Source organism: Caloenas nicobarica, chromosome 1 (assembly GCF_036013445.1).
Source record: "Caloenas nicobarica isolate bCalNic1 chromosome 1, bCalNic1.hap1, whole genome shotgun sequence".
In the NCBI taxonomy this organism is placed as follows: Eukaryota; Metazoa; Chordata; class Aves; order Columbiformes; family Columbidae; genus Caloenas; species Caloenas nicobarica.
In genome coordinates, this window is record NC_088245.1 from 43372853 (window position 1) to 43437150 (window position 64298).

Below are 64298 nucleotides of genomic sequence, written 5' to 3' on the forward strand. Positions count from 1 at the left end.
ATTTGGAAGTGGGGACAGGACAAGAAGTCACATCACCTCTTTTCCATAGGAACAGCCACAGAAATAACCCTGGCCTATCATGTGAAATTCTGGTAAAGCAGTTTCTCAAATTCTAAATGTTCTGAGTACAATTGTCTTTATTCTATTGCCCTAGGTCACATAGCAGACCTGCCAAGACAGACCTCACTGAAATACCAGTTGCAGGACTCAGAGACCAAACAGAAACGTTCAGGTGAACAGGGCCCCCAGGGCAAGGCAGATAATCCATTCCCTTGTGTTGTTAAAGTCTTGCTTCAGCACCACTTTGATGGAGCATGTCTGGAGGGTTCTCTTTGTCCTCCTTTTGCATGGGATATTTCTTCTTTTTAAAAGGGAGTGCCTGGGGCACATGTAATGTGGCAGGAACCCTTCCTTGGGAGCAGCAGGGTTATGCTTAGGATGGAGCTGCCTCCAGAGCATGGGGTGATCCAAAAGAGAAAAAAAAAAATCATAGCAAGTGTCAGAGGGCCTGTCACTGGCACAGAGGCAGGGAGACAGCAGGGTGAAGGAGAGTGCAGTTAGGGCCAGACCTGTCCTGGAGTTTGAGAGGGGCCATGTGGAGTGTTTTGTACCCTTGAAAATCTCCACACTGCTGAGCAGATAGCAAGGCAGAAAGAAGAGACCCTTGTTTGGGATACCGAGGACAAACCTAATGGGATGATTCTTAGGTCCTCCTCCTCCTGATTGCTTCTGTGGAAGGACTGCATCTTTTCAAAGTGCTTTGTGCAATGGCAGTGAGTTATCAGGTCACAAGAGAGACACCAAAGATGTGCCATTGCCATGCTAGGGAACTGCAAGATGGAAGCAGTTGGAAGACCCATTAACCGCTTCAGCCTCCAGAGTCCTGGGTGGCAGAACAGATATTTGAAAAGAAGACTGTTGACCATTTCGAGATAGTTGATCCTTTGATACAAACGTTGCTATCTCAGTTACAGTATCAGAAATAGCTATAATCTATTTACCTTTCACTTTAATGATCTCTTCCTTTCTGCAATGCTACTGTCTTGCCAAAACTAAAATGTACCAAACAGCGGCTGATTCACATTTTCTTCTAACCTACCATAGACATTTTTTAATATGCAAAGATATCTTCTTAATAAAATATTTTAAATAAAACAATATTAAAATATTTAATATAAATATTTTAAATAAAATAATATTAAAATATTTAATATAAATATTTTAAATAAAATAATATTAAAACATTTAATATGCAAATATATGTTCTTAATATCTTCTTAATAAAATATTTTCTTTACTGCCAGAATCTCAACAGGGGAGAAAACCTGAAAATGTTGCTACAACATGGGCTCTGAAATTCAGGATGCCCAGGGATCCAAGAGAGCACTGCCACATGGCAAGAGAGCACATTCCCCACTGGCCTCCACAAGGATAAGGCAGTCACTCCAGGACGAAAGCTCTCACTGGCAAGGAGGGAGAAATGGAGAGAGAAAACAGTGATCCAGAACTGTCCAGCTTCATCTGTGCCAAACTACAGCAACTAAACAAGGCAGCCTTTGATTCATGGAAAAAAATGCCATTTCAACTTGAAAAATAGCTATTGGGACTCACAAGGAGATGGACAGTGAGGAGAAAGTGTGGCCATGTGGCTAAGGCTCAGGAGATCTGGGTGAAGGAGGTATGGTTTCTCTCTCCAGCTCTGCCCACAGGCTTCCTCAACAATCTGGGGTAAGTTACTGTCTGTCTCTTCTGTTTCTCAGCCAAAGAACAGAAATAATTGGCCAAGGAAAATAGTCTTGATTACAATGGGAAGTAAAGAAACAGCCTAGGGTCAACACTCACATTGGTTTCCAAAATGCCAAAGAACACTCAGAGCACAACAGATTTATACTGAAAATGTCACATCTTTATTTTAAAACACAATCTTTTGGGCATACAGCCTTGTATTACTCAGTGGCTAAGAAAAGAATTGAAGAGTTTTTCTTGGGGCAATTGTTCCGTTGATTCCAGTGATTAACAGCAACAAACCAAAACCCAGGAAAACTGCAAGACCCTATCCTACTCCTCTGATAGCTGATTAGCCAACCCAAGCACTTGACATTTCTTTGTAATTGCCCGCAGATCAAGGAACCAGAAATGGACTGCACCAATGCCAACTATGTCTTCTGGTACGTGTGGCAGCAATGACATGCTATCTCAGTACTGTCTGAGAAAGTTACAGTTAGCAATACTGCCAATGCCTCGGCTGCTAGATAAAAGGCAAGAAATAATGCTGATGATGTAAGCATTATACAAACCACATGACATAGGTGGCACAGAGTCACATAAAGCCCCTAACAAGATGAGGAAATGTGGACTCTGTCCTAGGGAGAGAGAGAGTGGTGGGAGACATGAAGGGTATGTAACACTCGTAACACAGGGATAGGGAAAAACATGGCGTGCACACAGAGCCCATGAGTTTAGGCTGGAAAGTGGATGGGTCTGGTTCTTCACCCCGTGTGTGGACAGGATGTGGGGTACTCCAGAGAGCTGCCGTGGTGCATGGAGGATTTAAAGGCTTGAGTCCTGGTGAGCACATGGGAAGGAGGACACAGAGCTGTTTGCAGCCATGATACAGAAGGCAACTCTGCACAGCTGCCATACATGGAGGCCTGGTGCAGGCAGGGAGGCAGTTATCTATGTGCCTCCCTTCTAACCTGGAGAAATGTGCTGCTTTGCAGCTCATGGGACTAGCCAGCCTGCCTGGATTTGTAGGTACATTATCAGAGAAGGGAGAAATTCAAAGGGGAGAACAAGTACTTTCTTCTTCAATGTGCATCTTGTGGCTTTGCAGGTTTTTCCACTGAGAATGTTCCCCTGAAGTTTCCTTAGTGACTGAGCCAAAATGGATCAAAGAGGTACTTATTCACAGCCCCAAAAAAAACATTGCCATGTTCTCCTCTCCATCCTTATCAGTTCCTGTGATACCCACCCAGCACCTTCCCTCACTGACCCTTGCCTGGGCCTGGCCACATCACCTCCTGCATAAGTCCTTTCTTCCTCCTAGACCAGCCTCTGGCACTTCCCTGCCCTCCTCTTTCACGCTTCTGCAAACCACTTCCCCAGTTGCATCCTTCACACAATATTTCCCCCTCCTGTGTCAACTGCGCCCACCTCTTTGCCAGCCCATGGGATGCCATTAGTGGTACTGAGGGGAAGCCATCCCATGCAGAGGTGCAGAATGACTAAGCCCTGTGGTCTGTCCACCTGCAAGAGAGGGTTTGCTTCTACTATTGCTGCACAGATCTACTGATTCAGCTTCCTTCCAGACGAACTAAGGTGTCAGACAGCCGTGCCCTTCCTCCTTTTATTATGACAACACTTCCTACCATATCTTACGCTAAATCTTCACTATCTCCTTCCATCCCTGGGAACTCAGGCCCAGCTCAGTGCTGGACTTCTATGTGTGAGATGGGATCTGACCTGAGTACGATAAAGTTCATGCTGTGACAGCTATTCTGGTAAATAACAGAGAGATTTTAAAAGATTTTATTCAAAGTTGGCAGCACCCTGGTGCCTAGCACAGTCCCCAGAAGAAAGGCAAGAGGATCAGTCCTGGCTGGGGAGCAGCCTCGCTGCACTCGTGGCTGTCCTGCTCTTCTGCACACATAAGGCACCAGGGCTGTGAGCCCTGGGAGGTGTCACCTCCCTTCATGCTGCCAGTCAGAGATCTCTCAGCAACTCGCAGTCATCTGTGAGAGCAGGAGCAATCCTGATCAGACAGACTCACATGCAGAGGCCAAGACCCACTCCTCTTCTTCAGAGTAGGTGCAAACATCATTATGGTCCTTCTGCTGGCCGGAATCCCTGTGGCTTGACCAGACCCAGCACTCCGTGTGCAGGGAGACTGGAACAACAAAGCTGAGGCACAGAGATGTTCATATTGAAAGTATTGGCTCACCTACAGCAGATAGGGGCTAGTTCAGAGGTCTAATTCCCTTGCATCCATTCCATCCTTGCATTCAGACTTTGGGTTGGGCCCATACTACACAAAGGGGAGAAAACAAATACTGTGCTCAAGGGCAGAAATAAGCAGAGATGGCAATCCCAACAGTTGATACACCACTTGTACCATGTTGAACTCCTCCTTCCCCAAACAGCATTGCCCAAGTTGATATTCAGTATAATTCACATGAAGATGGCACTATGTCAGCTGCTGGAAAAAAAGGGAATAAAAGCAACAGAGAGCTGAGCCTTGTCTTGTGGACCTCAGGACAGGGGAGCAGCAATCCTCCGCACGAACACATCCCTCAGGTCTCTTGCTGCCCGGTGGCATCCCTAACCCAGATTCAGGCTCCTCAGGGATATGCATACCCAGGAGAGGTTCTCATGAAAGTTGAACACTGCATGGGGAAACACCCCACCAACCAGTAGGAAATGCCAAGGAAACAGCTGTAACATAAACCTCTGCATACCCAAGGCACTTGCAAGTACCAAAGGGAAGTGCCCAAGAGATCTGAATGGTGGCACTAGGACATGACAGCTGTTTTCTGCCAGGGTAGGGTATCTGGGGAGCAACCCTGGGACCCATCCCTCATCTCTAAGGAACATTTACCTATTTTATGCCACATATAGCAGTTCAGAGGAGGGAAAGAAAAAATCTTAGTCTCCTTGCTGCACTTCCAGGTCTTTGTAATATTCTGCTTCTAGAGGCATTCAAGTCCTTTCTCACCAAGGATGAATGCAAAGTTGCATCTTCCACAGTGCAACCCAATTCCCTGTTCCCTGAGGTGAAGACAGCATGTCTCACACACCTCCACAGCCTCACTTTGCTGTCAGGCAGGCTCAGCTGCTATCTTAGATATTTCGAATGTCCCTTGAGCTCAAGCGCTGCTGCAAAGCAGGGACTCTCACACCATGATATCTCCACAATACTGAGGGGAAAGGAACCCCCTCATCCTGCCCTCTGTCAGTTCACATCCAGCACCTCCTCCCCTTGAAAACAAGCCCAGTCTCCCCTAGTCAGGTCAAAACATTTGGGCCAAGTACGTCACAAATTCAAGTCAGAGATAACGCAATGGGAGACAAAACCCAAACCAAAACAACAAACAAGAGATTGCCCCTCCACAAGATTCTGCCTCTGGTTTCTACCTCGGAAGCCACATCACAGTGTCTAAGCCCACTAAAGTTGCATTGCAGAAACCTTTTAGCACAGGGATTAAAGCAGACCCTCTGGCCTCGCCGCCGCCACTGTCTGTGCCCAGGGCATCCTGAATGCAGCATGCTGGGGCTGTCTGTGCTGTACAAGTCCTGGAGAGTACTGCAGAGCAGTTGGAGGAGGAGAAGGCTTTTTCTGTGGCTGCCTTGTGAGTCCAAAGTTGTTGGTTAGGTGTAGAGCTCTGGAAGGTGCAGAGGGAACTAAACTCCCCAGCGTACATAATGAAGCTCCTGAAAAGCTGTTCCTATAATTAGCTCTGTACACAGTGAACAAAGTCACCAGGGATGTTGCTTTTTCTCCCAGGCTTGTTTGCAGAACCAGAGCTTCATTCCTGTCCTGTTTTGTTTCCCTCTAGCACTGAGGAAGAGTCACGTCGCAGTGCCCGATTCCTGCAGCTGTTGTGTCTGCACAGGGCCAAGACATGAACCTCAGACACCCATGCAGCAGGCCAGTTCCCCACGCATTGTTTGGTCTGGACCACAAAGGTGCGTGACACTGGAAACGTCTACGACACTAAGGCTCCTCACAGATGTCTCAGCAGAAAACCTTCCCACTTTACCTAACTGCAGAGAAAGCAGTACAACCCTTCCTAGAGAGGAACAAGCTAGAGCGATAAAAAAGAGCAATTTTCCCATTGAGGAGCTTCATTATGTACCATGGAGCTTCTGACACTCTGTATTGCCCACCACCCTTGCCTCTTGAGGGAGAGCTCCCTGTGCAGGGACACAGTTTCCTGGCCCTGCCAACACAAGGCACAATCCTGAATACTGATTTGGTCATATCACTCTGCTCTGCAGAGAGGGATCTGGGGGTTCTGGTCAACGGCAAGTTGAACATGAGCCCACAGTGTGCCCTGGCAGCCAAGAGGTCAACCGTGTCCTAGGTGCATCCAGCCCAGCATCGCCAGCCAGGCAGGGAGGTGATTGTCCCGCTCTGCTCTGCACTGGTGTGGTCTCACCTGGAGCACTAGGTGCAGTTCTGGGCGTCAAGGGATAAAAAAGATATAAAGCTACTGGAGAGTGTCCAGAGGAGGGCTATGAAGTTGGTAAAGGGTCTGGAGGGGAAACCGTTATGAGGAGCAGCTAAAGTCACTTGGTTTGTTCAGCCTGGAAAAGAGGAGACTGAGACGAGACCTCATGGTGGTCTCCAGCTTCCTCACAAGGGGAGGAGGAGGGGCAGGCGTTGAGCTCTTTTCTTTGGTGACCAATGACAGAACCCGAGGGAATGGCATGAAAATGTGACGGGGAGGTTTGGGCTGAACATTAGGAAAAGTTCTTCAACCAGAGGGTAGTGGAACTGGAACAGGCTCCCCAGAAAAGTGTCATGGCCCAAAGCCTGACTGTGTTCAAGAAGAGACTAGACAACTCTCTCAGGCATATGGTGTGAACTGTGGGCTGTCATATGCAGGGACAGGAGCTAGACTTGATGATCCTTGTGGGTCCCTTCCAACTCCGGACATTCTATGATTCTGTGGTTCTATGGTTCTATGATTCACTCTTCTTTGGAAACGTGCAGCGATTTTGATCCCCCACACCAACTCTTACAGCATTGTGCTTGCTTTAAGCAACCAGAGAAGGGAGGGTAGAGCACTAAAGGAGATAAGCCCAGCTTAAAGGGACACAGAGCCTTAGGGAGATGAAAGACATCACCTTGATCCACGTGGAAGAGGCAAGAGCTAACGCAGGGCTGGCACCTGCCTCTCTATTGTACCAAGAGCCTCCCTGCTGTGGCCCTTGTCATGGTGACCGGCAAGTTACTTTGTATTCCTTCCATCTCCTGACTTCTCCCTCTGTGGTGGGGAGTTGTGTTTGCCTCATCCACAAGAACAACTTCTTTCTATTACCAGTTCTTCGCCTTGGGCTAATCTCTGAGAAAGCGCTGAGGTTTCTCAGCTCTACGCCTCTTAGGTTCCCTTTCCCAAGCCAAGTGTCTCAAGCCCTGAGAGACAATGCAGTCACTATTTGACAGGACCATCTGTTCTTCATGCCAAAGGATGCTGAGCCAAGTATGAGGCAAGCCTACTGCCTGCATCTGGTACAGCAGAACAGGGATGGCTCATATGCCTTGCCTGCAAAGTCCCCATCCCCTGTACACCAGCACTGGGACCTCTGAGGGATGTCTGAGGTTAATACACAGACATTAGCCTTTCTCTCTAATGAAGTGTGTAAATATCCACGATCTTGCAGTGCAACTTTCTACTGCCCTTCTGCCACAGCTCACATTTCTCCTAGCCTCAATCTGCATCTGGTGCTCATTCATTTTTGCTGCACCAGATCAGATCTGCTGTACCCAGTGCTGTTCTGACCCCAAACTTTCACAGAAAACTCCCATCCTGGTGAAAATATCTGTTGATAATGGGTCCATTTCCATGGGAAATTATTCTTAGTAATCAATCTGACTGGTTGGGCATTGCGAGCATGGTTAAATTCAGAGAAAGAAGATTTTTGAGCTTACTCACTGAGAAATACACAGGTTTTATACTTAAGTGAAAGATCTGGGGAGTGGGAAGTCACATATTTGCATAACAATTCAGGCTATTCACTTTCTGCTTTATTTAGCAAAATAAATGGAAAAGTTCATGTGATGTCAAGCAACCAATCTGTTCCTAGTGTTGGGTGAGGCTGACAGTGGATCCCAGCATGGCACCAAAGCAAAGAGAATGAGGGAAACAGATCTCTGGGAACTACAAGATTTATCTGTGATATTGCCATTTTGCTATATCACCCTTTGTTCCAACAGAGGTGGCATGGAAGGACACAGTGTAGGGTAATACCAGAGCTCCCAGACTACTGAGAAAAGAGGGCTGGAGCCAGCAAATTAGAAGGGACAAGAGATTGCTAGAGAGGACAGGCAGCATATATGTACACAGTATGAAGATCGGAATCCGTGGCTGACTTGGCCCCTTAATTCTACCATGCCAGGAATTCCTGAGCTGCAGGGCTCATTGAACTCTTCGTACACCAGAAACAGATGACTCTGGGCACACTCGTCCTGTTGCCTGAGAAAGAATCAGAGTTCCTCATTGAGGGCCTTCTCCTCAGGTTTGTCTTCTTTCTAAAACACATTAGAGGCATGAAATCAGTTTAGACGTTCCTCAGCATAGTGATAAAAGGAAACAAATCAACTTAAATGCTTCCCTCTGCTCTCTATGCCACTGCTCTGCCTATCCCATTTCAATTGCACAACAGAGGGTACTGACACATAAAGCCCCTACACTATATAAAGAGGAGCTTTGACAGAGAGATAACTTTTAACACTGAATGAACATGGAGATTAAATTGTCCCCCTCCCAGCAGAGAACTCTGGTAGAGTCCTGAGCCCTTGTCTGTATACTCTGTTCTGTGGCCTTCTTGATAGATTTCCTTCCTATCCATGCCACTGTCTCTCTGATCCTCTCTTATGTGCTGTTATCCGCCACCCCCATTCTCAGTGTCCAAAAGCACTCTTCACTCTGTCCCCTCAGCTGCTGTTTCCAGAAAATAGATGCTTCAGTGAGACCTTCATACAGCTGCAGCGGTCAGTGAAATTGCCTTGCCGTAGAGTAGAAGGCAAAGGTCAATGAAGAAAGAGACTTTGCAAAGACACCCATCTCTGACTCGCTCTATATCTAATACTTCCCTGATATTCAGGTGCAAAAGAAAAGGAATGAGGAAGTGGGAGGGGTGGGGAGGAGTTCAAGGAACTGAAGTCATCTTCTTCAAGAGCCTTATGAGAAACAGCATCATCCCACAAGATCCCAACTTAATGTAGACTGTACAGGAGTCCCCCTTTACCTTCTCTATTCTTTGTAAGAAACGATTACAGAAGTCCTGTACACGCTCAACAGAGACTTCATCCAGAGTCAACACATCCTGCTCCTCATCTGGTGTGTAGAATATAGCTAGAGCTGGCAGCTGGGACTTCTTCACTTGGAAGAATGACATTGTTCGTTCATTGCTCTTCAAATTGCTGTCTACCAAGATAAAGAGAATCTGTATTGGAAATAGGAGAGGAAATGTGAGAAAAAAAAAAAAAGAAAATGAAAGACAGAGAATAGGTCCCCAAACAGTGATCATATAAAGATCAACAGCAATGCTTTTTTATAGAGTTAGAGAAAACCTACCAAACCTAGGACAACATCTTCCTCTGCCACTAACTGCTCTGTGCAGTGCATTTTTTCTGTATTTTATCAACTTCAGATTTACAATACCAAACAATATCTTCTTTCAACTTCTTTAAAAATATATCTACAGTATGGCAGGAAGGCAGTCTCCACTTCCTTTCTCTTAATAGATGAGGAAACAAGACGTCTTTTATCTTTGTGGCATAGAGGAAGCTGAATTCTCTACTTGTAGCTTATTTGTATGAGATGCTCACACCCATGCAAGACCCAGAGTGGCAGAGTAAAAAGGTGTTTTGGTGTGTGGAGAATCAAACACAATTGCAAGAATGTGCATGTGAAGTATAAGGCAGCAGGAGCTGCCCTATACAATATGGACACCAATATCCATATAGCCCAGCTCAGTGGAGGGTTTTTCAGACCTGGGGAAAGAAGCCCAACAATGAATAAATCGGGATGAGACTGACCTACAGTTTTCCGGGCTCCCAAATAGTCTTGGAGAGCAAGACCAAGCCAAGGATTAGGATTCTACAGAGATGATTCAATAGTACAGATCTATCAGAACTGGTGGCCAACTCCATGACTTTATTTTAAGAGTAAGTTTCAATTGAGACCTTGCAGGTGCAGTAGGAATTGGCACAAATTTAAAATTTTGGAATCATTGTTAAATTATCTGTTAATACTAAATACAAACATTTTGTAAAAGAAAATAAATACAGCAATTGGACAACTTAATCAGTGACCTGATTAAATAGAATCCCTTGGCAGGTGACATCCAAGTCAATGAAATAAACATTCAACTAACATGCATCATTTTATATTCTCTTTATCCTGTGCAGTTTACTGGGCCTAGCATATTCAAAGTACCTATGGACATGGATACGATTTAACTTACACAAGAAAAAAGAAGAGTTTAAAAACAAGAAAAGTAATGTAATATGAAGACGATGTGCCCAGTTCCTAGGCTGTGACTCATGTTTTTCTTTCTTTTCAATCAAGAACACTCAAGTTAGTTCAAAACCTTTTTTCTTCTCTAAAAATAAACTTGATACATCTCAAATTCTTTATTAAATTTATGTTCTATAAAAAATATATATCTGGAAACTTTCCTAGCAACAGCCTATGGGAAGGAGGGATAGTGAGGCTAGTATAAGGTCTAACTGCAGTTAATCACTGCAATACAGAAACAGGAACAACGCTTTCACTGGATATGTGATATCTACCACTTGCAATTTCTCTTCCAAAGGTCAGCTGTGCCCCAACGGAAACAAGCTAGTGAGCAGACAGGTTGTGGACAACTTCTCCCAAAGGGCTAAATTCATCCTTTTGCAGGATAAAACACCAAGCTAGAGAAGGATCACAAATCTAAGGGTCATAATTCTAAGAACCCGATCTAAGAGGCTTTCAGCTGGAGCAGCAACACTTATGTTTTAGGTCTCGTCTTCCAACTAGCAAGCTGGAAGCAGAGGCTGGTGTTGGAGGGAAGCACTTTCAGAGGATTTGTACAGGAAACTGTATCACATTTTCACTGGTTCATTCACCAGCTTTTGGGTTTCTCTAGGAAAGATTCATTAGACAACAACGATTTTTTAAGCAAATGTTAAACAAGAAGTTAATTTTAAAAAGCATTTAGAATACATAGGTTGTTAAAAGTTGTCACTTTCTACACAAAATCTCCTTCACCTTTAAAACAGACGAATAGCATTTTAAAATGGCAATATAAATCAATGTTAGTCAGCATTCTTCACTTTATCAAGATTCCAGCCTTTGTTAAAAATCTCAAAACTAAAAAGCTGTACATATTTTATCAATAAATACAAAGAATAAAGTAAAAATAAAAGAATAAAAATGTTGGGGTTTATAACTCTAAACACATTTTTCCTTAAAAAAGAAAATGAAAACACACAACTGGCCCCTCAGCTAGCAAGGCTGAGGTACCATCATTCACAGTTCCTGACTTGGATGTCTCTAATGACTCACTTTTGGCTCACAGAATTACAGAGTGCCAAAGTACAGCAAAGGTTTCCTTCCCCTCTTATTATCCAAAAATACAGGAGAGACAGCAATTGCATTTGTCCACTGTCACTTGAAAGAAGATACTTTAATGCCTATCACATGCGGTTTAGAATGACACATTTCCAGTAGGTATTCTGACGTGGGATGAACCCTCCTTCAGCAAAACAACAGGCCATATGTCCTCTGCTGGATGTGCTCCAGTGGTCCTGCCAAGGCCTGTGTTGGCCTCCAAGTCACACCTGTGGGGCAGTCGGTAAGGTGCTTTGGTACTGTGGCCACAGCACTGGAAGCCTGGTCTCCTCAGCAGCTGGAAACCAAGCAGGTTTCTCAATGGGGACATTTCCACGATAGGTGCCACCTGGTGGAACTGGCATTTTCTCAAGAGGAATTTAGTTTGTTTAGAGGTTCACAGCGAGCTCTAATCATAAAGAATGAACGCAGTGACCATGGAAAACTATGCTGAGCATGAGACAAGATTCACTTTGCCTAACTTCTGCCATTTAGATGTTAGTCTTGTCACAGCCAGTCATCTAGGCAACCTCTACGATAAATAGTCACAGGAACTTTACTCCAACTATTTTAGAAGAGAAGGAAGGACATGCCTGTCCTTCTCTACCAGTCTTGGAAAGAGCCTAAAGCCTTAGCTCAATTTAACAAACCTGTAATTCACCAAAATAAATCCCACTTTTGATGCCAGCTCTCAAGTCACTGCTAGAAGCCAGGTAGTTCCATCCCAAACATGAAGTTAATTTTCTATTACATACTATCCTGTACAATAGCTGTTTTTTCAATTGTGAAACCATTTCCATGAAATCGATTCATTTTGTAGCAATCTTCTAGCCTGTGTTCAGAGGACTGCTCCTAGAGGCAGTGAAGAATCTTCTGCATGGATGAGGAACTCCTGGCAAAAATTCTCCCCTCCACACATGATATTATCCATGCACTGTCACCTACAATAAGCCCTCTTTCAGAAAATTTTGTACACTGGTGCTGTCTTGGTGTCTTGACAACCTGATTCCTAGCCCAGTGCTTTTAGGACATCAAGTTCCTGCTAAACACTAAAATACGGAATGATGTTATTGTCCAAGGAATTGAAGTTAATTAAGCATAGTACTGCAATGGTAGAAACCAATTTGATATTGCTTAATTTTTCCTCTAACAAACAGGAAGGATGATGAAGCCTCATATCAAGTGTTTGACTTTGAAATTCATGGAGCTGCAACCTTCATTCTTTGAGGAGACTCTATAAGCAGAGAGATCAAATTCTGAAGTTTGAGTAATTTCTTACATAGCTTACACAGCACATCAAAGCAAAAAGATAATATCAGTCATGAATTTTTTAAAAAGGCAGCAAACTATAAAAACAACTTTACTGCAGATATCTGTTAAGTGACACAGACAATCCATATTTACAGGTTCCACTGTTTATGGCTGAAAGAAGCATCTCCAAATATTATCTCTCCCTGTTCTGGAGCCACCAGTGTCTGACAAGAAAAATAAAAAGTGTATGAATGTTTGTCTGAAAGAGAAAGGGCACTGTCCTTTCATTTCTATGGAAGAACTTCTGAAGGACTCTCAGGAGTTTCTCAGAACCCATCTCTAAATGGCCCTACATATAAATTAAAAGGGACTTTGCTAACATCTCTACCCAAATAATTTTGACATTGTAAAGTAGTTATATCAGTTGCAGCAAAAGCTGTTTTTGTTATTCCCAACATCACCTTGTTGAAACTTCTGCAAACACCCATGAGGTACACCAGCTGTAACTGTCATGTTATACTCTGATATTGTGGAAAGAAAACTGAAGATGCTTATAATCGTTTGGATCAGCAATGCAAACCCTGAAACTTCCTTTCCAGTTGAAAGCCTTGATTCTTGGCAGTACTTTCTCAAATAAGCACATATTTGATTGCAGTGGGATCCTTCCAAGAAGGCTGGTGGATTCACTCCTGCAGCTGCAATGCTCTGAGCTGTCTGTTCACTGTTACCCACCCACAATTGTTTCTCAAAGTCTGCTAGAAAAGTACCATATTTCTTCTTCCTCTTGTCAGCTCTTGCATCACCTAACATTGCACTTTCTTCTCCAGCATTTTATAGCCCCCAGGTTCCATGATAAAACCTAGAGGAATCTAGACTGCCTTCAGACACTCACTGTTGCTCAGAGTGCAGTTCAGGCTGTTTTCAAATAACAGTCTTCACCATACAGCCTCATGGATCCTCCAGCTGAAAATCTCAGCTTCCTCTCGGGCAAAAATGAAAAGATCATGAACCAGATAGGGACCATAATCTATGAACTGGCAGGTGAATCACTTCCTCATGATCCATTAACAGTTGTACTCAATGATCTTAAGGGTTTTTTCCAATCTAAATGATTCTATGATTTTATTATTTTCTTCACTTTTGGGGGTCAGCCACTCAGAAGAAGTTCCTCTTCATCTCTCCATCAATCCAAGCAACAAGTTTCTCTTCTCCCTCTTGGTTTGAAGTAAACCTGAGTTAACATGGTAGTCCTGACAATAGATAACTCCACTTAGGAAAATTACCAGCAGAGATTTCCATGGTATTGTGCAGTGTCTGCTTCTGATACTCACACTAATTCATATCTTTGTACATGACAGAGCAATGGAGACAAACCTAATTGGACATATCACTCTGCTTACTCCTTAGTATCCAGATCTAAGACTCGAAGAGCGGGATCCTAGCTCTCTCTCACTGCTGTGTAAGAGGGCAGTCCAAATCACAATTTACTCCTCAAAGTGCTACTCCTTTGGCGAAAGCAACTTATTAGACTCTAAGTCACTTCATCTGTGTGTCCTGCAGTACCACTGCAGTAAAGTGGAAATAAATGGTCAAATTCCCACATCTTTAATTTCTGTATTTTAGTCAGACAAACTTCTTCTAGACAGATTTGATGGGAAACTTGCCTGCATTAATAAAAAAAAAAAAAGTTAACTTTAGCCTTCTGGCAATTCATAAATTATCTGGACTTCAGTACAACATTTTATTCAATGTTTTGTGAAGTATTTCTAGGAAAATTATTCACATTTGCTCAGAGCTGAGCTTGTCACATGAAGAGAAAACTGGCTGCAGCCACACCAGCAAAGGATAGTGATACTAAACAGTAATGTGTTTGAAGAATTAGCTGCCTGGGGGAGACATGTATCAGATTCTGCTGCATATGGAGGACAAGGATAACGGTGTCACTGTAATCCACATCTCACATGAGAAAGCTGGAATTTTTCAACCTAATGAGTTTTCTTTTATCACTATGTATTCATCAAAGAAAAACACTTTCGAAGAGACCTTTTGACTTTGATGCATGGTTTCTACCTCATGTCTTGCCAATGGGTAGGACAAATGGCAAGGTCCAAAGTAGTCCTGCCATAAACAAGTGTCAAGACTTTTGAGGGTGCACAGTTCTACAGTGGCCCCTCCATTTGAAGATGAGAATATACTTGATTTATAATCTGCCACTTCAGTACCACAAGCAGATGCATGCAGATGTTCTTGTTCTCAAATCCCAACTCTTTCCAGCTCCATGTTTCTCCCAGGAAGATCATCCCATTGCCTCTCAGCTCAGTCTTGCTCACTGCTGTGATCTTCTGTCGCCTCCCATCTGCTGTTCTCCCTTGCCCCAAATGCCTTCCTGTTGCTTCCAATCTTCCTTTGCTTGCTAGTTCCTTTCTCTGTTCCCTGGACACAAATTCCCCTGTAATCCAGCTGCTGCTAGAGAATCAGCCATGGAATGATTTATTACTTGAGAAGTTTTGACTGCAGAGAGGTGGGAACCAGGCAAAATTGCTCTGAAATCTATCCCACCACCTTGGTGTGGGAAATCCAACAAACCCATTTGCAACTCCTTTAAAATAGTCCAACCAGAAGGCTAAGGGTTAAGAAGCACCGTGACATTAATTGCTCTCTGGTCACTTATATAACGCTCCTTGGCACCTTGCATGCTCTGTATACAAAATCACCTCTCACACCAGTGGAATGCAACCAGCGCCAGACTGAAGTGCAGCAGATGTTTGTCATCTCCCAGTGCAAGGGAACAAAACTGGACCAGAAGCAAGGAAGTACATCATGTCCCACAGAGAGAGCAGAGGAGCAGGATAACATATTTTCCCCACAAGGAGGTAAACTGGCAAAAAGTGAAGAGATCCAACCCCACCACTTAATTATACAGCTAATCCTCTTTTCCTGACACTTGGCCTTTGCCCCTCTAATGCAGAGAGAAGGAGATTATGCCCTCCACATGCACAGAAGAAATCACTCTTCTCTTTTTTTCTCCTTAATGCCTCCCCTTCCTCTCTTATTTGGACTTACCTTCCCCTTGAAGAGCTCTGCTGCCACCCGATACCTGTGCATTCGCTCGGGGTGTTTTGAGGACATCTTGTCTGTGATCAGGAGGAGGTGAAGCTGGAACGAACTCTGCATCACACCTATTGCTGTCTGTCAAAAACAAGACCACCACAGACAGAGAGAGAAACACACACAGACAAGGAGGTTGAGAACTTCCAATCTGCATGGATGCACTGCCAGAGGGACATCAGTCCTCATATCTCAGCTGAGATTTCTTTGCAAATCAGCCTCACAAGCAGGGCAGCTTGCTTTAAAGCAGGAAGGATCGAATCTGGGTTCTTTATGGAAGTGCTTTAGCCCCCTTGTCTTTGCTGATTCCCAAGATGGAAGTCTAAAGACCACAAGAGTTCATCACTTGCCTCAGGATAGTGACTAGGCAGAGGGACTGCCTGGATACAGCAAGCTGAAATCCAGAGGGGCAAGGAAATGGAGAGGGAAGGCCAGCAAACACTGTACATAAGGGTTCCCTGAATCACTGAGGTCCAGCACCCGGCTGAAATGGGAGCAAGAAAGTGAGCAGGATTTGTGGTGTTAGGGTTGGTGTCTCCCATTGTTCTCTTTCTTTAGCATTAAGCTGTGTGTAGGATGGGGATGAGTCCAGAGCCCCATTTCAGCAACCCCATGGCCTGGGCATCCCAGAGTGCTGAGGGTTAAAATTGTCTCTGCAGTCTTGCAGTGGGAGAAGACTTGGAGCCGCCTGTCCCTCACCCCCCGAGCAAGGGCCAAGCAGGCAGCACACACTGGCCCTCTGTGAGGACACTGGCACTGCCCAAGATGCTGCCACACCATCTCCAGGCAATCACTCACTCACTCACTCATCTCGCTTCTCTTTCTCACCGCTTCCTGCAGCCCTGCAGCCTCTCCCTCAAACTAAACAGCAGCCAGGACAGACCTGCTGCCTCCCCTGTGCCACTGAAACCGCGGAGGCACAGACCGTGCAGCTCCCTGCCAGCGGGAGAAGAAAGTTTCCACACACTCCAGGAGTAATACAGAAGGGGTCAGGGAGTGCGTGCTGGCAAGGGCCACACACCACAAAGCATCTAGTTTTTGGCACCCGAGAGTCTGCTATTAGCCTGATGTTTATTAGACATTTTTTATCCCTTCATTTCGCTGGTAGAGTGCAGATGGGTCAGTGGAGAGTAGAGGGGATTCAAACCAAGGCTGGAGAGCATTAGAAGACCCCATGGGAGAGGATGGGGCTGAAGGTGAGGGTGAAGCTGGCCAGCACCAAGGGCCATGACAAGGCTGAGCTGACAGCAAGCAGGGCTGGAGCAGCAGTTCCTCCGGCAGCTCCATGTAAAGGTGTGCCTGTCCATGCAACCTTGTGCAAGAGCAATAGCAGAGCTCATGAACATGGCCAGGTCACATCTGAATCTCCTGGAAAATCCACAGGGTAAGCATTGCCTAAAAACATCTAAAGTATGTGGGAGAAACAGTAAGGGCCCCAGGACAGGGAGACAAACTCTTGGCAGCACTCAGTGTGAACCGCATGACCCCAGCCTCTGCTAAGCAGCAGCATTCTTAGATGTAAACAGCATATGCACTGGGAATAAATATTTATGAAAAAACAGGCTTTGGACCAGAGACTGTAGGAGCCAGTGTTAATTGCAGCACCTTAATAGAAGTCCAGAGTGTCTGGAAAAAAAAAAATGGAACAAGTGTACTGCCAGTCAGGATGGAGGGGACCAGCTGAACAGCTCAGGACTTCTCTGTCAGGGAGACAGCCTGGGTGCTGAACAGGACACCATAGAGCAAGTGCCCAAAATATCAGCAGAAATGTATGAAGAAAGAACCATGATCAAATGAATTGCCAAAAAAGCAGTGGAGGCTCCAAGGTTTCAGAAGGCCTGGGTGATCATAAAGATAATGAGAACATCCCCGCTGATGTGACTTGAGTGTTCTCAAAGGGCTGTAAGGACAGTGGGACAGGATGTAGCTTTTTTGTTCTCAGAAATATTATGTGGTTTTGAGACGTATTTTTCACATCCCTTATCAAGATGAAAAAAATCTATCCACTTTTTGTTTGTTTGTTTTTAAGAAAAAAGTAGAATTTCTACAGCATTTCATTCTGGAAACAAAATGTTGCATTTCCAAAACAAAATGCTCTCTCTACTGGTGGGCTGCACCTGAACTGGGGAATGTGTCAGCCCTCTTAGCTGATCTTTGGCATCAGCATGAAAAGTTATACCTTTCAAACAGGTTGGGACATTCTCCTTCGATTAAATTGTGCCTGGTCAGCACTGCTGTAGCTATCCAGAAGTCTGCAAAAGACCCCATCAGCAATGATAAATCTCAGCCTTGCGGCCGTCAGGACTTCAAAGGCCTATTGACTCTACAGCAATGAGCCCAGTGAACTGCTGAGATTTCAGAGGAGCCTAAACTCTTGGTCACCCTCTGTAGCAGGGAGGAGCACTGGGACCCTGCCGCTGCCAGTCAGATGGGTGGGCTAATGAAGACAGCCAACATGGAAGCATCTTATGTCTGATTATTTTGTTGTTGTTGAACTCAATGGATTCTAGAGTAGGGAATGGAGAGGATGGGAAAAAATTTGCTTGGGAAGTTTTGAACCAGCTCTTGAATATGCCTTCAAAAGCCAGGCTTACGTCAAGCCCTGTGTTCTGGATGATGAAGAAAAGCCTGCCTTCTGGGAGTAGGTCATTCAAGTTTCTATGTTTCTCAAGGCTTCTCAGCCAAAAAGGGGGGATCCTGGCTGAGCAGGGTGTGCAGAAATGGCACAACATGGCAAAAGCCCATGGGAGGATGTGGCACTGCCAGTTGGAGTGGTGAGAAATGAGCTTTCTGCCCACCAACACCCCAAATTTACTGGAAAGCTAAAGGAACCACTGTGCCTCCCATCCTCTCCCCACCACACTCACACGCCCCAGAACAGCATTTGCTTCCAGTCCCCATTTGGAGTAGCAGCAAAGAGCCACGTTGGTTCTGTAACCCCACCCATGCTGTTGCCGCAACCCTCACACACATCTGGGTGTACAAACTCTTGGGCCAGAGGACGCCCATGAGGTGGAGGCCAAGCATGAGGGTGAGGGCTGCGAGGAGTTGGTAATTACCACAGGGTTGTACTCTGTCACCAGTCGGAGCTCGTTCATCCGAACAAAACGAATCATCTTCTCGGCATCAAAATCTTTGCTGTTTATATCCATATCTTTCCGGTCATTGTCTACCTGAAGACATGCAAAGACACCTACAGTCACAGCTGTCCTCTCCTCTCAGCACCCCCTCCAGAGCCACTGATGGCACTCACCCACAGCGACACCCACCTCCTGGGACACTGCCATCCTCTCCCCTCCACCACATAATCCCCACTTCTGCAGGTCCAGAACCTACAGAGACCAGCCTGCACATTGAGATAAGGATCTTCCACCCTCCTTCAGACTCTCAAGGACAAGGCAAGCTCATGGCATAACAGAAATCACTGAGGACTCCAGACATCCCTACAGTATCAGCTCCCAATGCACTGGAGACAGGGTGGATTAGCTAATAAACTATTCTAGGCACTGTGGGGAGAGATCATTAAATAGCCTAACTCTTTGCATCGATTTTGGCTTTACATTCCTTTTTAAAATCTTCATCTGCTTATTCTATTTCTTCTACAAGTAATAAACATTGGCATGGGCCTGTATGGATTTCCTGGAAACATTGTGCAAGCAGGAAATCTCTCCAATAAAAAGAGGATATTGTTTTCCAGTACAGCAGAAGAAAAAAAAAGAAAAAATCAAGCCCAGCACATTTCAGCTTTAGAAGAAAATTCATCTTGCCATACATCTCCCCACATTCCACCCCCTCATCCAGACAATGTGATTTTATTGAGGTTTGCTTGACATGGTAAACAGAGAAAAAGCAGGCACACATTAATGATAGCTAAGGCATCCAAAGGGGCAGAGTTGCTGTGCAATACCACCACAGGACATGACTGAGTTGAGCCATGAGGATGTTGGTCTCTGACATGCAACAGGATCAAAGTTTGGGATTTGAAGGCCTTTGATACACATGTTGAATGAGGTTCTTGGGACTGAGGAAAGGTCCACATGCAACACCCCAGATCTTATTCTCTGCATCTATACCTCTGAAAGTGCTTGTGTTAGTTTTTCCAGTGTGTGCAGACATCTAAAGCTCTTTTTGCTGCTCTGTGGTCATTGGCAAGGTCTTTGATCTGGTAGGGGACCACAGCACCCTGTCTGGTAACCCAAACTGGTACTTTTCAGACTGTGTGGTCTAATTCCTCTCACAGATTTTCCTCGTGCATAAAATGAAAGGGCAGCTCTACTCTAGTAAATGAGATCAGGCCAGTGCAACACCTGGGAGGGTGAGATCAGACAGGTTTTGGGAGACAACCTAAAGCACCCCAGACTCCACAGAAAGGTTTCTCTTGACTTTCATGGGCCTCTGGCAACACCTGATTTTCATTTTGGGATAATAATCTTAAATCTGTGCTCAACATTTATGATTTTAAGCAAATAAGGCTGGAAAGTAGCCTGCCTGTAATAGTTGAAGCTCTAGTCAAAATGTCTTTATCACTCCACATAATTAGCTTGTTAGCATCTGTTAATTATGTTCTTTGTCTATCAGGCCAGATTTGTCACTTCACTAGAGTAAATCAGTTTCCCTCTACTATATGCAAAAAGTCTTACCAATTGACAGCAGCCCCTCCTACTACTGTAATTATGGTTTAAACTTCTAGGCATTATAAGTGTTTCATACTCTGCAAAAGCAAAGAAAAAATAAGTTTATGCCTCTGATTCACTGCTATCCTGGTCACGCATCTTCCAAGTTCCTGTCTCAGTTCTTTTTTCTTTTCCTTTTTATCTCTGACCCCTTACTCCTACACAGTATTCAGCATAGAATAAAAGGAAAAATAATGTGTTTGAATAACATACTTTAAGAAAAACTGACAAACAGACAAGTGAATTGTCAACCACATTTGAACCTGACTATTGTACTAGTTTCTTGGTCGGGTTTTGGGGTTTTGTGGTTTTAATTTTTTCCTATTAAACAAAGAGTTCAGCTGCAAGAACTGGACCATGAACAGAGAATATTCAGTATAATCCAAATTCCAACAATCCAGACACTTTCTTTTATCAAACACTCTTCCAATGCAGTCATCCTCACTATCTGCCATAGTGCAAAAACAAAGGATCTTTTCAATATTTTTGGAAGAAAACCACCATGACTAAGAACCAAAACTGAGATGGGTGTTGCTTCAAATTGCAACATCTGCACATAGCAAATAAAAGGTTAAATAAAAGGATGTGCCTGCCTATTTCTTGACTCTTAGATCATTCTCTTTGAATTATTTGGATAATGCCACCAGTAAACACAGTGCATGGCTCTGGTGACACAACACTTCAGAGGCTTTTAGGACATCTTGTGCTACCTGGGGCCCCTCTCCTCCTCAGATACACCTCTCTCCAGTTTTCAAGGGCCACACTTGTGCGAGAAGGGGCAACATGAGGAAATTGATATAACCAGTAGAATACTTGCTCCTAGCTTTTGTTGGTACTCTTGAAGCAAGTACATGGCCCTTCCCAGTAGCATCTCCTTAAACTTCAGCAAACATAGCTTCAAATTCAGTGAGGCACCAGCACTTACAGTTGGAGTCAACAAAGTTTTGATCTTGCACAGCATCCATCCTTAAGAAAATGCAAAGTAACGTTTTTAATGGGCCCCATGCCCAAAGTGGTTTTAGATAATAACTCTGCAAATCACAGTGTAGGAGATAGAAAAGAGTGTTTGGGATTTCTTTTGGTGGCAAAGCATCTGTAATTGCAGAGACCCAGCCTGGATCTGGTTTCAGTCATGATGGAAAAGTTGTGTACCCAGGGAGACAGCTTTTCCTGCCTGAAGTGACACTTGGCAAGACTTGATACCAAGCCTGCTGTGTTCATCCATTGTAACATGGCCTCTAGATGCTTTTCATGTGTCTCGAGCCTTTCCAAAACCATGGAAACCCCATCCAAGTAACACGGAGCTCCAGGCAGGTCACTCAGAAACACAGACATTGTTCTTTGCAAAGCACTGTGGAGGCTGGACCAGATCCATGAGGCACACACTTAAGATGGAGAATCTCATCAGGTGTAATAAATGTTGCATGGTTTGGTGATGGTCACTGCAAGTCAAAAGCAAAAGACCTCTTAGGGGCAGGAAACTCTCCAGATGCGCTTTTAGGTGGGCAGGCAGAGTGACTGCCGATGACAAGACTTTTTTTTTTTGCTTGCTATAAGGAGAGGTGAACACCTTTAATCTTTATCACTGCTACCCGGAGATTCCATTTCTTCTGTACTGTGGCTGTGGGCAGTTTTTAAGCCCCTGCCCTAGGAGCCCCTCTCACCAAAACCAGCGGGCAGAGGAACTCAAGAGCCCTTTGCACGGCATCGTTGTTTCCCCGGGAGGGAACGGGTGGGGGCCAGCCGCGGCCCGCCCCGCGCAGCTCCCCGGGTCCTCCGACCACGGCGGCGCCGTGGGTGCCACCCAACCCACCCCCGCGGGCCCACGCACCCTGCGGAAGAGCGTGACCGTGTTCGCTGCGACGCCGTAGTGGGACAGGACCGCGGGGCTGCTGCTGAGGCCGAAAGGCACCTCGGGGGTCCGGTTGGCCGCCAGGCGAAACTGCGAGATTTCGGGGCTCTCCGGTTCCTGCCGGGGAAGAGGGAACGGGGTAAGGGGGGGGGTGAGGACCGGAGCCTCCCCTGGGGACCCCCCCGCCCGCGGGCGGTGCGAGGGCGACACCTACAGTCCGCCCGCAGCGCCGCCCGCCCCGCGGCCCCCCCGCCCCGCCGGGGCAGCGGAGAGAGGGCCGGGAGGTGGGGGCAGCCAAAGGGCGGGGGACGCCGGGGTAAAGCGTCTTTCTTCCCGGTGTCACCTTGGCGGCGTGGCTGGGACGCTGCAGCCGTCGCCACCTCTCCTCCCAGAATCGGGGAAGTCAGCAGTCGGGCGATGCCAAGCGCGCCGTCAGGCTCCAAGCCACAGCCAGCAGGTAGCTGCGGCACTCTGGGAACCTCACCTTCCGTTTGCCTGAAATCTCATTTCTTGCCCTCACACTTAAGAGTTAACACAGTGACGATGGGAAACGCTAGAGCTCTTAAAAGAGGGGGGAGAAACTCAGAATCTGGATGTAGCATGCTTAAATATATCTACATACATATATACATATACACATATATGTGTGTATATATATAAAAAATAAATATATAAAAATATAATTTTTAAGCTAACCTTGATTCTAGAGTCAGGTTTTTTAACACCTTGTTTTAGCAGTATCCTGGTTCCTTTCAAAAAGGTATTTTAAACATATCCTTTAAAAACTAGCTAAGGCAGATACATGGAAGGATAGAAATGTGCAATTTCTCAGTAATTTGAGGTCCATTCTCCTTCTTGCAGTGCGAGCACTAGCTACACCCTTAGGCCGTATTAAATCCTCTCTTGCTAGTCTTTTGAGTTATGTACTTTTGATACTTCTACTTATTGGATTTAAATTCTCAAGGCACAGTGTCTGCTTGGAAATTGGTTTGTTTTTCTTTTTGGTTTGAACCGTCAGCTTAGCTGTTTGCGAGCCCAGAGAGAATGGAAAACAAAATTCTTTCTTCATTCGAAAGAAAAACAGCTCTTGTGACCTGTTTTAGTAATGCCAGCGCATAGACATGGCTCTGGTGAGAGCGCTAAAGCCTGGGGTGAGAATAACCTCACTGAGTTTTGGAGCATTCCTGGGAAAGCTGAGGTTTAATCAGGCCAAGCACGGCCCTTTCTCACACACATGCGGGGTTTCTGGAAAAATATGCTGTTTTTCCACCATGGCATGCTGCTCCCAGTCAGGGAGGCCGCACTCATTATACAGGGAGCTTGCCGAGCCAGGTACTGCAGTGAATTGAAAGGCTGCAGCAGATTAGTAATTTATGGCGAACAGAGAACATGGACATTATTTGGATGAATATACTCTCAGGCAGAGGGCCAAGACAAGCCTTCATGACACACATACGTCTTTATCTACTGATTGAATGCAGCCTTGTCGTGCTTCAGGCATTGAATGCACAACACATCTCTGGCTGCTGCCCCACACTCCTGGCAGCTGGGGCTGTCCCCACACTGCAGGACAGCACAGCCATCCCTCCCTGTGCCGGGACCCTGCGTGTTGCATGGAGACAGCCTCCTGTTGACTCTGATGAATGAAATCCTGCAGCAGGAGGGAGGCCACCGTGGCACAAGGCATCAGCAGTTATACCCCTGTGTTGCTTCGCGCAGCAAGAAGCCACGGTCCCTGCCACAGCTCGGCAGCAGGCTCTGTACCCTGGGTACAGCCCTGCCACAACCCCAGCCAGTTACCCTGGGGGAAGGAGGCCTCTCAACTCTTTTGTTCTGCACATGCAGATTGCCTCAGTGGTTTGCAGGACTGTAGCACTGCAAGAGTAATCCTCGAGGAGCCCCGAATACCTGCAGGTGCTCAAGGCGAGGCAGCTGGTGCTCTGTGATCAGTGCTTAGCAAGGGCCCTGGGGCAGAAGCCTCCAGCGCTCACGCACTTGTTGCTGCCCACGCTGCACAGGCAGCAGCATTGGTCCTCACTCCGTGGTGGGCTGCAAGATGTCATTGCCCTATACCAGGGCAAGAAAGGGGTTGTTTTTGAAAAGCTAGTGTCCTCTGACAGAGGCTGAGGCAGTTTGTGGGCAGCAGAAGCCCACATTAGATCTCAAGGAGAAGGGAGAAAGAGGTGCAATTTGGAGACCTTGAAAGTAATGAGGATCCTGTCAGAGGCCTCTCTTCTCTGGCGCTCTAACTCAATAAATATTTTTGTCTTGTTTTCTAAGGACAAATATTAATGCCATTTTGGGGGCAAGGGCACATACCCATCAGTCACCTTTGAATTCAATTGAATTTAGACACAGAGAGGTAGAGATCTCAAGGGTATCAATCTCTGGGGAGCAAAGCAGCGAGACAGAAAGATCATGCTGCCACCCTCCCTGGGAGGAGGCTTCAGCTTGAGCCCAGATCCTCTCAGACTTCAGAGGATCCACACCAGCACTGGTCCCTGAGACCCATCTTCCTCAGCCCCATCATGCAGACAGTGCCTCGCACTGTCTTTGATGACTAAAGCAAACAACTGACGTTCCCACTCACCCCTCACCAACACCATTTCTCTGCCACCCACACTCCTATTTTCTTTCCCTGCAGCATTTTACTTTCTCCCACTCCAGGGTTCCTACAACCTCCTTCACCTTTCTCCCTTGCTCCATCTCCCTTCCCACGCACAGATCGAATTCCCTGCATTCTGTGTCCTGTCACATAATTCCTCCACATGCCTGTGACAGCCCCAGCACCTTTTGTGACAGGAGCTGTCTTTGGAAGTTGTTTATTCCACATCCAGCTCCACACTGTCATCAGGGTGGGATAGGGCTCACAGCTGACAAAGAGGAGGTGCTGGGAACACACCTGGAAGAATCCAATGACCACCACCTCATCACCATTGATGAAGGCTTCGGCATCTGCAATGCTGTTCAGCACGATAGGTTTTTCTATGGTGCCAGCTGTGCCTGGGGAGGAGAGGTCATCATTGGACAGAGGGTACACAAAGAGTGGCTCAAAGAGGCTCCCCCCAACATGCACCCCACCCCTTACAATTTCACCCACACACCTCTCCTACAAGCTCAACACAGTGCTTGTGCAGCACACCCCGGGTAAGGAGGACACCCCACAGCAGACCCAGCCTTTCCCTGAGCCAGGAGGAAAGCTCACTTACTGTGGGATGCAGAGCCGCCATCTCCAGCACACTCTGCTGGGGAGCTCCCAGTGAGCAGGATAACGAAGAAACACAGGAAGACGAAGGTGCCCATGGTGCCAGCTTGCCTTCTTCTTGCCAGGCCACGCTGCTACAGTCCTTTTCTTGGCAAGAGACACGTCAGCTGCTGCAGGGGCCCACAGCCACTCTCAGGATGGTGGGAAGGGAGCAGCTGGCCCAGGGTGAAGCCTTCAGCTCCTGAGATAACCGCCTGGCTGGGAGAGAGCCCCTCCCTGCTGGGCAGGCAGCAGCCTTGGGAGAGCCTCACCCTCTGCCACCACTGCGTCCTCACCCACAGCACTGGACATCTTGGCCACTCTGCACCTGTGCAACCAGGTGCCCCAGCTGGGTAAAAACGACCCTCCATGCAGAAGGAGCCACTACATTTCTCCAAGCGCTGGGTCCCAGAGGCTGATGTTCCCTTGTGCTTGGCCAGCAGGGAAGCCACTGGGACATGCAGCTCTTGATCTGGCTCTGCCTCTGGGGAACAGCTGCTGTGGTGTTAAACATGAGAAGGCCATGTTATAACTCCCTGGGATCATTCAGTTGCCACCTGGGATGAGAGGCAGGGGCTGCCTACCCCTGGAGTCTGCCTCCATCACAGACCAGACTTGGAGCTTCAAGGATTCATGAAACCCCTGAAGGAAGCAGCTCTGAAATAAATTGCCTATAGAATTAGGCTGATGTTTTGAAGGAGGGCTATTTCCCTGCTGAAACATACTCTTAAACCTTCCTATAATGCATTCTTCACATACACACCACCAAAAAACATACTCTAGAAAAGAATGTCACACATGCAGAAAAGAAGAAAGAAACTGGTTTTATTCTTGGGACACTGAAGTCTTGTTACAGCATCTAGCTGCGTTCCCCCGACTGGTTTTGCCTGCACAAGGATGGATTTTAATGGGGTAGGGCACCAGATACAGACCAGGAGACTATGTGGGAGGTAAGTAACCACTTACAATGAGTCAGAGCACATGGCAAGTATAACTCGGATAGGGATTTTCCAGGGACCAGTCTGCCCTGCCAGGTGATCTTGTTTCCTAGAAAAGGCACTTCTGGGACCGGAGTTGGTACAGGACAGATGGAGGCAGCAGGAGGAAGTACTGGGAGAGAGGGAGGGAGATGCTTCCCAATTTAACCCATAACATGTCAGGATGGGGTGGTGGTGAGGACGGATGGGTTACTTTCAGTGTATCAGAAGAAGCAGCAAAGGCTGCCTGCAGGCCTGTGCATCAACCGACGCTGGCACAGAGCTCCGGCACCCACAAGAAGGGCTGCCAGGGCTGTGGCCGGCCACGGTGGCAGGAAGGAGCAGCGTGGTGGGCATGACCCACCTGGAGACTGGTGCAGGAGGCAAGGGGATGGGAAGGGGGAAGGCAAACTGGGTGAACTCATTCTGTCCATTCCTTCTTGATGGACAGGTTCCACTCCCAGGTGAGATGGTCGTGCTTGTCGTCATCCGTGAAGAAGGACTTGTTGTGATAGCTGCCTCGAGCCAGCATACCCTTAGGAGCCTCCTCAACAGGTGTCAGGAACTCATACTCCTCTGGCCGTGGCCCGTAGCTGCCAACCATGAATGTGGCTTTGTCCACTAAGAGAAAACAACCCACAAGGGATAAGCCCCTCAGGTGGGGAATGATAAAGGAGAGATGAAGCCACAAGCATGATCACAGACAGAAAGGAGACAGTGGGGAGAGAAAGGGGCATTTGTGTCAGCAAGGGGAACAGAATCAGTGGAAAAAGTGGGTTCAAGAAGTACAGGGACAGCTGGAAGGATAAATGGATGAATGGGCAGATGGACAGGCAACTCAATCTGTACTCTCTCACATGTATGTGCTGCTGGGAGTGAGTATACTCAGCACATGGCTTGAGATCTCTCTCGATCTCCTGCTACTTCTCTTTTCTGGTGAGAAGACACCACTTATGTGTGATGAACAGGATGCCAGAGCCTTAGAGGTGGTTGCATGCAAAAATGCATATGTGGGATGTGTGTGTGCAAAAGGGGACTTCCCTCTGCCTTGTCCGGGCAGGGCAGCACTGCACAAAGTGGAGTGGTGATGGGCAAATACAGGGCTCAACAGACAGCAGGAAGCTTTGTAGAGCAGCTCTAAATTTTACCAAGTGCATCTGGAAGAGCTTTCAGGGGGTGGGAAGCTCCACATGGGCTAAGCCACTCTACAGGGGGTGGGAGGAAGCTGAAGAGCTCTGTATGGAGAGGAAATCTGTGGCAAGCACTGTCTAAACAGTGTCTCTGGGGCCTTTGCTGCTGCAGACACTGGTGTAGCATACAGATACCAGAGCTAGCTCGTATTGAGTTCACACAGGAACAGAAAACAGTTGGCCTGGGTGATGCAGAGTGCAGACTAATGCACTCTGCTGAGAAGACTCGCCTCCTGTGTGGCAGCGCAGGGGGGGCCTTCAGGGCCAAGAGAGGCTCTGTCCCAGCCCAGAGCTGCAGGAACACTTCTTTGAGCAGAGGGAACATGGTGGTAGGAGCACTGGTGTGCAGGGCACAAAGGTCTCTTACTCACCCTTCACCCCTGTCCGGTAGGTGTGCTGCACGTATTTCAGTCCCGACACAATGTCCCTGTTTACCTGCAAGAAGTGACCAGAAGTGTCAAGGGAAGGGGTTTGGTTCTGTATCTGCTAGTTTTTTCTCTCCATAGTGACATAACCATCTTAGCTCCCTACACCACTGCTCTCAAAGGCTTAGCACAGGACACATTGTGGGGAGTCCTAATGTGACTACTCCATAGGCATCTGGAGACCTATAGCATCTTCTGCGCATCACCTGCACTTCCCCATCCTTTCCCTGACTTTGAAGATGACAAGAGCACATCAGTCCACTGCACAAGACGGGCTGGTGAGGACAGAGAAAAGTGAAGTAGGGAGCTCTCGGTTAATAATTTCCATATTGAAAATCAGATGTGTGACTAGAGTCATTCCTCCAGCACAAACAGGTGGGCAAGATTAGCTGAGTACTCCTAGCTGCCTCCTAAGCTACATAGGGAGCTGGCAAGTTTCTCCTCAAGAGATAGAGGAACACAGTTCATAACCTTTCCTCAAATCTCCCATCAATCACTTGGATGTATCCCTTGCTGTCTCCCTCCAGAATACACTGCCTCCCGGCAGCACTACTCAATCTGGAAACAAGATGGGCAGATCCTTTTACATCCTAGGGGAGAATCTACATGGTGCCAGCTCTCACCAGCCTTGGGACTGAGGGAGTTAGAATTACCTGTCTGGCTCCAGGCACCTGCCGTCAACAGGGCTCAGATACAGATGAAAATATTTCATAGCACAAAGGAGAGCTGGAAGTGTCTCCGAGGACAAAGTCATCCCTGAGACAGCGAGCAAGCCTCAGAAAAGAAGGGAAATATTTCCTATGGAGTCCACAACATTAACACTTTCCCTCCTCCGTTTCAGGAGAACTTTTGTCCTCGCCTCTTTTTGCCTTCTCTGCCAAAGCCAGCTTTGTCTGCAATAAATGTGTGGAGCTGATCACTTCAGTGCTGGATGCCACACTGCAGTGCTGCCAAGTTTCATCTTCAGCTGGAAACAGAAGAAATGGCTGACACACTGGTTAATGGGTAAGGGGGAGAAATGACCCCCTTTGGGTATATTGTGACCCCGAAGAACTCAGGTGTCATCAGCCAAATGCTACAGTATAGAATCTTTTAAATGCATACATGAAGCCCAGCGATGCAGACTGAACCAGTACTTCATAGAAACCCATTATGTCTTCTGCCTATCCATTCCCTCTCTATGTGAATTAAAGATTTTTTGGTGGCTGAGAAGCCAAGCCAAACTCAGCCAAAACTACCCATCTGTCTTCCAAACTCCCTGTTGTTCACCACTGTGAGTGGACAGAAAGCAACTTCTCCCAAGGGGCAGCAAGCAGAAGCAATTTCCTAGAAAGACCTGGTCCCTTGTTGGGTGGAATGACACCTGAAGCTAGGAAAGCTTTAGAAGGGCCCAGTTTTTGGGCAGGTATGCTGCCTGGCTCCAGCTATCTGAGAGACTGCCAGTGACTGGCCTCAGCAACTGATCAGAAGCAACCAGAAGGAAAACAACTCACTCTGAAGTGAATCTTGACTTTGTATTCCACTCCTTCCTTTAACACGAAAGTCTCTTTCTTGAGTGCTTCAAGGTCACCTGTAAGGAGAATATCAAGTTGTTAACTAAAGGTATCACAGCGAGAAGACACCACACATGGTAGGATGGGGTCAAGACTGGTGACAGAGATGAGCATCCCTTCAAAAGATGGCACACATGCAAAATGAGTACGCAGAGGTGTGTATAATCAGTTGCACTGTGAGAGCACATACACAGAAAGGTCTGGGCCTGGGCATATATATCTGTCTGTGTCCACATCTATGAAGATAATAACTAAACCAACACAGGTCTGTGCACATATACACAAACATATGTATGCACAGACTCATTGTTGGGTATCTGCAGGAGTGTGTGCATGGTTTTAAACTAAAGGAGAGAGATTCAGGCTAGACATGAGGAAGAGTTTTTTTACAATGAGGGTGGTAAAACACTGGCACGGGTTGCCCAGAGAGATGGTAGATGCCCCATCCCTGGAGACATTCAAGGCCAGGCTGGACGGGGCTCTGAGCAACCTAGTTGAAGATGTCCCTGCTCATTGCAGGGGGCTGGAGTAGATGGCCTTTGAAGGTCCCTTCCAACACGAACTATTCTATGATTCACCCCAGGCTGGGGTGAGAAGACCATGTTTTGCAGCTCCTGCCCAGCTTGGGAGGCTGCCCGGGCTCTGCATGGTTTCAGTTGAACAGGAAACTTCTCTGCTCCTCTGGGCCCAGCTTCCTCCTTCTACAGAAAAGCCCATATAAGGTGAAGCCTGGTTCTCTGCCCATGTCCCCAGGAGCCGGAACTGCAGTATTGCTCGATTCTGAAGTTTCAAAACAGCTCATTACCCAAAGGCATGCACACCCCTTGTGCTCATGAGGTCTCATTGAAAGGAAGAAAGAGGAGAAAGCAGGAGAAACCCAGGAGCTCCTAGACCCTTGACACTCTCCTCAATTACATCTCCTTTTCTTTTTCATATGTGTAGATCTTAAAATAAGAAACAAAGCTAAGACGTCCTTGGAGTTCCTCTAAAACCCACTGTAGTGTCCCAAGGACAAACTTCCTTTCAATACGAAGCATGCCAGGGCCTTTGCTTGTTCCCCTTTGTGCCCAAGGATAGAGTCTGTGCCTACCTGTAAGGTCCATAGTGATCGGTCCTGGAGCAGAATCACATACCAGGGTGAGTCGGGTGACCACCACATTGGGAGCTGTTGGGTCTGCAGGAAGGAAAGTCAGGGGAAAGCTGTCAGCTTGCAAAATTAAATGCAGGGGGAGGGGAATGACACCGAAGAAACGGGATTGCTTTCCCACACAGAAACTGCACTTCATGAGCACCCAGTAAGGCCAGGGTTCTCTTAGGACAATAGGACCACACATCAGCCACAGTCCTTCAATATGGATCCCTCCAGTCTCCATCCTAATACCTAGAGGAGGTCTTTCCACTACAGGAGACTCCCCTCCTAAGATCATTCAGAGTAACAAGGCCCCCTTTAAGCATATGCTGGTCCCCTTATGTTCCTAACCCCTCAGGAGTCCTCCAAGGGTCCGCCCAAGTCCCTTTCTGATTCCAGCACTCCCTAGTAACCTTACACTTAATGCTCAGATCACCTTTCTTTACATGCATCTCTCCACGATCTCAAGTCTTCCAGCAGAAGCATGTGCTGCCTCTTCTTTGAGGTCACCTTGCCCCATCCCCACAGCACACTGTTGCGATGCATCTCCCCAGTCCCTTCCCATCAGCATGCCCCAGCCTACCTACTACCACAGGTCCATCTCCCAGCAGGGACTTCTTGTACTTAGCGAGGCTTTCATCATCCTTGTCCAACTCTTGCAGCTCCTGCAGAGTTTTCTGGGGAGGAGGTTTGTAGTTGAGTTTCCCATCTAGCTCATCATCATCTTCTTCCACATGAGGTTCTTGAGTCTTCTCAGTCATGGTCACTTGGTCTGGGTAGCAGAGGAGAGGGCAGTCAACGGGATTGCTTTGCAGGGGAGTAGCGTCCCTGGGGGCACTTGGTCTGGGCACAGTGTGGTTCAGTCCCCCGGGCAGGCAGGCGGCCCCCAGCGCCGAACGCAGCAGAATCGTTACAGGCAAATGGCGACGGTGATCGGCTGCAATCCCGACACTGCCGTGCTGATATTCTGGCTCGAACACAATCCCCCTCTGCCCCCGCTCCTCTCCCTGCAGGCACCATGCGCACACGCAGACCTACACCATTCTTCCCTCCCAGGGAGGAGGTGCGGGAGCGGAGGCTGAAGCCAGAGTGATTTACAGCCACGCTGCAGCACGGTTGCTGGCCAGCAACCCTGCAATTAGAAGCCACTGTACAGGGTTTCAGCTCTCACCAGCTATCTTGCACAAAGAGCTGCTGCCACACACAGACATGAATAAAGACAAGGCCAGAGGTTTTATTCACCCTCTCGTAACAGGTTAAAAGCCACGCTCCGGCAGCATTTCATTCAAAAATCAAATATCTGACAACAACTCCCTTACATTACCAAGTTTGCTGAAGTCCTCACGGAAACACACTCGCCACAGTCTATCTGCTGGTGTTCCCAGTGCCTGCTCCCAGGAACAGCTGACTTCACACACCGATCAGGTCTCCTTCCCACTGAGTAAGGAAGCACAATGGTGACTGCATCCAGCCCAGCTGCAGAGCAGCCCTGCGTACCTGCGCTGCATCAGTGAGGCTTCTTGGAGAGAAGAGGCAGGATGGCTGGAGCCCACAGCCAGCAAAGCAGGGACACGTGCTGCTGAACACAGGAGGGCAGCGAAGCTGCTTGGGTGGCATCCCAAATGGGAGCCAGAGTGGGTAGAGGTGAACTGATGGGCAGGCAGGGCATGGGGTGGGGGAACAGGAGAAAGGCATGAGAGGTGAGCAGTGCTGTCCCACGTCCCCCTTAGTCAGCTGCCTGCCTCACAGAGCCAGCCACGTGGTCCTAACCACCACCTTCCCAGTCTTCAGAGAAAGGCTGTAAAACAGAGCAGTGCCCTCCTGGTGCAGCAGTGGTTGTCGCAAGCAGCCAAGCCATGCCTTGCTGTTTGGGAGCAAGGGAATTTGATCAAGCTACACAGACCATTCAGTTCACTTCCACTTATCCTTATATTAACTCCTTCTTCAACAGTGTCCCTACTAAAAATTTCCCTTTTGCCTGCTTAACTGCAATTTCCCCAGCAAGTCCTTTGTTCTTATCTGAAGCTGTGGCCTTAACATTTGCCCCTGTTCCCGCAACTTAAGTTGGGAGCTAGCAGGATAGTTTTCTCATTCGTAAAAACAGAAAGGAAATACACAAAAAAAGTATATATGCAACAGTTCAGGGTGAATCAGCAAGTGAAATCAGGCAACAATGAGTAATATGCAGACCTCCCAGTGCAATTCCAGTGGAAAAAAAATAAAGGAGGGATATATTAACACGTTAAAAAAGGGACAGAGAAGGGCCGAGCAGCACAGGAACAGGAAGACTCAGTGGGGCATGCTAATGGGCAATGGCCCTGATGCAAGAATACTTTGCAATGGCGTTTTGTGGCAAGTCAGGAACTAGTGCAGAGAGGGCAGCTGGGAAATAAAAGGGAATCCCAAATCAAATAGACAAAAAGAAAGCAGGTCCCAGCAGCCAAATAACCTTGGCTGAGTTCACGCTCGACCCTTGGGGTGAGAAGGACCTGTGTACCATGGGAACGGCCCTTGAGCTTGTCCTCATGAGGAAGGAAACCAGAAAACTTCCCACGAGAGCAATGATTGCTTGCGCCCTGCTGCTCTGCAGCCATAGCACAGTCACCTTAGAAAGCCAGGCGATCCCCTCAGTGCCATCCCACACTCAGCACAGGAAGGGGACATGATGAACCATGGCAGCCACCACCAGGTCTTGCGTTCCACTTGGGCTCCAGATGCAGATATAAGTCATTTCCACTCTCCCAAGTTATCTCATGATACCAGGCTGCATCTGCCACTACTACAACCACAGAGCAGAGCTGCCTGCCTGTCCCCATCCTCCACAGGGGATTTTGTGGTTTATCACAGCAGAGGGAGAGACACAGGTGATGGAGAGAGAGATCTCTGGCCACACACAGAAAAAAGGCAGAGTCAGGGCTGGACCAGCTGGTTCTTTCCCATCCCTCAGACCTTCTTTTTGCATCACACATGCTGCAGAGACTTTCTCTGACAGTCTGTGGGGGTGGCTCACTTGAGGGGGGATCCTTTTAGGCTCTGAAAACCTCCCAGAGACCCAGAGAGGTGGAGAGACAACCTACTTTGCCAACAGTGAGAACCTGTGGGGAACAGCATCAGTCAGGCTGTCTGGGCTGAACAGCCCCTGGCTCACATGCATTTCAGGATGGCATCAATCATACCCAATTCTGGCATTTCTCCCCAAGTTGCGGACCTGACCCTTCCTTCCTGCCAAATTCCTAGGCAGGTGCTGACCAAGAGAAAAGCTCACATCTCAGCTGCCCCTGCCTCTACTCACTCCAGCTCTGTGACTAGTCCCCTCTGCAAGCTAAGACATGCTACTGAGCTCAGGCATCGGTGCTTCCCCAGAGTGAGAATGTCCCCCAGATTGAGAATGTCAGTGGCCAATTGTCAGTGTCCACTGGCTCCTGTGTCAGTGCGTGAGGCCAAGGGTTGGGCTAAGATGGAGACCCTCCATGGCCTTCAGTCCACCAGCCTCTTAAAAATGAGAATATTAACCCTATAAATGCTCTACTCAAAGAGAAAACTGGGTGATTTATGCCCTGCCCCACCACATTTTTCTTGCTTCCCTGCAGCCCCAACCCACAGTCATGCACCACCTGCACCTCTGAGGCCTGACAGCACCCACAAAGCAGTGGGGAGAGGGGCAGAGACAACATTAGAGACTCCCTGCCAGAGAAAGAGATGGCTGCAGGAAGCAAAGGAGGAATCACACCCTGACAAGGGGTGCCGGCATCTCTCAGCTAGGCTCTGCCTGTGCCTGGGTGGGTGGCTGTCCTTGCACCTGCAGCAGGAGGGGGCAGGGGGGCTGGAGACAGGGTGGACAGGGGTCAGCTCCTTAACGCCCTCCTCCCCCGTGCTGCTACTGTGCACAAAGAGCGATATCATAGGGTCATCATTTTATCTGCCCTCCCACGGTGCGTCAAATTCACCCCCCTAAACCACCCCTTGATCGAGGGCTTATCTCCAGGAAGCGGGATTGGCAGGGAGGACGCAGTTTTCCGCGATGGGGGAGCAACACACCAGCCCCACCAGCGCCCCCAGCCCTGGCCTCCCCATCCCACCCCCGCCCCGGGGTGCGAGGACTAAAAGGGAGCCCATCGCCCAGCCACCCCCAGGGGCAGCCGGGTACCGCCCCGCAGAGATACACCCGCTGTCACTCGTCGGCGCCCTCCCGCCACCCCGGGGGTGCGGGGGCTGCCTGCCCTTCCTCTGTCCCTCCACCCCATGCCACCGCAGAGCCCGACTTCCCCCTCGCATGCAAGCAGGGCCCTGCCCGATTCCCCGGGCAAGGGTGGGTAAAGGAGCCAGCCGCCGGGAACAAAGGCGCAAAGTTGCGCGGCAGCAGGGAAGAGGGAGCCGGGGATGAGCCCGCTCCTCTCCCCCTGCTCGCCGCCCCCGTCCTCCCCTCGCCTGGGCTTTTACTCACCGGCTGAGCGGCGCCTGCGACCGGGGTCTTCCTCCGCTCTCAGCGCTCAGCTCTGAGCTTTGGCAGTTGGAGGAGGAAGGAAGTTGGTGAAGAGAGAAAAAAAAAAAAATAACTCTCACACGCAAAAAAAAAAAAAAAAAAAAGGCAGCCGCCGCCACCACCACCAGCCCACTCGCAGAGGAAGCCCTGCGCGGACCCGCATGCTGCAGCGCTCCCGCTTTGTCTGCGCGGCCGCTCGCCCGGCGCTGCGCTCTTTTTGCGCAGAGGTGCGCAGGGCCTCGTCTGCGGGGCTGAGCCCAGGCAGGGACGCGAGAGCACTCCGCGGCTGCGGGCTCTCGGTGCGTGCTGCTGGACCTGCCAGTGGAAGCCTTTGTTTTTCAGCTTGAATTTTTATTTTGTTTGTTTTCCTGGTGTAATTAAGGTCGATTTCAAAAGCTGGTCCTGATTTATGCCGATTAAAATAAGGGGAGAATCAGGTTGAGTGCATTGCTGCATACATGTGGGGAAGGGAGGCAAACGGGGGTTATTGTAGATGAACCTAATTTTTCCTGGTTAACATATGCTACCTGCACTTAATCAGCTAATTGTTCCCAACTCCCAGCCATTTTCATACAAGCAGTTTCGAAGATCAGGTACCTCAGGAAGAACGAGCTCTCATTTCCCAGCGTCACTTAAATTATCAGAAAGATTTTATACCACTTCCTCTCTTAAGTATCAGCAGATTTTATCTTTATTTTCCAGTCACGGAGTGCCTACTTAGTCTTCAGTCGCATAAATCTTTCACACAGACAATCCTCAGTGCAGAATTTAAGAACAAATTAGATCATTGGTTTGTAACCAACAAATCTGGATCTGCAATGACTGATAGACTGCTCTTAATGCATTTGCAGAAGCAAAATAAGCAAAGCAAATCTGTTGTCAATGGGCTTAAATTCACTGCCCTGGATCCACATGTTCGTTAGAAAACATTTAACGTGCACATATTTTTAAAGGTTGCAAACAACTGAGTAACAGGGGTCTCCTTCAGGGATGGAAATGTTTCAGAAGAGAGGGACTGATTTTCCCAGCTTACCATTGCTTTCATTTAGGCTATGGGTGGCACTTTCATTCTGACCTCATGCATTTCAAGGGACAAAGAGAGCATATGTCTGCCTGGCAATGGATTTCCATTCAGCAGGGGTTGTAGCTTCAGAAACATTTTAAGCCTCCATGAATTAGCTTCACCACTAAGATAAATTGTTTTATTCTCTGCTGCTCTTTTTCACTCCTACGCTAACCCTCCCCATGGGCCTGCACAAGAGAACTGAGCTGAATACAGCACTGAGTTCAGCTTAAAACATACCTGCAAAAATGTGGAAGCAAATGCGTAAGTATATACTGGTGACTTTTAAAGCCAGATATGTTTCCCAGCCCTTGTTCACAATGGCCAAATGTGGCTAAACACTTGTGCCAGCACAAGGGATGGGGCCGTGTGGGTATGGGGATGGGGAAAGGACAGAGCAAATTCTTTCAATGACGGTGCCAAGTTATGGTGGCTCAAATGGCTCAGGTGAACAGTTCGGGCCTGGAAAAGATGTGAAGAGCTGGCTGCGTTAACTATGGGGAGCTTTGAGTAAATGATCTTGTTATACAGCCCCTGAGTCTTGTATATCATCTTCTTGTCTTAGTTCCTGTGCTGCCTGGACTAATTCTCTAATTTCAGTAGACTCCCTAATTTGTACTGGGAGACCAGAACATCCTTTTGGCTGGGAGGGTGTGTGGGTTGAGGCTACCATTTGTTCATGGCTTGGCTTGGCTTTTCCTTGGGTTTAGTGGCTGTGTACAAAGAGACCAGTGGAATCATAATTCTAGCATTATTATGATCATTTTTGCTGGGGGATGATTTGGTTTAGCTTTGTCTCATTTCTTTTTATAGTTGGAGATAAATACCAGATTGCTTGTGTCTAGTTATTTGCACACTGTTTCTAAATGTGTGTGAGCATACATTAACACCAGTATATCCACAAATGTGCATAGAGATATAGGGATGTATAGCTATGTGCCACCATAGGTATATACACCCAGCTTATATTGGCATATCTGCCTAGTATGCAGGACAAACAGATTTTTCTCCTAGCTTAGAAGTTACCCAGTATGTAATTATGGGCAAATCACGTCATTCCTCTGTGTTTCATCTTCCTGTTATTAAAAGGGATGAGAAGGAGCTGCAGACATTGGATACGCACCATGACAAGCAGATGGGAGCTCAGAAGCCAGGCATCATCCTTTAGGTCAACCCTTCCTGCTGGGGAACCACGTCACTGAACTGCTGGAAGAACAGCAGGTTTTGAAATGGGTTGGAGCAGAACATCACTAAAAGCAAATCCCTACCACTGAGTGTTTTATTTCTGACAAACTGATGCCATGCAATGAATCTCTTGGCAGACATTCTCCAACCCCAGCCAATTCTTATGTCTGTGACAGAAGGAGACAAGGACAAGAGCTAGAGCGTACCTGACTTATTGCAAAGGAAACAGTAATATTTCAAAGGCTTTCTTAGTTGGAAAATAGTATTTTCTACTTAAGATATTATCATTATTAGGGCTTATTTACTTTGGCCCCACTGACCACAGTTGATTGTACAATTAGTTGACCACATTAATATGTGCAATCAACCACTAGTGTCTAAACTTATTTCAAGTAAATAGCCAAAAGCTAATGCAAAATTTTAAATGCATATCTTTCAGCTACACAGTCTTTACTCTCAACAGTCATATACGTTCTGTAGCACCTTAATGGACTCAACAAATCTTGAGATTTCTTAAAAATTGTAAGATTAAAAAAAATAAACAGGGAATTTTTTTCTCATGTGAGTTTGGATTGCTACCGTAAATTGTCCAGCATTTCTGGATTTTAATTTTTTAGATTGGTGGTACACTGCTGCTGTGTTCTGCTAAATGTCATCTCCATCTTCTGCAGAAGAGGTATCTGTGTTTGAGGAAAGGAGCTATTTTATGGCCTTTAGAAGTCACTAACTTAGGAAACCCCCACCTGTTAGAATCCTTTACTTTCACCTCTTCTTAATTTCCAGAACTGTCTAATTTGGAGTTGAAATTACCCAGGCTGGAAGCTCTAGGGGGAAAAATAAAAAGAAATTTTAGTCCAGGCAGGGAATCCATTTTTGTAATTGTAAGAGGCCCAATAGTGTAACATTTTTTCCTACTGTTCTTGTGAAGTGGTTTGTTTTGGAGCTACTCAATTGCATTTGCACTGAACTCAGTACATAGTGCTACTAATTCACATTACTCTCTAATGAACAAGGTTGCCAAGTAGAGTCACTGTCATGAGCTTTGCTTCCCCCTCAAGCTTTTTACAGTCTCTGGCAAGACTGTGGGTGATACACTGGGAAGACACACTCATGGTGCAGCAAATTCGTCTCAAAAGCTGCTGCAAGGTAAGTGTCAGTTTCGGGCATGGGTGTCCCCTAGGTGGATGTCCCCAGGCGATGTCCCTCACCACGTGCAGGGATCCTTTCTCCTCCAGAGATGAGAGGAGGTAATCCGGGACTGGGACAGTCATGAGGTGATGAGCATGGGGGAAGGTGAAAGGTCAGGGAGCTCAGACACGAGGCCTTTCCCTGCTACAGCAGGGGACATTCACTGCATCACGAGGTGCCACCCAACTCATTGGTAAACCCAGCACTGCCTCCTCTGCCTCCCAGTTAAGTGGGATAAATAGGAGGATGCAGCCTGTGAAGCATGAATTGATTGCGCGTGAATAAATGCAGGTACGAGGTGTCCCAGCATTTGCTTTAAAAGGCAGCGTCCTAAGGTTGGTCCTGCTGTGCTTAGCACACATGTTGCCCATTTTCTTCCTACTCAGTGCCACTCACTCCTGAAGTGCTGCAAGGGAATGTGCAGCCCGTGGGGTGGGAAGGTTGAAAAGGGACAGCAGCTAGACACGGTGCCAGGCAAGGGAGCCAGTATTCAACATGGAGAGCAAGGAGGAAGAAGGCACCTGGAGGTGCAGCCACAGAGCCCCCAGCAAGGGTTTATTGGGGTTTCCCACCCATTGCAATCCCTTCAAACCACCAGGCCACAGGACTTGAGGGCTCTCAGCTGGGGCGATGAGCTGACGCCAGAAAACGTGACTGGATGCTCCATCTCTCCAGCTCTTCCAGATGAGATTTCCTTGAAAGATGTAGAGAAGATTGGAGATTTAATGCTTGTCTAAGCAGCTTTTGGGCCGGTTAATATGCTAATCCCATAACCCCCATCTCCAGCCTGAAGGTGCACAAACACCACATGACACTTCTGGATGACTTGACTCCCCTGGAGGGGAACAGCAAAACAGAGAAAGAAAAAGGATTTGGTTTGGGATGAAAGAGTAGGGGCAAAATGAAACCAGCTTCCTCCAGAGGCTCACCTGAGAAAGGCTGAGCAGGGACAGAGCAGCCCAGCAGAGGCAAGGAATTGCGAAGCAGGTGGAATGGTGAGAGTGAAAGGACAGGGCTGGGAGAGGGAAGAAGGTCCCTGCCACCAGGGAGCAGGGGTCTCTTCTCTGTACCTTCTGCACTCCAGAGCCCAGCATGGAAGGAAGCAGCTCTTGCCCTCCAGCCCTCTCAGTGGATGTCATGGCATCTTGCACGGGGCGGTGTCCTAGAGAAGTTGCCCACCGGAGCTGGATTTGAAAGAGGGCTGGATTATTTTAGGACCTCTCAGAAAACAGGTGGTTATATAAGGTCAAATCTCAGCAAGTGTAATCAAATCTCAGCCCTAAGCTGATCACCAGTCAGGGTGTTAGGAGGTGTTTATCCAAGCACTCCTCCTTGTATTGTGACTTTCCTCCAAAACAGCCAGAGCTGAAGCCAGGACTAAATTCAGAGAAGAGCTGTGCCATCCTCTCCTGCTCTGCTGGCCTTAGAAAATCTCCTTTGCCAGCTGCATCCTGCCTTGCCTGTGCTAAACACTCCTCTTGGCAGAGATCTTGACTTTATACTGCAATTCATGGCTCAGTGTCAGCTCCCTCTAGCTCTTAGGTGCCTCGTGTGCCTTGGTGCTTTAGACTCAGCAGTGCTCAGGGCATGCTGCGTGCAGCTGCATAACCTCTCCCTGAAGCCATGAGGCAGTAATTATCAGCGTCTCTGTGGCAACGTTTTTCCTTTATTGCACTTGTGCTGCTCCCGTATTATTGCTCTCATGGCCCTGCCTCTGCAAACTCCCATAGCAGTGGATTCTTGTGGAAAGCACCAGTACGAGAGTTGCCCCTCCTCCCTCTCCTTCTTTATCTCTTGTTTTGTAGACTTTAGTATATAAAAAAGAAAAACAAATGTGGTGCTCAACAATGCAGGTAACAGCTATTTGAATTCTCAGTAAATATTGTCAATAATATATCTATGCAAAAGCTTAACAAGCAATGAATGTGCAACATTTGCACATGACATGCGTTCTCCTCACAGACCTAATAAAATCACAACCAGGAATAACCAATAGGGAGTTTAAGTGAGTCCCAATGAAAAGTACACTATGCTAATGGAGAAAACAGCAAGAAATCATCATCCTCTTCATTTTTGTTGTCATAACTGGCTTCACTGGAAAGAGCCTTCAGAGGAGGATGCTCCTATGGGACGCCATCATTGCCCTTCCCAGCTGGGCACTGGGGAGAGTTTCCAGTTTTTCTCTTTCTCTCTCCTCTTCCTTTATTTTCATTTTTCTCTAGAAATAGCTTTCACCATTACAGTCAAAGTATGCCATCAGTTATGGACCCAACAAATAAATTGTTGTGTATATGAAACTGTTGGAACATCCTTTGTGCAATATGCATTTGCCCAGTGTGCAATGATGGTTCCTAAAGAGTTCACTTAGTCTATGATGTGTTTATGATGTTTGGACCCCAGAAATGGTCTGCATCTCCAGGTTCTTTACACAGAAATATCCTTAGGGGCCTCCTAGGCAAGAGGCTCTAATTCACTTTATAGAGGTGTGTACCTCTACTGGAAAGAAAGAGTGTGGAGGCTCTAAATTAAAAGTTGGAATCTGCCAGTGAAAGGCCATTAAACAAATAAAATAAACAAACAACATTAGACCCTACACATTTGCCAGATCATGAGGGGAGAACAGAAGGCTTAGTACCTAGCAATACACCTGAGCAAGAAAAGGAGAAAATTAAAAAAAAAAAAAAAAAAGTGATTCACATTTTCATCCCTCAGCTTTTCTCCTTCCACAATTATTTCCACCAGGGATCTGCTGTCACATGGCAGCCTGAGCATTTAGCATCCGTGTGTCGGGAGGTGAGCAGCCACCCAAGAGACAGGATAATGGAGGAGGAAGAGCTGCCTCCTCTCCCCATTAGTTGAATGTTCCCAAGGAGAGTGCGAAATGCTCCCCAGAAGCAATCATTCCTGTTTGAAAGCCTCAGCTGTTACATGAAAACATCATAATAATGGTGGCAAGGAGCTGAACTGAATGAGATTGCTCAGTGGTGCTTTTATCTGGTAGGAGGAGGAAAGAAGAGTATGTCTGTAGCATGGTGTGAAAGCCATAGGAAAAGATGTGTCCCCTTCAGAAGAAGAGAGAAACATTTTACCAAAATGTTTTAGAAGAGCTTTTCTTTAATGGGCTTCTGGTTGCCAAGGAGAAAGAATTGATCACTTGGAAAAAAGATGAGAAAGGAGCTGTCAAGAAAGAAGACATCTGGAGCTGACTTGTGTACAGTTTCTTCTTCTTCCTTAGCCCAGTGACACTGAATCATTTACTTCACTGTTTTGAACCGAATAGAGCTCTGGAATTATCTAATTTCCATTTAAATAAAGTACCCTCTTGCAGTCTCTTCTCTTTTTTTTTTTTTTTGTTTGAATAAGGCACTATTACTTCTCTGTTTAGTGAAATGTGTGATCAATTTTCGTGAGTACTAGTGGATCATTTAATCACTGTTCACAAGTATGTGGCATGTAATTTGTACAGAAGGAATTAATTATGGAAAAAGAAAAATCTAAGGAACACAGTCGAGACAATATTGTACAAACTGTGTTATTCAGGTACATTTTTAAGAGCAACCACATGCTCTGCCTTCTGGCAGTCACAGAGATAACAAGATTAACTACCTGGATTTGATCAAACAAGGGAAAAAATTTAGGTCATGGTTTACTCTATTAGTGTTGAGTATGATCTATAAATTGCATTCAGGAGAAAAATAATCTTATAAAAGAAAAAACAGATATTTTAATTGTGGGAAAAGTGAAAATGGGAAAGAGAAGAAGCTTCTTAAAATGATCTAATAAACTCAATCCCATTGCAGCACTACCAACAGCCTGGATGCAGACATTAAGCAACGTTAGTGCACGGAAAGGATGCTCACTAATGTTACTGCTTTCTCATGGGACGACTCAGCAATGGGTGGGAAGGAATGCTCTTAAACAATGAATCACAAAGCAGTTATAAAGTACTGAGCTTTTTGTGCTGCATGGCCAAGCACATCAGTCCCCACGAGAGATGTCTGGATGACTGGGTCTCATCTGCAGGTATATGAACTCTCTGTCCATCAGCTTCCATATTTACAAATAGGGATGATGAAAATTCAGCTCTGTGCTTTGAGATCTGTGGGTGAAAAGCGCTATCTAAAAAAGGAAGGATTTATTCTGGTTTTCCTTTTATTTATGCCAGTCAGGGAGAAGTTCATGTAAGTTAATAAAATCATACCATTGTAGCAGTCTTGTGAGTATTACATGGTAAGACTTGGTTATCTGTTCCAAGAAAGGCCAGACTCACTACTCAGAAGTAAATGTAACTCTCTGATAACTAATGAAGTGTATGACAGCCTACATGGGTTTTATATTGTTTGCTATAAAAAGCCCTGGCATGTCCTAAAGCATTGGTGCCTGAAAGCCGGGGGCCTGTAATGATGTTCTGACATGCACAAATTGAGAACCCTTGACTGAATGAGAAAAACAGGGACTTAATTTTTCCTGAAGCAGTCTTGGAAATGGCCATTTGGCTTGTGGTCTTAGTCATGTCCCCAGTGCCACCTGGTTTCTAACACAGGCAGGGCCACTGCTAATGGTTCAGCTAAGCCTTACAGCTTGATTTATGTTTCTTCAAAGGACCCTTCTCTCCAGAGTGACCACAGAAATACCTCTCTCTAGATCCCTGGCAGGTGAAAAACAGACCTCAGCTTATTTAGCCTCTGCCCGATTGCTAGCTCCAGGGCACGAGTGGAGTGAGAAATGAGACCAGGCTCTTTTGCAAGCTGAGCTCAGAGACACTCAACATTGCTGCTGTGTCAGGCAGCAGGCACAGATTCCAAAAGTCAGCACGCCTGGTTCATTGCAGGCTGTTACAGATGCTTAATCCTGACACCAGGGTAGTGGTGCATGATTTCCTGAAGAAGAAGAATAAAACTCTCCAGGAGGATGCCTTCTTCTCTGCATCTTTGATAAACTGATTTGCCTGTATTCAAACAGCTAAAGATCTGTGCCTGGCAAAGCCCGATTCTTCATATCCATTTCCCTTTTTCACTGGTACAAATGGGGGACAGTTTAGCAACATGCTGGGCATTGGGGAAGGGGGGAACCTTAGTACATCAAGTTTCTCACTGAAATTCTGTTGACATGACAACCTCACTGACCTTCTATAAGACAAACAGACAATCTCATTCTAAATCCACATCCTGCCAATCTCCTCCTCTCACCAGGAATTCAGAGGCACTGGGTAGGCTGCCTGTCTGCAAGAGGGAAACTGAGCTTTAACTGCAGATGCCTGGGAAATTCCCTGCTCATTTCCAGTCAGGTATGTCTGTGTGACAAGTGATAAAGCTCTATCAGGAAGGCATAAAGTCTCTTAAGCACCTGGCACAAGCTTATAGAAATATGTTTCAAAAGAGTTATTGTGACCTGTGCCAGCCAAAGCCCGTATCTGCTTCATCCCCATCCCTGCGCCTCAGCTGGGATTCCCATGGGCTCAGTCAGCCCTTCGAAAAGTCACTGTCTTGTAAACTTGTGTTTTCTTTGTCATTCAAGTGAGTTGCTATTTCTGGTTCTAACTACAGTTACCATGGCTACACCAGCTCATAAATAGGGTCAGAAACCTTGGAGATGTTTTTAAGTGTTTCCTCAGAATCGGGAATAATCTGGCCAGAGGTAACAAAGCTCATGGGTTTTCCTTTGGGAACATCAGGACTGCCGCTTGGACCCCATGGTTTCTGGTGCAGCTCTGGTCAGGATCAGGTGGCAACTGATGTGGCTCAAAAGGCCATTGTTTGCATTCCTGAGGCCAAGGGAGGAAGACCCTGGGCAGGAGCAGAGAGAGACAGGGATCAGGTACTCGGTCCCTGGGCAGAACTCGTCATCCATCTGGTGTGGCAGGTGGGCACTGACACAAAGCTGGCACCTGTTGCTCTGCAAAGGAGCCGCACACCTGCATCCCCACAAAGCAAATGCCACCCAATTTGTGAGGGGAAGGGAGAAAGAGAAGGAGAGAGTGAAACAGCCTGATAATCATGGGGGATAATAAAGAACATGATAAGTGGGGCCCTTTAGGGACTTTCTGCTATGTTTTGTCAGCGGCCAAAAAATAGCTTCATGTCACACCATGGAAATTTTTTTCCCACATGTCCACTTCTGTTAAAAAGAAATGAGATAGATTTCATTGGAAAAACAGGAAAACCAAGGGGGTGTTTTGAAAACAAGCAGCCTGAAAAATATGTAAATTTTTAAGTTTCAGAGAAAAGGAGTAGTGCCGCAGAGCCGATTTCCCCAGCAACTCTACCTACATAAGAGAAGGCAGAAGGGGAGGGGGAGCCCCCGGAAACCTGTCTGCAGCAGATGGAGGCATGGGAATGAGCAGTGGGGATGGGAATGGAGTCTTCTGGCACAGGCTGCACCTCTTTATATCTACACAAGCAGGTCCCTGCCCACAGTAGTCACTTCTGCTGTCAGGAGCTGCTGAGCGCAATCAATCTCCAAGCATTTGTGTACAAGCTCTAGTCATCACAGCAAAGAGATGATGCCAACACGATTCTGCCCCCTCCCTCTTTCCTGTGCCCAGAAATGATCACACAAGCCTCCAAAAGCTGTGATCATCCTCAAACACGTGGGAAGGCTAAGTGTGTTTGCTGCTTCTCTGCTAGATTGAAAGCTGCTCAGCCGCATTCAGGATTTACTTCCCAGCTTCTCTGTGCTCACACAAGGGCTAGGACCTTATTGATTTTTTAAATGTAAGATAAGAGTCTCATTGAGGGATTTATCTCATCTGACTTCAGCCATCTGAAAAGCCAGAGGCCCCGGCCGTGGGGCTCTTGCTCAGCACTGGAGCAGTGCTGGACTAGTCTCCAGCACCAGGGTCTGTCATGTCAGAGAGGTTCTGTCCTTTCTCAGTCACACATAGTCACACCTCAGACTAGCATGGCTGCTCCAAAATCCCCTCCTCCAGCCTCACCCCAAGAGGAAGCCTGTCCATCACTACACAAACCCACATCTCAGTTTCCTTCTGCCCCTTTGCTGCCCTGATGCTCCTTGTGCAGCTCCATCTTCTGGGACCATTTTCAGCCCTGCAAGCCCTGATCTCACATTGTGAGCTGGATGCTCAATGAGGGTGAGTGAGTGTCACCTCGCCAGAGCCAATGGACCCCAGAGAATCACTATGTTGCCCTGTGGTTACGCCTCGAGACAAAGAGCTTTAGTCCATGACTGAGGTTCTGTGCTGCTACAGTTCAGGATGAGGTTGATCTTCCAGTACCTTCTAGCAGGGCCTTGAACCTTCTTTTTTCATCCTGAGATTTCTCCCACTTTTTCCACATCTCTGACACCAGTCTCCCAGGCAGTTATTAACACACATCAGAGATACAAAGCCCCTGATAAAACAGTGTGCAATACCATCCATGGAGTTTTGTTGGACTGGTGTTTGGGCTGAGGCACCAGCTCTTTCCTTTCTCAGACAGCACACTCACAGTAGTGATGCTACCAGTACCCACATATGACCTAGCTGTTACTCTCAGCCCAGCACCTTGGATCTCAGAGGTAACAGTTCAGCCCACTGGCTGGCCACTCATGTGCAACACGAAGATTTCCCCTTCTTCCCCCACCATCCCATCTGCTGGACGCAGCTAAATATTTGCCAGGGCACTGTGCAGCATCTCAGCAGCATTTCCTATGACTCCCCTGAGTGGACGCAGCCGTCTTGGCACCGAGCCGACTGCATGCACTGCTCTCCCAGGTGCATCTTGACCCCTGCAGCACTGCTGAGAAGTTTGCTGAAAGCCTCTCCATGTGTTCACCAGCACAGGGGAGGGACCTGGTGTGATTAGGACCAACTCCTCCCTTCTCTGCATGTTCAGGCATGTGTGTGTGTGTGTGTGTGTTCACAAGCAGTGACATTGCTCAAATGGTGGGTGATTTTGTTATTCCTCTTTGCATCTCTAGAGATCTCCCTCCAGGAGCTCCAGAGAAGCCACAACTTCTACTTGCAGAAAGGGGCACCTTGCCCCTCAGGAGCGTGTTGAGGCTCTGCTGCTCCCCCAGACATGGCAGGACTTGTGCCTGCAGAGCACTGGGGTCACAGCGGCCCCCATACACCGCCCGCACCGTGCGGGAGCCCGCCCACAATTTGCGCCCTGATGTCACCTGGTGGCAGGGTATATCTGGAGGAGAAAGGACACCTCGAGACCCTTTCTACGCAGGCTAGAGGACGGGAGTTGAATGATTTGCAAGAGGAGCCCTTGGCACTGTAAGTATTTCCCATGAGCTCAAAGCAATAAGGAGGGAAAAATTCAGATGTTTGTGCTTGGAGGGCATGAACAGACCCAGTAGCTAAGAAAGTGAGTTGTGGTTCTTGGGTGTCATTTTCTGTTTCCTCTAACATTAAGGCAAGTGCTGCAGCAGTGGTTTGTCTCAAAGCTCCTCGGCTATGCGAGCAGCTCTGCCCTTTGCAGGGCTGCTCAGTTTCTCATGCTGGGCACCCCTCGGTCAGGGTCCCTGGCACCCCCTTGGCTTGTGTCCCCGGCTGGCTGAGCCCACACATGGGCAGCACCGTGGAGCTCCTGGGGAGCAGTGGGACAGGCAGCTGGTGTCTTCTGTCCCAGTGTCCAGCTGTACTAGCAGGGTTCATCGGTGGGGAGTTTATACTGTGTGATGCTATACCTTCAGTGTTACTGAATCCCTTTGTTCAACTGGGATAGTCTTTCCAATGATCCCCATCTGGGAGGGAATTGTGGGACTACAGTTCTACTTGAAATGAGTTTCTGTCTTTTAGAGTGCCTCCTCTTTCATTTGTTCTTGGTCTTAAAACTGCTGCTAGAATGAAAGGTCTAAGATCCAGTGTAAAATGCAGGAATAGAAAAGGCCAAACCTGTGTGGACTTTTTCCATCGCTATGATTAGCCAGCTCAAGCAACTGAGACTGGAGCTGTGAGACTCCTCACTCCTCACAGGCATCTTACAGTGGATACAAAATTCCCTGATGAAAGCCTGGCTGCAAGGATGATGCTAGTGGCTCTCATGAGGTCAAAAGCTGAGCATGCAAGCATCCCATCAAAAGGAATGTAAAAAGGAGGGCTGTTCCTCCTGGATGCCATCTTCTCCCAATATGCCACTGCATGGAGGGCCATGGCCCATGGGAGTTCTGTGCCTGACATCCCTGAGGCACAATGAAGACAAGTGCACATGGAGAAGTCTGTATTTTTCAAGGTTTCAGACAGGGAAAGATAAGATCCTACACCGAATCTGTCTGAAGAAGGTCAAGTGAGGCATCTACATCATGTCAGGGAAATTTTCCATAGAGAATCAGAGATTAAGGAAGGGACGGATTAAAGAGTCAGCACTTGTCAGTAGTATCCAAGCCTCTTTAAGTTCAAAGAAAACTAAAAGAAGGATGATTAACCTGGCCAGCAACCCAGAGGTGGGATATCTGACGCAACCGAGATAAGCCCATTACCATGTATTAGGTATAATTAGCATTCAGACGCAAGCAAAGCTCTTACTCAGAGGATTAAACCGTGGAATGAGCAGAAATGCTGTCAGGGGCAATTAGTTAGCACCTTGTCAGAGGAGGGGACAGAGGAAGTGTGTGGAAGAACATCTTGTTCCTCAACAGCCTTCGCATCCACAGCCATCAGGTCTCGCCCAGGAGCAGCATCCCCGTGCCGGCGGCAGCAGAAGAGCTCTGGGAGCCCAGGAAGCACTGAGGGGAGGCAGCGCAGCACTTGCAGAGGTCTAGAGAAGGGGACTCAGTCTCGTCAAACGTTTGTCAAGCCATCTGTTTGGTGTGGCACCAAGGACTATCCAAGTACTCAGGTAGGCGGAGGTGAAAGGCTGGGAAATTCCCCTGGGAAGCTGCTGTGGATGTTTCTTTTACATCTGTGGTCCTGGGGTGCCTATCCACCCACGTCTGGCTGCATGGAAGGGCAGCTGGTTCTTGAGGTGTGGGAACTGGGGCAGGGCCCTTGCCAGCATGAATGGAGACATCTTTGACTGTGTGTGGTGACAAACATGTCTCACCAGCTCAATGGTGAGAGGGCAGCTTGATTCTCTGCAAGACAGAGGCTGTTATGCGGCATTAAGGTTGTTTTCCATCCTCTGCCATTTCTTTTGGTGATGCATGGGAGAGAACTGGTAAAGGGAGGTTAGTAAGGAAGAAGTTATAATTGTCCCTTTTAGCTTCATGGAGTGCTTTTTCTTGAATTCATGCAGGTGAGAGAAAGGGTGAAGTGTGACTTGGGCAGATGCTCTTTCCTGACAAATACTGGGTTATTGAGTAGCTGTTAGGTGGATACAACTACTTCAGATTGGGGGAAAAGGAAACTTCAAGGACTGAGTCTTCCCATTAGCAATTTCTCTATTGGGTGAAGGCCAGGGGCAAGGCATGGACTCAAGGAACTAAGAAAGTGTTGACCCTCAAAGATGTTTTTGTGGTTAAGGTACTATTCTGGCAGACAGCAGGGGCTGGTGAAGCAGGGCAGAAACTTGCTTGGAGATGGACCTCAAAAGAATCTTACAAGTTTTAGATGTCAGTCCAAAGGGCTGGAAATCTGTTAGCCGATTTGTTTCTTCTGTTGTACTTTTGGGAATATCACTTGAGAGGAGTGCCAAGTATCTTGGTTTGTAAGATGAATATGATGCTTAGAAGTGGATGTGTGTCTCTTGTAGTTCAGGAGGGGTATCTAGCTCTGACACAGGCAACCTGCTAATGAGAACTGCACCAGAGGCAGAGGTTTAATACTATATTTTTGGACATTAACAGATATGCCATGGAGCTGTTTTCTGATGCAAAGCATTTTGTTGTAGGGCCGTACCACCTGAATTCTTCACTGGTCCTGAGTAACAGTGAGACACCAAATTATCTCTTTAGTTTGAAGCCAAAGTGCCTTCACCTCTCAGTTTGGCCCTAAAAAACTGTGAGTCAAAAGATTTTCTCACTCCTCCCAGCTGTGCAGTCCAGGTCATATCAATCACTGCACCTCCGTTCCCATTCTGTGAAAGGTGAAGGTGATAGTGTTTTCCTGTCCTGCCACCCTGCTGTGAGGATAAAGCTGTAAATACTGGGCAATTGTTCAGGTGCTGCAGAGGTGGCAGTCAAATAAGTAACTTCTACAATCTGGGCTGAACTCTGTGTTTGTGGGCACAGTGCGTGCCTGGGAAGCGTTGTGTTACAGGCAGGGGAATAGCATCTGTGCGTACTTCAGCTGCAGACACAACCATCTGCTGCTCCATTTGGGGCTGCTGGAACCCATCCAGCCTCCTGCTCGGGATATTACAGCTGAGACAGGAGCCCGACCACAAGCAACAGAAGAACGAGCATGCCTCTAGGTGCTATCATTAGGATCCATCCTGTTGCCAGCACAGATGGAAAGATGTCAGGGGTGAAGTATTCCCACACTGCCACAGACACAGAAACATGACTCTTCTGCTTGCACTGATGTGGAAGTGACATAGGAGGATTGCTTGTATGGTCTTTCTTCTTGCATTTCAGGCTTTGCTTTCCAGCACTCTGGCTATTTCAGGACTGTCAAAGACATGACCTGTCTTCAGACTAAGAAAAAAAAATACTCATCTTTGATGGCATTTATAGTTCTGAGATTAAAAGTCCAGAGTGTCACTGCAGGTGATGTTGGGGATTAGGCCAGAGTACTATGGTGACATAATAGGATTAGCTTTTAGTACCAAATCCTGAAGTTAATTCCATCAGCGATTCCATCAGCCTGGCTTCACAGGGACAAACACCTGGAGATAGGAGTTATGTAATGGTCATGGGGAAGAATGTGACTTCAAGGAGGGGAGAAAAAGTTGGCAATTATTTATGTTCCATAAATGCACTTGGTCAGAGCATTCTACAATAGTAATTAGCACAAAATTTGATGAAGGGCTGAAAGCTCCCCCTTGGGCTCTGGTGAGAGTTATTGCTGTCCTCTCTGGGAAGGAAGCAAAGGGCTCTGAGTGCAGCACTTCTGCCATCCAAGGCAAGAGAGATGTCTCCCACACAAAATTTGCCCTCTGGTAACTTTTTAGCCCCCATCAAGTGGGGCTTGGTTCACATGCAGTGTGATGCACAAGAGGTCAGTGCATGTAATATAATGCTCAAATATATCAAAATTAACATGTCCTAGGAAAAGTTATGGGCTTTGCTCTTCAAAATCCTGAAAAATGAACTTCTATCCAAAAGACAGTCTCCAATGTTTTCCCTTAGCCTTCTTTACAATCTTTTAAAGTTCCTGTACCATTTCCCTTAGGGTTGGTATTGACAAATACGAGGCCCTAATTGCAGCTGCACCCAGACTAAGGGCCCATCTAATTCCCATCCCATGCCCATCAGTGGTCCAAAAGATACTGCTTAGGCACAGGTATAAGAAGAGGTGAAGCATATCACGATGATTCCCAAGTATTGGATATTTCTCTAAGCCTTAAGTGTGTCTTTGTAGCTCCTACTAGTTATATCCTGAACCAGCCCTTAGCTCAAATGTCCTTTGTTTAGCATCTTAATTCAAGCATGCCAGATGAAAGGCAGTGCTATCCTACTTACTTTGTATGCATTACAATCTTTCTTTATGTTTAATACCTTTGTATTTATTCTTGTCACAATTATACTTTCCGTAATTCTGTCACCTGACTACCGTTACCTAGAAATTATAAGCACAGTCCTTGCCTTTATCTTGCAGACAGAGGGATCTGAGAGAGTCGTGTGCCTGCCACACACCACAGCCCAGCGATGAGTGAGAACACACCCACCAACCTCAACACTGGAGATGCTCCAACTGGTCCCACTACACCACGCAAGGGGCCTCCCAAGTTCAAGCAGAGACAGACAAGGCAGTTCAAGAGCAAGCCTCCTAAAAAAGGAGTAAAAGGGTAAGGGCATTTTGGAAAGAAAAGAAGGCATGCTAGTTGGGTGGCTCCCCACTGCTAAGCTGGGCTCCTGAGGTACCATCTCCCCTTGGGCAAGGAGCCAGGAGGCTTCCCCTTGCCCCCTTGGGCTGTCAGCTCTCCTGCCTGGAACTGTTCCTTCTCATCTGCTGCCTGCCCACACTTCTCCTTCCCTGGCTGGGGGTGCAGGGCAGATACCCTTTCCTGGGTGCTGTTGGCCCAAACTCACCCCTCTCCTGTTCTTTTCTCCCTTAGGTTTGGAGATGACATCCCAGGCATGGAGGGACTGGGCACAGGTAAGCACTGCAGGGTGTTGTTGTCATGGCCTGCTTTAACACAAGTGCAGCCATGCTTCAGCAGAGGAGAGGGCTATCTGGGGTGGCTTCTCAGTCTCCTTGGTCTCTCTGCAGCTCTCAAAGTCACCAGAGAAGGCCAGAACTCCCTCTGCAAGCTGCCACAGTCGTGCTTATGCTTACATACGCTACAAGACAGAAAGGCTGTTTAGGCACACTACAATTTCTGAATATTTTCATTTGGCTGCAAATGTGCTTTTTTGTCTTTGTTTTCTGCTAATACTCTGGCTAAGAATTTCAGCAGAATGAAGTTCTCAAAGAAATGCCAAATGCTAAGCTATTAATACCAAAAATTACAGGAACTAGATCCCAGCTGGTTAAGTATTTGCATTATCACCAGAATCCTAATTTTAAGAATTTCATGCACCCATCTAGAATTGAGAAACATACATTGGATGAGCTCTAGCCAGTCAGAACTTCTTAGTTAACAATAACAACTGCATCTATCAATGAGTTTCAGATCCTGAATGTTGTAGACCAAATTATTCATAATCTGATTTAAGACTGCACATCTTCAAGGAGGTCACAGTTTGGCTACAGGCAGTTTCTAACAACAGGAAAAAACACATAACCAGAATGAATTCTCACACCGGTTTATACAGTCACTGAAGAGACTATAGGAAATGCTGGCTTGCTTTTGCTTACAGAGAAAGATGGCACAGGAGAAAAATAACACTGACCTGTTTCGGTCTGGTAGGTAGTACCACATTTGAAGAGCTCATCTGCTCATTTAACCTTCAAGTGGAGTTTCATTCTTGGTCTTCCCATCTCTCATGTTTCCTGAGTAAATCAACCTTTCTACTAATACAAAAAAAATCCAAGAAGTGCAGTGACCAGAACCCATTTCTCACTCTCTCTGTTTTGCAGATATCACCGTGATTTGCCCATGGGAAGCTTTCAGCCATCTGGAACTGCATGAGCTGGCCCAGTTTGGGATCATCTAAGGTGCCAGCATCTCTACTCATGTCACCTGGTGACTCCACAGATCCCAGCATGGTCTTCATCACCTTTGACACTTATTTTTGGCCCTTACATCCACCTGCTCATGGGCAGGGTGGTTTTGTAAGAGCTAGTTATGAGAAAGTCCTTTGCAGATTAATTTGGCAAAGAAGTTATTCAGGACCCTGAACAGACCTCACGCTCCATGTGATGAGACTACTGAAAAATGTCTTAATGCGTCCCTGCACCATATCCCATCTTCTCCCACTGTTGTAGATCTTCATGTGTATGGAGATAAGGAGAAGCTGGTTTTGAATTTTTCCCCTGGTTAACTTTTCCTCTGGTTAGGTGAGATACTGTTTGCATGGATGTGCATGTATGTCCATATTTAATTATATCAAGCCTATTCTGTTTTCTTCCTTCTCTCCCTGACAGTTTTCTAGATAAGATTTTTGTGGGTATGTCCCGAGGTTATCAGGGCCAACAATTAGTTGCTGAGAGTATATCTGTAGAAAACAGGATGAGTCACCAGTCCAGACATTAGACTACTTTTATGTAGGATACCCTTCCCCAGAGGAACATTCACCTCATCAGTGAGAGGAGGGAAAAGCTTGCAAATGTTGTCTCTGCTGTATTGCCCACCAGCTATGAGCCATGAGACTCTGGCTATTCTAATAATCTTAATTGAGAATGTGTGTGTCTGAAATCAATAGCTAAGTGAATTAATCCTACTGTTCATCCCTTTTGTGCTCCTGAGTGGTTGCAACTCCAATGAAGCAGCGCTCCAGATGACATTGTGCTGCTTCTCCTTCAATGGGAGACCCCCGTGTGACACTTGCACTGTCCCCAGGCCCATACCTATTTACATGAGGCATTTGCTCCCCAGGAAATGTGTGCTGCCAGTTAAGAAGACAGAAAATCATTATGATCTGTCACCAGACAGTGCCAGTAGTCCTGCCTCATCTAGCAGAAGACGGTATTGCATCAGTTGCTCCCTCTTCCCCGTATTTAGCACAGGGCAAGTCTCTCTTCCCACCTCCCCCCACCAGCAGGAAGGCTTTTCTTTTCACCTCCCTGGCAACCTCAAGTTCTGGAGCTTGTCTGTAGCAGCAGGCAAATGGTGGTTCCCCAGAGAGAGATAACAACAGAGGAGGTGGGGAGGCAGGGGAAGGTTGGGATGTGTAGATGCATGCAGGCACGGAGCGGATCCACTTAACCCGATCGATTTGTGTCTCCTGGTCTCCGGCAGCCTGAGTGCTGGTGAGAGGGGAGTCACTCATAGCCGATTAAATGCTCGGGGAAGGCACCGAGATTCCCTGCTGCCCTGGCGTTAAGGAAGGGCTTTTGTTTTATTTGGAGGCAAGGAGAGAGCTTTGTTGTAGCTACATAATATTCATAAGAGGAGATGGCATTTTTAATCATTGCCTTCAGCTTGACAAACCTCATTGCATAAGAACTACCTCCCCGTAGCTTATCTTTCCCATGCTGAACATGTGCATAGGAGCAAGGAGTGGCTGTGGAGAGGAGAGAAAATCCTGCCTAAAAGATCAATCCCAACTTGTAAAGCATTGCTATAAATCCATAGTTGGGCTATAGTTATCTGCTACTGTTATTCCAGAAATAAAAGCTAGCAGATTTCATTTAAAATACAGCTTCAGCACCAAAAGCTAAAGGAAATTTCTATTGGCAGTCCAGCATACAGCTTTTATTATTTAGCACTCCTGCCATTAGAAACAGCAGTAAAGTAATGAGCAGTTCAGAACCACAACACAATCACAGCGCAGGAGTCATGTACCATTTAGCTAATTGCAGCACACAGCTATTTCCTTGGGCAAAGGCAATCTGTCTTTTCCACTTACTCCCAGTTTCTCCAGCCTTTCTTACCTTTTAAGGCTTTTTTTCTTTCCCTAAGTGTTCTTTATGTAAATGACATTTTATTTAGCTTTTACTATAGGGAACTGATTTGAATTTTTTTTGAAGCTCATGTGCTAGCCCTCTCCTTCTGTGGTTAAATGTGAACGTTCCCACGTCAATGCTCTTGTGCTTTCCCTCATGTTACACCATCCTGTAGTATGTGATCCTTATTTCACCTTCTCAGTCTGTCCGCTTCTATCTGGGAAAAGACCCATTGGATCCAGTTTTGGATCCTGCAAGCTGGCTGCCTCAATTATCATTGAATTTTCCTTTTTTTTTGAGCAGAACAACAGGAAGAGAACCTTTGAATTAGTACTTTTGCTCACTTTTCATCCCAGGCCTTGGGAAAACAGTCCAAAGATAGTGAGGTCCTCTGTCAGAAAATCCTGGTGTAAAAGCAAAGTTCTCCTTAGTCCAGGGACTGAAGCATTTCAGCGAACAGATGGGTCCTGGTATAGTTCTGCCATAATCCCAGCTCCAGTAGTTCTCTGATGAGACAACTACTCCATTCTCCTTCCTAGAGGAGTCCAACATATGTACCCCAGCTCTCATGCCTGGCTGATATGCTGTGTCAGAAGGTGTTTTGAGTCAACACAGTTTGTTACTTATTTTTAAAATAATTTCTATTCATTAATAGGGATTACATTCATTCCTTTACTTGCAAGGAGTTTTGCGACTTAGAAGAGGAGTATTAAAACATCCTCACAATTGTTTTGTCTGAGGTTCTGAGTTTTTTCTAATGAGCTATAGACCCTGAAACTTCCACTTTTCAAACCGTGAGAGATGGCTATGGTGCAAGAAAGCAAATGTGTTAAAGTAGCTTGTTGAAGGACTTCAGCCTACAGACATTGTAATATGTTACTCTTTGTTCTTTTACTATAAAAACAAGTCAAAAGCAATAAAAATGAATTTTAAAAAGTTCTTAAGAATGTAGTCTGACTTGCTTACAAAATTATCCAGATTAAGGCAGATGGCTTAGCTTTTCATTCTTTAGGAAACTTCTGAAAGCAACTCACCACTCCTCATGAGAGAAAACCAGCTACTTATCTCCAAACAACAGGCAATAAAGACTAACTGTGATGCTGTGATATCATCTGAGCAGCAGTTTTTGCCTGAGTGATGACTGGTGTATTCTCACAGGCATGGTGCACACGGTTTCCTCAGAGCTGAAATCTTTTGGCCTGTTATGTCTTTTGGGACTTTTTATGCAACTGTCAGCATGTTTCTATCTTATAGCAATAAATGACTTAGACATGAATGCCACTTAGTGCCTTCTCATTGCTATGGCTACAAGATAGAGCTGCAAATGCTCGTCTTCTTTTGCTTCTTGTTGTTGCTGAGCTTTCTGAATGTTCATATGAGTTTCAAGCTAGTCAGATTCAATTGTCTCCTGGTGTATGCTGCCAGGTCTCAGCCTTAAAAAACATTCTCTTTTGTGCTGTCTTTGGAGCTTTTTTCTTGCACCTCATCACTGAGTGTCTAATTGAAAGTCTTTTGGCTTTGAACGCTATCTTGTGAGACAAAATATGAGTTAGCTAGGAGCCATTTTTGGTGACATTTTATAAGTCCTTTCCAGCACTTTAAAAGCCAGAGAAACATCCTTTCACATAGTTACTATGATTTAATAGAACTGACTTAGCCGATGTCTAGAAAATTCTATGGCAGACCAAAAGTGCCCTCAAAGATGAGTCTCATCCCCACTGACCCCGGTTTCTGGCTCTAGTGAGACAGTTATATAAATTTAAATCTCTTCAGGAAAAGAAACATGAACCTTGGGTTAAGAGAGAAGAATATGTCTTGCTTTTCCTTCTCCGTAACATTTAGATCACCTCAGGTATTCCAATTAAAAAAAAAAAATCCTTCAGTGTAAGTTCGGCTCTTCAGGAGATCTGAAGATGATCAGCCCAAGATTCCCATCCTCTGACAGTTTGCAAATCAGCACCTTACTCAGTATCAAGCCACTATCATATTCTCCTATGGTATTGATCATTAATTAAAAATGTACTGTGACAATATGTATATTTGGTGGGGCATTTTTCTATCTTATATGATGGATCTTGAGAGTTGGAAAAATTAATGTCAAGAGTATCCGTCGCCTTTAGGTCTCCAGTACTTGATTTTTCAGAGTACTTAACATTATATTATGTTTTGGTGTTTAAAACACAGCTGTCATTGGTTGCAGTTGAAGCTGTAAGTATTCATTAGTGAGTCTCACTCTCTCTGAGTCTGATCTCACTCAGACAGTAAGATCCAGGGCCTCAGCTTAGAGATCCGAGGAACAGCGAGTATGTATTTTGAAAGCATTTAGATAATGGCTCCTATGAATGACTTGTTGAGCATCACTCAGAGTGGGCAGGATATTCCAGCCAACAGTCTGTTTCAGCATCACCACACCACTGTGACGCAAATCTGGACATATCAAAAAAAAAAAAACCAAAACCAAACCAAAACAACCAGAAGATCAGGCAACTAAAATTAAAGATGGTATCACATGCTTATGAATGTGCTCAACTCTGGAATTTCCTCATACTGGACTGCTTAACTTTGAAACCTTACTCCCAGTCCCTGTAGGGATTCCAGGGTTGTTAAAGCTGGCCTCAGCTTAGTACCCTGATGTTGTGTACCTGCACCTCCAGAGGTTGTCCTGACTGCCCAAGGCAGGGAGCACTTATGGCTCCCAGGCTTCCCCACACCAACTGTAATCCACCGGTAGGGAGTAGGGTGGTTGAAGCCTCTGTGTGGGGAGCACATAAGGATTTAATTTTATCAGTTGCAACTTTTAGCTTATCTTTAACAAGTGCTCTCATTTTTAATGTGGTTCCCCTTCTTGAAGTTTAGCATAACTGTGGTGAGATTTTTGGCCCATGCTGCTCCTGCTGGGTAAAACAGATACTTTCACTATGAAGGCTCATCGTCTTCAGGCATTTTCAAACACTTTCTTGTCTCTGGCATTTTTATGAGGGCCTCTCACATTCCTGAGGCCATACATGAAGTGGCTGAGCATAGCAATCACCAGCACGTACGCAACACACACCAGCCTGTCCCCATGGCTGTGCACACAGGGGATACAACACAGATGAACTACATGCCTATGGAAGAGTATGACTTCAGTCAGGGGGGCACTGGAAGTAGAGAAGGTTGTTGGTACCCTGAGAGTTTGGTCAGCACAGGAAAAGTGCATAGGAAGAAAAAATCCCTTCAAGAACATGGAGAGCGTGGAGCAGCAATGTAGTGAAGCCCCTGCTCTGCGAGCTGCCTGTCAGAGCAGTACACTGGGTTCTGCCCCATGGACTGTGCCATGGAGTGCTTGCAGGAGCTCCAAGTGTGCCATGGTACCGAAGAAAAGCATCTACACAAGGCAGAAACGATCTACAAGGGGCATCCACTGAGCATGCCGAATTTGTTCTCTTACAAGAGGCCTTGCTCTATCTGGGGGACAGTGGCTGAAGCAGCACAACCATCCAGGAAGAAAGGGAGCTTGAGGAGAAACACATCAAAATGTGAGAGCAAGGGTTGCTCCAGACTACCACCACAATGGCCATGTAATCACAGGTAACAGAGTAGGTCACCAGGAATAACATCAGTGGGAGAATCTGTATCTTGTGTTATTAGGAGAACTCAATAACCTGTGTTTTGTTTCCCCTGATTAGGACACCAGAAGGAGCAAAAGATGGAAATCCCAAGACCGTTAACACCTCCTGTAATGTAGGCTGCTAGGACATATGCCTTGGAAGTGTGATCTATGCAAGCTTACAGAGGGCGAAGAAGGGCACAGCAGGTTATAGACAGATGGGAGATAGGGCCATGCATAGGCCTCTGCCCCACAAGTTACCTGAAGCACAAACTCACATTGCTTCATCAAAACCCCACACTGGTTTCTCTAAGCACAAGGAGAAGGCAAGCTCATTTGCTCATCTCACAAGCTAGTTCAACACAAATTAGTTCAAACCTATCCACCTTAACATGCAGGCAGCTGCTGGCTTGGGCATAGCAAGCTTGCATCTATCTGCACTGGGGGAGCTGGCTGCAGGTCTGAAGGTAAAGGAAGAAAAATAACATTAGGCCAGCCACATAGGAAACAAGTACTGTTAGATTTGGATTTAGCAACTGCAGCATTACCAGAAACCCTTGCTAGGATCAAGGTCTTTCCATGCCAGGCGTTTTGTAAGAACCTCACTGGGAACTAATGAATTAGTAATAATCCTGATCTCCAAGCCAATGTGTTACTCCAGCCTTCACTAACAAGGAGGGGAACAGTGAAGATGCAGCACAAACAGTCCTGAAAATGTCAGTACATGGCCAGGTCACACATAGACAGTTGGGATGAGGAACACACAGACGGAGGCACCAGGGAACAGTCCTTTGCAACACAAATCTTAAGCTAGGAGAAGATCTGGTAAGCACCAGTCACAGACAAGAGCAAGGGAAAAACAAGTCAGTAATGAAATTTCAATGAAATATGGTTAGTAAATGAAGCAATTTTGGACCAAAGCTGCCTATACAGAAAAAGTACCACAAGGAGCTATATTATGAGAAACCCGAGAGGAAATTAACACTGTTGCATCCCCATTCAGAAATCTTCATTCAGTTTTAGGTTTTTTGAGGACAGAGGCTGATGAACTGTTAAGCATTTCAAGCTAACGTAGAAGCAGGAGGGAGAGGAAAGAAACATATAGGCAGAAAAATGAAGAAAGGAGGAGTAAGGACTCCACAGACAGCAGGGAATTTGCTCCAGCATGTGCAGCCACCTGAAACAACCAGGTGGAGCTGTCATTCCCATCTGGAGGTAGCTGTAGGGTACAGACAACAAAGGAGCACAAGGAGCTAGGATGAAACAAGGAAAATCTATCTGAACATAACAAACCACCAAAATTTGAAGTAGCTGTTATTAAGAAGTCCTAACAAATGCCTTCCTTGGGAAAGCAGTCCTGTTGTCCCACGGGAAGTGGGAAGACTCTGTTACTTAGGACGTTTGCGGCTGGACTGTAGAAAGCATCCAAGAATCCCCTGCAGAGAACATCTGGTATGGATCAGGCATAGTTCCTGCAGGAGGAAAGGCAGTCGCACTGGGCCATGGCCATCAGTCCTTTCTCTCAAGCTGTGCGGTAGTGACATATAGAAAGTAAGTTTGGTTTCCATATGAAATTTATGCTCAGTGATTACAATATCAAAGTTCAATACACAGGTATAATAGCTCTGCTTAGCAGCCATCTGTAAGATTCTGATAGCAAGACACAAACAGACAAGTGAAAAAATAGAAACACATTAATATGACAGGAGAAAAAAAAACACATTGCAGGTGAGCTTTCACCCCTGCTCCCTGTTACCAGCCAGGACTTACTGTTTCTGTGGAAAACAAACAAACAAAAAAAAAGAGTAGTGACCATTGGCTTAGACCCGCACCCCATTAGCACCCAGTGACCCCTCTGGGAAAGGCAGCTATACCTGCCCTTGGCCTCCAGCAAGCACCAGACAGCCCACACCACCTCCTGCTTCTCCGCCAGAGAGCAGGTCCAGCAGCAATGGCCTCCCACTCACTGTGCCTTGCGAAAGCACAGGGCAGATGCGCATGCAGTAAGTGCCAGTCCTCAGCAACCCTGTGTCAAGCTGAGGCATGGGCAAGCTGATTCCCACACTTTGTATCTGTGTGACACCACCCCTTGTCCCTGGCACTACGCTGTCTGCTCCCCCTCTCCGGCATCCTCCCTGCCCCACTCTCCTCCCATTTCTGCCTCTTCCCGTGTGCTTCATCTTTTATTTCTGTGAGACAATGCACTTCTGGAAAGCCTTTCCCTCCTTGCTCCTGCTGACAGCAGCTGGCCCAGGTCTCCTCACATCCCCACAGCCCTAGATCTCCTCCGCAGGCTTCTGCCCTGCAGTGCTGGGGGTCCTCTGCTGATTCTCTGGGGGCTAAGGAAGCAACTTCAGCCAAAAGCTCATTTGGAAAAATAAATACAAAATACAAGCAAAAATCTAAGGCTCGAAAGAAACAGCACTGAATTACATGAAACGTTTTCCTTTCACTGATCATCAAAAATTGTTTCTTGGGAAAAAAAAAAAAAAAGTGACATTTTAGTTCCACATCCTATCTTTAGTGCAAGATTTCTACACTTTGGAATATACTTGATGGACCTCATTGTGTGTTATGCTATGACATGTAAATTTTTTTTTGGCGTCAGTCTGGAACCATTTCCATGAAGGGCAGAAAAAAGCTTTGCAGCTTTATCCCAGCCATATAACCTCTTTGCATTCATTCATGGCAAAGCCTAATCCCATTTTTAATCTTAATAAGCTCTTTAGTACAATAATATCCTGTGGCACTAAGGCGTACAACTTAATTCCTTGACTTAAAGCCAGAAATCTCTTTGGAGTTTTTCCATTGACTTCCATAGGCTTTGGATCAGCTCAGGCTCAAAAAAAAAAAACCAACCTGGCTGCAAAACAGTGAACTACCTAACTGAAAAAGTGCTATGGTTTTATATCCTTCTAACAGGTAACTTTTCTATGTATATAAAATCTGTATTCAAAAGACCTTCAAGTAGTGTTTAACCTGAATAATTAGCTACTCTGATCCCAAGATGCTTTTGATAAGCTCTGCAGGAAGGAATATTTCCTCACCCTCACTACCCCAGTCCCAGGCCGATACTGTGATTCAACATGAGAAGTTTGGAGCCTTCGGGTGTCTACTGCCAGAAGAACTTTATCTCTTCATCTATCTAAACTAGTCAATTAAAACAAAGATTCCTAAGTTCATGCAGACAAAAATGATAGAGATAAATATAATATTAACCTAATTGCAAGCAGGAAGAAATTGCTGCTAGTTCTAATAACATAATTACAGAGCAAATTTTAAATCACCTCTTTTGAAGGACTGAAAAAAGTTGTACTGTGGGGACTGCCTGCAATTTTTCTCTGAGCCCCAAAAAAAGGTCCCAAGTGGTCCAAATAGTACAAAACTTCTGACTTGTTTTCCGATTGGAATTGTGTCCAGGAGCTACACAACAATGTGCAAAACATCCACTGCCCTCGCACGTCTTTGCTTTGTCACTACTTAAAAACGAGAAGAGGAATCTGTTTCCACAGCCCCTTCAATCCCTCGGGCTTTGTGATAAGGCACTGAATGTGCACAGAGGGGGTAAATTAGCTCAGGGCTCAGACACACATCCAGAACAAGTGGGATGCCACAGCTTCAAAAGTTACTGCTCATTGACTGGGTCAGAGAAGGCGACCTCTTTGGCTGCTCCAATTGTCAAATAAAATACAGTTCATGGTGGTTTATGCTTGCATGTATCCTTTCTGCTTGCTGCAAGCTCAGTGTGCAAGCACAGCTCATTGCCGCAGCTCAGATGCTAAGCAGTAATCAGTAACCTGAAATGGCTTAATTACTTTCCATAGGGATCCAAACCCCCTGTTTGGTTTACTAAAGGAAGAGTCAAAAGGCTATTTGGTCAGGCCCAGCAATGATTTCATGAGAATGGATTTCTGATAGATCAGGCTTTCTTTCAAGCAGCAAAAGTAAAATCATATTCAGTAGCTGAAAACTATTAGCTGAACACTATTAATAGTATTTGACAAATTCAGATAAGAATCACATTGCTTATTTCTGACAGAGGGAATAATGAACCTCAGGAACAACCTTCCATGTGATCTGTGCCCTGTAGGTCTTCAACCCAAGACTGTGTGACAGGATGGAGGATAGAAATGCTGCGACTAACATCTGTGGCTCAGGCAGCTACGAGCCCTTGTGCAGGCCTGCTGGAGAAGTTTTCAAGTCAGAGATACAAAGGACGTCACCAACATGATGCCAGGTGGTTTTGACAGTCTATCACCCACCCTTACCCACTGGTGTACACGTGGGAGCCCATAAGCAAGGGCTGTGTTTGAATATGATAGGCTTTACACTCGTACATAAGTCTTTGAAAAAAATGGAGATTGGCACATACATTACACCAATGTCACAGAGTTTGACACAGGCACTGCAAAATTTCTAGGCTATTGCTATGGGACAGGAAAAGATAGAGCTTCACTGCTGTCTTCTGCATGTCTAATTTAAATCAGAAACATTCAAAAAAAGCATAAGAAGGTACAAGTGTCTCTACCAAATCAGACAAAAGGTCTCTCAAACTCGGTGTTCTGTCTCCAGCTGTGGCCGGTAATGGATGCAAAGGAGAAGATACGAGAAGGTGGCAATATGTAACAGTACATCACTAACGTAATCTAGCAGCTTCCAGTGACTTGCACCCAAGGACATCCTGAGGCAGAGCTGATGTCTTTGTGTTTCACAGCTCTCTGAAATTTTTCCTTCATGACTCAGTACAAACACTTTCGGAACCTATAGAAATCTTTACTATCCATGTTACCCTTAGGCAAGGAGTTCACACAATAAACTCATTCATACCTAATAGATAAATAAGTAGTAGTGTCACCTTTTGCTCATCTCGGAATACAGAAAAAATATGTCACTTTGTTTGCTGTCACCCGTAAGTTTCCCCAACACTTGCCTTGGAAGAAACAGTAGTACTATACTGTCAAAAGCAAAGCTTTCCTACTTCTCTTGCTGCTCCAAAGCAGAGGACACTGTGGTCATTCATTGTTTAGCCAGTTGTAATCAACAGCAAATAATAGTTTCCATGTTAGAACAAATTTTTTTGATAAATATTAAAAGCTCTAAATTCTCCCTCACCTAGAAAGGTGAGGTGCCTTTAAATATAGTTACAATACATTGTAATAAGTGATAGTGGGAGATTGTTTTTTTCTTTTAAGTCAGTGTTAATTAACTGCAGCATTTCAAGAATTCAGACAAGACATGGTGGAGATTAGAAGCTGCTGGAAGTTGGGTTAGTAAAGTTCCTGTGGGTAGATAAAATGATCTTGTCCTAGTAGTTTCAAGATAAAAAATACACTTCATAGCCTTCCTCTGCATGCAGGGTTAGAACCTCTGATGCTAAAAGTTGACCTTGCTCCCATAAGTCACCATACATTTACTGCAACTGGTCACTAGTCCAGTTTTCTGGGTCCTTAGGAGAAGCTCTAAGTGTTCTTTTGTGCCCTGTTTCAAGCAACTATGTTTTCTCCTAGTTTTTCCACATTTGGTTTTTGAGGTACCACCATTCCCAGTATCAACCTGAAGCTCTTCTAAGGGTTGGCAACTGATCCTGGCAATAAAATCCAGCTAAGCTCATTGAAGTAATGGGCCTGAGGGCTTTAATATGAAAAGAGATGCAAAGATCTTAGCCTTCATGAGGTAACCAGCAAGAAGGAACATTTTGGAGAAGACTAGGTATTTTGTTGGTTTAACATTTTAGACATCTATGGCAAACCAGAAGACACTGCCTCATGCTCACTGATATTTTAACCTAGGATATTATGTTTTATGAGTTACCCAAAGCAAGGCCGTGGTGGAGAATTATTGCCTTAGAACCACTGGCAAGACCCACATAGGACAGAAACTCGGCGCTTAACATTCAGACGTGCTAATTGTGTCCAACACGCAGGGTCCACACCTGACATAGCTGAATCAGAGGCAAAATTGCAGATTCCTCTGGGGATCAAAGCAGAAAGATGCTAATAATTTACTTGTAGAAATATAAATTCACTGAGAG

The 64298-nt window shown here is 46.3% G+C and overlaps 3 protein-coding genes across 4 annotated transcripts; 1 reads left to right on the forward strand and 2 right to left on the reverse strand.

Moving 5' to 3' along the window:
- Positions 1–7800: 7800 nt before the first annotated feature.
- On the reverse strand, positions 7801–25508 carry ERP27 (endoplasmic reticulum protein 27). The gene is made up of 7 exons (XM_065637664.1): positions 25415–25508; positions 25108–25208; positions 22185–22322; positions 18740–18853; positions 15636–15761; positions 8971–9168; positions 7801–8251 (listed from the first exon to the last, which is right to left on the reverse strand). Exons 1-7 carry the CDS (start codon positions 25506–25508, stop codon positions 8207–8209), a joined length of 816 nt encoding a protein of 271 aa, XP_065493736.1. The 3' UTR covers positions 7801–8206.
- Positions 25509–26254: 746 nt separating this feature from the next.
- ARHGDIB (Rho GDP dissociation inhibitor beta) lies at positions 26255–37468 on the reverse strand. 2 transcript variants are annotated; one of them, XM_065637688.1, is made up of 7 exons: positions 37393–37468; positions 35168–35224; positions 31307–31495; positions 30685–30768; positions 29535–29611; positions 27988–28051; positions 26255–27047 (listed from the first exon to the last, which is right to left on the reverse strand). In XM_065637688.1, exons 3-7 carry the CDS (start codon positions 31482–31484, stop codon positions 26848–26850), a joined length of 603 nt encoding a protein of 200 aa, XP_065493760.1. In that variant the 5' UTR covers positions 31485–31495; positions 35168–35224; positions 37393–37468; the 3' UTR covers positions 26255–26847. The 2 variants fall into 2 exon arrangements, with proteins under 2 accessions (XP_065493760.1, XP_065493750.1); XM_065637678.1 differs by lacking the exon at positions 37393–37468 and having other exon boundaries at positions 35168–35254.
- Positions 37469–51335: 13867 nt separating this feature from the next.
- PDE6H (phosphodiesterase 6H) lies at positions 51336–52787 on the forward strand. The gene is made up of 3 exons (XM_065658295.1): positions 51336–51475; positions 51746–51786; positions 52711–52787. The coding sequence occupies exons 1-3, from the start codon at positions 51336–51338 to the stop codon at positions 52785–52787; spliced, it is 258 nt and encodes an 85-aa protein (XP_065514367.1).
- The last annotated feature ends 11511 nt before the right edge of the window (positions 52788–64298 follow it).

Coding starts and splice junctions, on each gene's coding strand:
- ERP27 (XM_065637664.1), bottom strand. CDS start 25,508: ATGGGCACCTTCGTCTTCCTGTGTTTCTTCGTTATCCTGCTCACTGGG. Junction 22,323..25,107: donor TGGTCATTGGATTCTTCCAG/GTGTGTTCCCAG, acceptor CTTCCCCGGCAG/GAACCGGAGAGCCCCGAAAT. Junction 9,169..15,635: donor CAGAGCTCTTCAAGGGGAAG/GTAAGTCCAAAT, acceptor TTTCCAATACAG/ATTCTCTTTATCTTGGTAGA.
- ARHGDIB (XM_065637688.1), bottom strand. CDS start 31,484: ATGACTGAGAAGACTCAAGAACCTCATGTGGAAGAAGATGATGATGAG. Junction 29,612..30,684: donor GATCACTATGGACCTTACAG/GTAGGCACAGAC, acceptor TTCTCCTTACAG/GTGACCTTGAAGCACTCAAG. Junction 28,052..29,534: donor AAGTCAAGATTCACTTCAGA/GTGAGTTGTTTT, acceptor CACTTCTTGCAG/GTAAACAGGGACATTGTGTC.
- PDE6H (XM_065658295.1), top strand. CDS start 51,336: ATGAGTGAGAACACACCCACCAACCTCAACACTGGAGATGCTCCAACT. Junction 51,476..51,745: donor CCTAAAAAAGGAGTAAAAGG/GTAAGGGCATTT, acceptor TTTCTCCCTTAG/GTTTGGAGATGACATCCCAG. Junction 51,787..52,710: donor CATGGAGGGACTGGGCACAG/GTAAGCACTGCA, acceptor TCTGTTTTGCAG/ATATCACCGTGATTTGCCCA.